Source organism: Erpetoichthys calabaricus, chromosome 5, assembly GCF_900747795.2.
Source record: "Erpetoichthys calabaricus chromosome 5, fErpCal1.3, whole genome shotgun sequence".
Lineage (NCBI taxonomy): Eukaryota > Metazoa > Chordata > Cladistia > Polypteriformes > Polypteridae > Erpetoichthys > Erpetoichthys calabaricus.
Window position 1 is genome coordinate 114,737,964 of NC_041398.2, and position 72,089 is coordinate 114,810,052.

The 72,089-nt window shown below is 39.7% G+C and overlaps 1 long non-coding RNA gene across 1 annotated transcript; it reads left to right on the plus strand.

Moving 5' to 3' along the window:
- Nucleotides 1–20,843: 20,843 nt before the first annotated feature.
- On the plus strand, nucleotides 20,844–52,486 carry LOC127527939 (uncharacterized). Its single transcript, XR_007935124.1, has 4 exons — nucleotides 20,844–21,150; nucleotides 35,769–35,947; nucleotides 46,998–47,133; nucleotides 48,070–52,486. It is a non-coding gene; the product is annotated as an uncharacterized LOC127527939 (long non-coding RNA).
- Nucleotides 52,487–72,089: the final 19,603 nt, after the last annotated feature.

Consider the following 72,089-nt stretch of genomic DNA (forward strand, 5'->3'; position numbering starts at 1 on the left):
TCACAAATCCACACTGAAAATGAGATGACATGTTCGCTGCACATGCCTGAGGAGTTTCAGCTATCCTCCTTGCCAGTCCTATGCCCTGCTTTTTCCTCAAAGTAAGAGCAGCACTGATATTCAAGGCCACTGAAAGTTTCATTTCTCAGTTTCTGTAACCACACTATGAGCTTAAAATGTAGATTTGATAAAAACACATCCATCCAACATCAAAACCATCATCCTTCAAAAAGGAACCTGGACAAACTCTCGTTTTTACAGCAGCTTACAGAATGGTTGCTACTCATGTTTTAATTCTATGGAAGCATTTTACATACAATAAAATATCAACTTTTACCTTGGTTGGTATGTATGGCATTTTGCCAGATAGCATCACACATTCTTTTACTTCACTGTGTATGCAAATTTGTGTTTTAATAACAGCCACATTCCTTCTGCAAAGCATGAATTGGACCTTCTAGCTTTTCAATACTATCTATATCATTTTTCCAAATAAGTCCAAATCTGTGCCTGTCACATAACTAGTGTCACGATCCCCACCCTTCAAGTGAAATGTCAGCATCTCAATCGACAGCTTTCTCAGAAAGCGCCTTATCAGACTGTGGAGGTCACACAGTTGTCAGAACACAATTGCCAGGATAAACAATGGTAGTGGGCTCTATATTTGTCCAGGATGAGGGTTTGCTTTATCAATTTGGAACTATCACTGGAGTCTTCTTTTCTGACTCTTGCCTTTAGACCGGGGTCCTGGTGGGGTGTAGTGGCTCTAGGTTTTTGTACCATCCAAACTGTTTAATTGGAAGTTAGTAATTGCTACCGAACCAGTTATTGCTCAAGTGATGTTTTGGTGCTTCACTTTAGTTTCGTCTAACTGGCTTGTTAAGATTCCTACCCTAAATTGTCTCTTTTGTTTGAAACAGCTGTATCACCTCTTTTTAATTGCTTCTTATTGGTATTCAAACACAAAAGCGTCTAATGATTTTTATGAGTTAAAACGTAACACCAGAAGATGATGATTGTAGGCTACAGATGTGTTCAGGAGAAAAGATGGGCCAAAACTGTGAGATCAAAATAACCTGGAAAAACAGCATTAAAGGGGCTGGATATTAATAGAAAGTCAAAGATGAAGCAGAGGTCAAAAGAACGGGGAAGCACTTAACACTAGACCCTACTTGGAGAATTAGCTAACTATGCTGAGAAATACAGGATAGACTCATCTACCAAAGGATAGCAAGGGTTGTGACTGTCGCCATATTTATAGCAGTACATTATGTGATAGCAGCAATTCGACAGACATGGTCACATGCCATAAATGATAGAAACAAGAAACAACTCCTCTGCTTGAGTCTGAGTGGATCAGCTCAGCCTTCGAATTCTTCCCAGCCCTCATGCATGTTTTCAGTCTGATCATGGGGAACAAACACTTTATGAACAAGTCCATCAATGCTGAAAAAAGTAATCATCATTGTCTGTTGAAAAACTAACTTGGTGGCTGGGAAAAAAAAAAATAATTGCAGAATAAACTCTGCCAACTCCACTCAGCAGTCTGAATAACCAGACTGTAGCCATACAGTACTGTACCTAGTGGCACATTGTGGGAATTTGTGGTCCTCCTTTATAACGTGAGTGGTATAAGTATTCGTGAATCTGTGTCTATGTGTCACATGAGGGACATCAAGATAAGCTACCGAAGTGATTAAATGTACTACCAAGATATAGAAAGAGGCAGGCCACGAAGGGAGAGAAATATGGGTCAGAAGATGAAGCAAAAGAAAGTAAACCAGAAAATCAATCCTGTCTTTCATAAACCAAAGCGTTACTCAAAAGCTGAAGTTGGAAGCTCAGTCATTCAATAGTTTTCCAAAATATCTAAATCAAAAATGCACAAGACCTTTTAGCAGGATGTACCCACAATCTTAGACAACGAGAGCTTCTTGCTGTCTGCTGTAAGCCGACGTAACTCGGTGCGACTTCCTGTAACCCGAGTTCGTCCTAGACCTCAGGTGCCTAGGAGAGTTTTATTTTGGCAAAATATATCAAAATAATAATCTAACTGGAAAAGCATAATCCATGAGTCAAAAACAATGAAATACACAAACACACACATATAAAAAAAACATATTAGACGTATATTCTTACCCAGCCGCCAATTAAAAATGAGATGAAAATGACAAATAAGTCAGCAGCTCACCACCTAACTTGCTCCCATTTACACCTTTGTTTGTTCATTATTTTTATTATTGAATCATTTATTTATATTTTTGCACATGCTTTCTTGTATTTTTAAGGTCTACCACTCAAAACGGGGGTTTCCTGTGCCCTAAAATTTGATTCCAATGTTAGTTTTTTTTACAAACGACTGCCGCTATTTTGTCTTTCCATTGTTAGTGCAGCTCCTGCATTGTCAGGGGTGTACCCTTCAAGAATTTGATGTTTAGCTAATGGCGCCACAATTTTGAAAGATCATCCTTGTCACCACTTTTCTATTTGAGTTTGCATCTTCAAAACCCTGTGGCTGATTTTCTGGTTTTGACCTTTTGATTTTGACAGCACCTTTTCTTTCAGTTACTCCAAACATCTTTCTTGCTATTTTGCAAGCATATCAATCATGAAGTTTCTGTTTTACTAAAAGATTAAGAAAAAAATGAAGGAGGAAAAAGTGAACAACTGAGAATTACTAAGCTGTCACAAAGCAAAACCTGTGGCCACCATGGTCCTCCAAGAATTGAACCAGAGATCCTTGTTTTAGAATAATTTGCCATGGTAACTCTACCAAGAGTTGAAGGCTTCAGGAACTATAACTGTACAAATCACTGACCCACACAAGCGGCTTTATCATGTCAAAGACACAATCCTTACCTTTCGTCTTTGGGGAATAATACTAAACAGAAATGAATACCATAAAATGAATAAACAACAGGCAGAAAATAAAGTGTTGAGGGGCCAGACAGCACCCTGTTTACCGCAAAAGGAAAAACTAACAAGAAAGAAAAGTAATATATTGAGGATGATGCTTATCCTACCATGCCTTCTCCTCCTCTTTGCTTCATTGCAGCACTGCTCTGTACTCTTTGGTCTCAAATTTGTTCTGAACTCTGACTTCTGGTAATTCCCTTTTTGAATATCCAGTGAGGTAAAAGAGACAGGACCTCCAGGATCGAAGTGGAAGTGACATCAGTGGGTTGTGTCCACCAGGCTGTGGGCAGAAGAAGAGAGTTCGTTAGCAACCACATCTCCTCAGACACTGATGTTTATGTCCTTACCTCAACAATGCCATAGGGATGCTCCCGTTTCGCTTGTGTGTGACAATAGGCTCGCCTCTAGTAGTAGTAGCAGTAGTAATAGTATTGTTGCGTGTACAGAATACAGTGAATTTCTTACTTTTACGTCCAAATAACAAGCAACACCTCATCAAGATAAACAATAATATGGGAAAGTTCAGACATACCTAACAATGCACACGTTGCACACAATTTAAATTTGCTCAGTCATCAATATTTACCTCATATACAAAGAATATTTAGCCTTAAAATAAAGAGTTTAGATTATGTACAGCTTTGACTCAGGAACTGAATAGAGAGGTCCTGGTCAGGTATGACAAGATTAATGGGTTTGCACCAGTAGATGAGAGACTCATCTCAATGTGACTTGAAATTGCAGGAAGAAAAACTTGCTTTTTTGCACATATGTGTCTAATCTTTTGATACACATCAGATTTGGTTCTTTGTAGCGTTACTGGGAGACTTCCAGGCCTACATGTCGAATGACTGAGCTTTATGGTGCGGGGTCTTTGGGAGATGCAGCCACCTATTCTGAATTGTTAATACAGTCCTATCTTATCTTATCTTATCTTTCTCCTCATGGGAATCTTTCCTTAGGTTTTTGTGCAAGTTACAAATACAGTAGTCAATAACAAACATCATATGCTTATTCAGAAGTGTATCAGGTCAGGAAGAGGTTGAAATACAGCAGGAAATAATGAAAGCACTGGATATTGTGGCGGCTTTCTTTGAGTAGACACCTCTTATGCATTTCATCTTAGGTGGGAACTGCAAGACTTGAGTGGTGACTCTGCCATTTAAAAAAGAAAAGGGATATTTCCAAAACTGAAAGCCTATGCTGATGAAAATGGAAAAAAAGAAAAATCAAGTTTGTAAAGTAGGCAGGGGTCAGGTAACCAGAATGGTAAAAACAAGACCAAAAGTCAAAATATGAAACACAAACCAAAATCATGGTCAACCTGTATTTAGCAAAAGTTCCTAAACCAACCTTGATTTTCTTACCCTAACTAAATCTAGTGAATGTTATTTGCTTTGAAAAAGATTTCAATATCCAATTATGCAAAGCAGGGAGTATTGACTCAATACACTAAAGGTTACCAGCAGAGCACATAATGTAGTGACCATAAACAATGTGGCAGCTTCCATTCAGAGAAATCACTAAATGCTATTACCTGTGAAGAAAGGATCATACAAAATGATAGTATGGAGACATCAACATTATAACAATAAATATAATAAATAATCCTAAAAGTGTTGTTAAAAATTAGAAGAAAAGAGTAGATTGAAACCTAAGGCTAGACATGAATTCATTACCTACCCTCATACAGATATTTTAGAGGTCATAGAGATTAAGCTTTCATTGCAATATGTGTGTTTTGTAGGCTTGGACCATACGCACTGTGCTATCTTGTAGGACACAAAAATATGGGGTTCCGAGGGCACCACTGCATGGCATTCTGTCCCTGAAATTTCAGAGTGTGCGTTGCTTTTTATCTGTAGATCTATTTAGAATGAACACTCTTGTCTCCTCATTTGTTAGTAATTTTTATGTAGAGGATATCAAATAACAGCTGGGTCTTAGAAAGTGTCGAATTTTGGAATCTAAGAGTTACATCTCTGCTGTTGTCAGATTATGTTGACCTCTTGGCCTGATGGGTGATGTGGTCAAAACGAGCAATAACACCTTCACATTTGTGAGCATGATACTGTCTTAGAAAATGGAAGTTCTGTTCTCTGCTCTTTGGAGGAGAGCAGATAGTTCAACTAAATTCAGGCCTTGTTCCCAAGTCAGGTGATTGTCAGTTTGACCAATAAATTAGTGCATAGTGGCAGTTTTGAGAAGGTTGTTCCCAAACCATAGTAAGAGAGTGCTAACTAATGATTTACCATTTGTCTATATCCCAGCCTAATGTCATGAGTTAAAAATGAAATTTCTGTGCAGGGCTTTTAGTCAGATTCTGTGACTAAAGGTAAGTAGCATAGCAATACGGGAGGACCTGAGAGGCTGTGGATTGAGACATGCCAGGAGGACAGGTATGAAGTGGAAGATGGGATTGAAGGAAGCAGTTTGGGACAGCTTGTATATTTAATATTGTCATCTAAAGGATTCCCCCAAACTAGGCAGGAGAGTAATGTGGGGGGGTTCCATTTAACATTTTTGGAAGAACGTGACCCTTACTTGATGGCTACATTTACTTTCAAGTAAACTTTCTATTGTGATAGGTCAGGGTGAGGGAGGACTTTCCATTTATCACTCTAGTCCCATTTAATGTACAGAAATCCTTCAATAGTGGTTAAAAATGGACTAAAAGCAGGTACCCAACAATGTATAGCTTGGATGCAGCACCCCTCTGTTTCAATAGCTAGATTTCTTTGTGTAATCCATTTACAAAAAGTAGTTTTTATCATTTTTCATCACTTGCTATCTTTTTTATCATCATTTTGTTAACTGTCACATTACATGACTTTTTCCACGATTTTCAGAAGAAGACTTCTGAAAAGGCAATCGAAACAAATTCCCGTGATCGCTAGTCATGTAGTTTGACTCTGTCCAACTAGTCTGTGGTTCGCCTCAACAATTTGATTTTGTCTTAAAGTGGTAGGGGTGGGCTCTGTGTGTGCAGGATTTGAGAATAAATGCGAGCTCAGCCAGAAGTACAACTTATATAAGGCAGCTACATGAATAAGGAATGAGGGTGTTTTGGTCTTCACAAACAGAAAGGAGCCTCATCTGTACCACAATAGAAAGCATTTGCACAGCACTGGCTCCGTCACTCAGCATCTTATTGGCCATCAGAAAAAGGGGCACACACACGATTCTTTGGCAATGTAAAAAAGTCACCATGCAGTTGTCTAATTTGACATACTCTGTGATACATAATCATGTAATTTGACATCCTCAGGCGACAAGATCAGCAACTGAAGATGTCAAGTTGGACATTCCCTCTGACTAGAAGTCTTGTAATGTAACCCCAGCTTTAGACATTTAAGGTGGTTGTAAGATGCACCACACTTCTGGTCCTAAGGGACATGCCAGGAGGTACTCAGGATACAGTTAGGACACACCTAGGTATACCAGTCACTTAATAACTGAAGAACATAATAAATCTCACCTTCTAGGCAGAAACTTGGAACTGACTTGAACTAGAAGGAGGAGTATTATTTGCCAGAGAGATGCAAGAGAGAAAAGTTTCATAATATTTGTTTAGGGCTGAGGGAACATGACACTTCAGGTTTTCATAAAAGAACACCAATTCCGTGTTTCAGTTCATCCTGTTGGATTTTGGGTATTCCGTGTATTTGTCCTTGTTTATTTCTTCCAATGTTTCCCAGATACATTTTGTCAAGAGGCCAAAGACCGGATCCCCCGTTGTTGTTCATACTCGATATTTTTGGTCGCACAAGAACAGTCACAACGTATGCTCACACAGTGACTCATTTTCTTGGCACTCTTCTGGTAGTTGGAGGCTTATTATGAAGCCTGTGCCTAGTACATCATGATGCAGAGTCATTGCAGGACAAATGCTTTTGGCCTGCCTGCCAAAAACAAAAGTGATTTATGACCTTTGTCATGTTACTCCCAGGACGTGCGCCTGCCAGAAGGGCGTTCCGGGTGGAAAACAGGAAATGCAAATTCTGCGGTGAACAATACCTGACTGTAGCTCGCCTAGGAGGAGAATTTGAATGGTGTGTTTATTTCTTTTACCTGCAGGTTAGAATGATAACTCATTCCATGTGGGCAGGCTGAAGCTGTGTTATCAAGTTGCACTGTCAGTGTATCGCCAGAAAAGAAACTGACAATAACTAATTATTAACAGATTTATAGCTTTTCGGCTTGTGTTAATATTTTTGCAACAGACAACTTGCATCTTCAGATACAATAGTTGATATGCCTAGCATTTAGAATATATTTGTGCTGCTGTTTCCTTCTTGTTCGATCCTTTTGCTGTCTCTCTTTTAACAGCAATGAAAAATGAGCTCATGAAGAAAGGAGCTTTTTGTCAGTTTTGTTTGTTTTAGACTCCTGGCATCTCTTCAATTATCATTTCATTGGAACTTAAGAGGGCCACAAATGCCTGAATTGAAAACAAAACAGCTTGGCTCTAAAATCTGCTCCATTTATGATTCAGTGGCACATTCAAAATGGACACCGTGTAAAGAGCTGGGGACACTTGATGCATGTTTCAGTCACGTTTTTAAAATTAGCAGTTTTCCTAACAGCATATTTTTAATTCTTACAGGCATACAGCTACTAAGAATATATCACACTCACTTTCTGGGTTATATTTTGAAGCCCACAAGAAGACGTAGGTGCATATGCAACTGCTTTAATAACCACACGTGCCCTGCTTTACCTTGCATCACTGCAACACTGATGTTAGCTTCTCCTCTGCTGGAGTCTGAGCGGGTCATCTTGGGGTTTGATCTTCTCATAGCCCTCATGCATGTTTTCAGTCTGATCATGGGGAATAAAAACTTTATGAACAAGTCCATCAATGTTGAAAAAAGTGCTCATCGTTGTTTCTTGAAAAAACTGCCTTGGTGCCTGGGAGAAAAAAAAAATATCGCCTAATTCCTATGCATGATTGCAAACTTGATCAGCTCAGCAGACTGAATAACCAGACTGTGGCCATAAAGTACCTACTGGTAACACCTACAATATGACCCGCCTAACTTGAGGGAGAAGAGTATGTGTCTATGTGACACGTGAGGGACATCAAGATAAGCGCCTGAAGTGAGTAACTGTACTTCCAAGATATAGATAGTGGCAGGACACAAAGTGAGAGAAATACAGGTCAGAAGAAGAAGCAAGAGTAAGAAAACCAGAAAATCAATCCTGTCTTGCATAAACCAAAATGTAACCCAAAAACTGAAGTTGGAAGCTTAATCGTTCAATTGTTTTCCATAATATCTAAATCAGTAATGAACAAGACCTTTTAGGGGGAAGTGTCCAGAATCTTAGACAAGGAGAGCTTCCTGCAGTCTGCTTTAAGCAGACATAACTCGGTGCGACTTTCAGTAACCCGAGAGGTGCTTAGGTGCTCAATATAGCGGTATCTAAAACAAAAAAGGCATTACAGCAATTTCAATACATGACAGCAACTATTATTATAACGTTATAGCCACAAACAAAAATAACAATAAACAGTTTCATGGGAGACAAACTTCCAAGCTTATCTGAGATATATAATATCTCACCAGGGTGAGAGGAGGTACTGTCACTAACAGTAACGTCAAAAATACACCCGGTGTAGGCAACTGACTGCGCCCCTTCCCATCAGAGCCCTATAAGATTTAGACATCCACAGAAGGAGGACCACAGCTATGCCCACTCTGCAGAACCATATTTCGGTCGAAGCTGAGAAGACTGAATTCTTTAAGTTGGTTGTTATTTTCCATTTCAAGCAGTTTTTTTTGGTTCAGTCCGAACAAACGTCAGAAGAAACATGCGTCCCAGCTGGCTCCCCATTTCTTTGCTCCTCCACAACGCATATACAAAATCCTTATCTGACTCTGGCAGAATCATAAGAGGAAGGTGGCCAAAGAAAGACAGTAAGAGTTCTAATTGACCTACATGTCCTAAACTTCTAATGTCTCATTTCAAAGCGCAAAATAATGAAAAGCCTCCTCCATTTTGGGCAAATTTACCTTTTTCTGTAATGGCTGGGAATAGTAGACATCATAGTAGCATATGGATGTATTAGAATATTGTTTTTGATGTTAAAAAGACTTTCCAAAGTTGGCAGGCTCTGATTAATGTTCGGAAATTAATGGATGGATAATTTATGTGGCATTTACATGGCAAAATTTAATTTACTGATCATAGTGTAGGTACAATTGACCCGAGTGTACAGAAAGAACCGCTTCATGAAACAGAGGGCAAAGAGAGCAGAGATAAAGAGCCGTGGCATCACCTTTCATTATCTGTAAGGAAACAGTTCTAGAGAAGAGAGCTGCTTGCAATAAGTTCATGTGCAGCCATCTCTAGTGCCATCTTATTATTATTTTTAGTTCTCTCTTTTGTTACCAATGTTCTGATTTTCCTGTTACAGGGTAGTTTGGAGAATACTAGATTCAGGTTGGTGTACTCCCCTATGTCTGTATGGGTTTATCGCCTGGTAGACAATTTTTTCTTTTATGTCTGAAAAGATGTGTGTATTAGGTTAGCAAGTGATTGTCCATTGTTTATGTGAGCGTAACTGGCAATGAATTGTCAGGGACTGGTAACTACCTGTACCCAGTGCCGCCTAAATTGAATTAGAAGGGTCTGGAAATGTTACATTATGTCATATATGCAGCACCTGCTTGAAGAGTTTTGCTAGCTCAACAAAATACAATCGCTGACTAACAGGCGAGCTCTAATTTCCGCATTGTATAAAGCCTCTTCAGGACCCCAAACCAAACCCTGATCTAATGTTCTTGTCCGGCCTCCTGCTATACACTGGTGATCAACCAGCTCAGGTTACAATTCTTCTTTTGTTTAAGGCTGCCATCTTCAGTGGGAAAATGGCACGCCACTTTTGTGCTCAGATATAATTACAGGATTGAGACAGAACTGTGTTATTGCTAATAATTTATATGCCTTAGAACTTACACAGAACGATCCGGCATTCTGCAGTGCTTTGCTGTGTGAGTCAGAAATTACAAAGGCAGGACAGAAAAGCTGCCTTCATTATACAAGTCAAGTCATTCAAGCGACACAAGTAATACATGGAAATCTTCAAACATCTTTTACAGTTCAGTTAAGACTAAAACTGATTGAACAAAGCAGAGTTATATATTGAAAAGAGTATATCACATTGTCATTGTTAGGGTAAAGCATCAGAAAAATACTAAGGCATCAGTGATTTAGTTATTTTGGAAATTACAGAAATATTTCTGAAGAGAAATCCCCTCCGTAAATCTATAAAAGGCAGGCTCCTTTGCATTATGCCCACAGTCGGATCACTCTCCACGTAATCACGTTGCATTGGAATGATTAACCATGCTGAAAAACGTCTCACTTTAATAATAAGGTTGCAGCCAAAGGTTTGATTGATTGCTGTCTGTGCTTTCTTTCCCAGGAAGCTTAGTTGTTTTTCAAAGTGTTGACATTTCACAATCTCTCTAAGCCACCCCAGCTATAGCCGTGTCACTTAAGCGTAGGTCTGAGCGAAACAGCTGGCTTGAAGGTAACTTTTGAAACCTGCATGGCCATGCCTGTGTATGCCAGTTTGTAATTATTACCTGTTAGCCTGTAGAAGGGCTAGAAATGCATGCCTAAGTGACACGCACTCAGTGAGGGGACTTCACTAATTGACCCATTTCTAGCTTTATGTGGACATCACATTACCCCGTAAACTGGTGTGTTCATCTATGATGCTCTGGGCTGTATAATCAGGTTAACTGAGGACTAAAGCAAATATAGGATTTTGACTCATCACAGTGATCTGTGAGGTGACTCAAGGGTTCAATGGCATTGTCCATTTAGAGTTAACACATTCTCCATACTTCCTTAAGGCACTTCCATTTCCAAAATTGTACATGCTATTTGAATAGGGGTCTGCATTGGGTGGGTAAGGACCTACCCTGCACAGTATTGGGCACAAGGCAATAACCAGTTCTGGAGGACAGCCAGTTCATCAGTGGGCCCAGTTACACACACATTCACTAATAGAGGGTCAGTTGCTAATTAACCAAACACACACAAAAAAGGCAGGCATGGAGTGAATGTGAAAACTTCAAACACACAGCAACCTTGGCTGCCATTTTAGTGACAATGAGCTTCCTTTGTATATTTTATGGAAAAGAGTACTTAGAGAAAAATAGTTTAAATGACGTTAGCCTATCAATCCATATTCATTTGGTATATAATGACATGCACATAATTATCAGTATTGAATTACAAGGACCTTGTTTCCAGAACACTGTGAAGGGGTTACAATGTGCAGAACACCAATTTCTGTTTCAGCTACCAGAAGGAGGAAGTCCTGCTTGATACCAACTGATGTCACTTCCGCTTCTGTTTCTCCTCTTCCTGTCTGGGACAATACAAACATTAGAACAACTGGAACGTGAATAGGCCATTCAACTCAACAAGCTCATCCATCCTTTTATCTAAGATTGTCTAAAATAACATCAAGTCAAGATCTGAAAGGGGGTTAGTTTGGGCAAGGCACAGTCATTAACCTCTGTTCCTTCTTTCATTTCAGAGTGAAAGATCAACCCACAGAAGTGTTTCAGAAGTCCCATCTCTTTCGGTCTGAAACGTTTACCTGAACAGAACAGGCCGGGAGTTGACTGTCATTATCAAACCCAAAAATCTGCTGTAGCCACATTAGTCTGCAGAAGCCTCTCCTGGAAGCCACAGTGCTGAGCTGTTACTTTGACCTCTTTTTGTTTATTGTTATTTTTTTAACATTTATTAGCATCATTGGTATTAAGCAGGGTTCTCGGAAAAGATCGTAACTCTTTTATGTTTTTTTGTCTATTATACTGCCACAATATACAAGAAAGGATAACACAAAAACATCACAATTACACAACCCAGGGGACAAAATAACAACCACTATGCCCCTCTTGGTCTTACTATGTATCCCTAGGCTAACTTTTACATACTAGTCCTTCCTTTTCTGTAATCTATTATGAGATATATCGAATTGTAAAGGTGTAGATGACGAACAAAGGAAGTAAAGAACCCATAGCATGGCACATTAGAAGGATCTATTGGAATACTTCTTTATACACAACATTTCTAGTTCCTTTAACTGTTGTGGGACCACAGATTCTCATAGCATATGGTCCATTATTGTGTAATTCCACGTTTTGTCCATTGAATGAATGTTGTCTACTCTTTTTTTCAGACCTCAATTTGTCCTGGTATTTTTTCAATTACACCTGGTTCTTATGATTAATCACCTTTTGTTTACGGTAATGCAATCGTTTCTATCTTTTCTTTGATACTGTAGTGACTGACATGATAAAGTGTCACAAAAGTTTTACTTGAACAATCACTGACTTCCTAACCCCAAACACAACTTTCTAGCACCCTCTCCAATGCCCCCCTTACCGCATCAAATCAATACCCGGCTATCAGTCCTCCATGCTGTACTCTGCCTTCCCTCAATCGGACCTAACAGTCACTTAAAACCAAAAAGCCCTCAACCTGGCTGAGACGCTACAATACTTTCGAATTTTACCGCTTTCACATTCTGTACCGCGGCACGGTGGCACAGTGGGTAGTGCTGCTGCCTCGCAGTTGGGAGATCTGGGGACCTGGGTTCGCTTCCCAGGTCCTCCCTGCGTGAAGTTTGCATGTTCTCCCCGTGTCTGCGTGGGTTTCCTCCGGTCGCTCCGGTTTCCTCCCACAGTCCAAAGATATGCAGGTTAGGTGGATTGGCGATTCTAAATTGGCCCTAGTGTGTGCTTGGTGTGTGGGTGTGTGTCCTGCGGTGGGTTGGCACCCTGCCTGGGATTGGTTCCCTGCCTTGTGCCCTGGGATTGGCTCCAGCAGACCCCCGTGACCCTGTTTGGATTCAGCGGGTTGGAAAATGGATGGATGGATGGATATTCCGTACCTTTGTCTGCATGTATATCGCACCATCGTTTGTTTGAGCCTTTCGAATTCCACTGTTTTCATAATCTCTTATCTGCCTTTTTTTCTCTCCAATGTCTTTGGGTCTCTATTCTCCGTATTGTCCTTATACGCTTTCTATGCGCTGAGAGCACATGATTTGTGTGTACTATGTGCTTTTACACGATTGATTTTTTTTTGATTGGTGTGCTCTTATATATTCCGTACTATCTTTGTGGACCTTTGCGGACCCCGTATCTTAACCCGTGTCTTAACCCGTGCCTGCTTTGCTTCCGCAGTTTCTGACGCTTGTTGTAGGTGCCTGCAATCATTGATCTTATCCAGGTGGGCTCGTGTGTGTATCATTGAGCTGTATTGTTTTTGAATTTGGTGTAAAGCGTTCAGCGGTTTGTACAATCCCAAGCAGCACATTATTCCTAACTTCACTCCGCAGTAGTGCCACTCACAATATGGCGGTTGTTTTATTTGCTATTTCCGTTAGTTGAGCTGTACGCGCCTGCGCAGTACGTCTCATGGTCCCATCGTCGTGTACCTGCGTCCATGCCATCCGGTTTACCATTCTCGGTTAGTAATATGGATTGGCCACCTTCTCTGCAGGTGAGGCCTTACCTTTGCTCTTCTCCCAACGCCATACTGTCCTGACTTGAGAGGTGGAAGCCCATAAACAGCTAATCCTGGGAGTCCTTCTAGAAAAGTTCCAATCTGGTGGGAGGTACTTCCAATTCACCATCATTCCCACAGAAATTCTAACCAACACTTCATTTCCTGCAGGAGCCTCAACTATAGCAAAAGATACCACAAATGGACTGGGGAAATCTATCTCCTTTTTAGGTAGAGGCCGGCCAAAAGTCTCTCACCATGACATCCCTGCCAGGAGATGTGCTGCCAAGCATTTTATTATTTTGCATGCTTCCATTTACGATGTATAGTATGTAAAGATTTAGATATAAAGTAGAGCATGCCCTGCGGTGGGTTGGCACCCTGCCCGGGATTGGTTCCTGCCTTGTGCCCTGTGTTGGCTGGGCAAACCCCCGTGACCCTGTGTTCGGATTCAGCGGGTTGGAAAATGGATGGATGGAGTAAAGCATGCCAGCATGCTGCCAATGAAGAAGAGTGGGGCTGGATGCCTGATTGACATAAATTCCATTATTTTTGGGAAGGCTTATACTGCATTCTGTAAGCCTGGGAAGACTTTCAAAGAACCAGAATAAATAGCAGCTCCATGCAGAAGAGAGTGGCTTGTACTTGGTACAATGCAGAAAAAAGTGCATCAACAGGAAGAGGATTGGAGAATACTGACTATTTACATGACAGTGGAACAACGCCAGAACAGCCACGTCTAGCTCGGAACTGCGTATTCATTATTTTATTAGGTGTTTCCCGTGGCCCTTAACCTCCTTAGCATTAGACCCGAGTGTCACTCGGGCAGTTAACAACAGTGTACCTCGGACAACTGTATAAACAGGTCAGGCCTTAGCGTAACCTGGGCATTGGTGTAGACGCATCTTCTTCTAGCTTCATAATGACGTCTCGTAAGAAACATATTTTAGCAACCCAGGTGTTGCACGCTCTTGACAGTGATACAAGCAAAGGTGTTGAAAAGCCTCTCATCAGCAATGATGACGAAGTGAATCTGTCTTCAGGCAGTGAAATCGAAAGTGATTCACCCTCGCATTTTGGTTTCTGTTGACCCTGCTTCAAATAAACCAGCACCTCCTCTTCTTGATTTTGTAGGGCAGCCAGGAATAAAAGTGAACATTGAGAGCCAAGATCTCACTTGCTTACCTGAAGTTATTTCTTGATGATGACGTGATTGAAAGAACTGTTGTTGAAGCGAACCGTTATGCCAAAATGTGTCACGTAAATCATTGTACGCCTAAGCAGTTTTCCCGTACAAAGAGATGGGAACCAGTAGCTGCTGATGGTATTAGCATCATCATCATCATCATTATTGTTATAATTATTATTTGTATCATTATTATACTTGTTTTGCACGCTTTACAGTAGAAAGATGAGATTTAATAAAATTACCATTTTTCAAGGCAAAAAATGCAATGCTTTTTACATGTTGTTTTGAGAAAATATATGAAACTAAGGAAGTTAACAGCAAGAATGTGTGGCTTTCCAGAGTATGGGGGGGAGTTCAATTTATAATTGTTAAATAAATGCACCCATTATTGGGCTTAAATGATATCTGATAGGCCTCAGTCTTTCCATCTTAGTATTCAAAAATGTATATACACTGTAATGACAAGAACTAGGTTGGAGGCTGACCGGGTACATCATTTAATTGTAACAAAGGCAAAGAATAAGTTCAAATGAAAATCATGGACGTCTCATGTACTTGTAGACTTTGCCTGCCAGCTCTTAAAGACTTTGTCTCCTGCTGAGTGATTTGTTTTCCATGGAGCTCTAAGCTTGTCGGTTGTGGGTTCCTGTGTGAATGTCAACTTCTGATGCCTTCATTCTTTAAATAGCTCTCTGGGTGGAGGAAGCTTGACCTCTAGGTGAAACCCAGCAGTGAAGTCACAGTTCATCAAGCATGCGGGTGAAAGAGAAGCAGGCATTAGTGATCATGGACACTGAGGCACATGAGTAGATGAGCTTACATTGCTAGAGTCCAATAGATGCTCACTATTTGACAACATATGTAGAATGTGTCTGTGTTCATTTTATTGTACATACAGCAGTGTGTTGTATTATTTTATTGTTTATTAAGTGCATTATTATAAAAAAAACATTGACTTGTATTAGTAAAGAATGGCTTCCACTCTTGCGTTTCTAGCTCAGTCACTATCTATGTGGAGTCTGCACATTCTTATTGTGTCTTTTTATTTCTCTTTTCTTGTTTTCTGAGTGTGTTTGGGTTACAGAAAGAAAACCTAAAGACAACTCTATACAGACACATGGAAGACAAGAGACAAGCTTTGTATTATTTGTCAAACTGTTTACTGATAAGGTTGTGGTTGTGAGGCAAGTTATTTTAAAGGCTGGATGCTGCAAATCAGGTTTGTGCTGCTGAAATACTTAGCAACAATTACTGCAAAATGAATGTCCAGCACTAAAATGTTCAAGTGACAGTCATACCTATCATGCTTGATTTTCCAGACTCTTAACATTTTGCACAGGAAACTAATTTCAATGTGTTGTTTGTTCAACCTTGAAATATAATGACAAATCTGCAGAGGCCTGATCTGGGGACTTACCACGACTTTTAGATTTTGTAAACACAGGGGACTTCTGTAATAAAAACACGCATAGTGACCCAGTCATTAGTACTACAGTCTCACGGAGTTCAGAATCCAGTCTAGACACTTCCTTTTGGGATCTTGGATGTATAAATGGGGTTTTTCTGTCACATCGTAAGGATATCCAAGCCATGTTAACAGACAACTCTAAATGAAACCCAACCCTGCCATGGACTGACACATCATAAAAATGAGGCCAATATAAGTACTGGCTTCCCACAACCTTAGCCTGGATTAAGCCACTTTCATAATGGGTGGAAGACTATACATGGGTAATACTTTAAACAATAAAGAAAAATAAAAAAGGGCAGTTGTAGAAAGTCGTAGTGAAGCATTTTTGCTGGGAGTTCCCAAGTTCAGTCTTAGTATACCACCACAGGCTCTCATTCCACCATTTTCACAGATCAGCGGGTCACTAATATGCCTCATCAATCTTATTGTTTAGATGGTGTTTTTTCTGTTCTTATTCTGCATTCAGAAAAGTGCTCTAGTATGATATTTGCATTTAGAAGAAAACAGTAGGTTTTCTTTTACCATTTTTATTTCGTTTCACCTTCTCTCTATAGAATTTGCTCCTTCAATTTGCTCCTTGGCGGCACGGTGGCGCAGTGGGTAGCGCTGCTGCCTCGCAGTTGGGAGATCTGGGGACCTGGGTTCGCTTCCCGGGTCCTCCCTGCGTGGAGTTTGCATGTTCTCCCCGTGTCTGCGTGTGTTTCCTTCGGGTGCTCCAGTTTCCTCCCACAGTCCAAAGACATGCAGGTTAGGTGGATTGGCGATTCTAAATTGGCCCTAGTGTGTGCTTGGTGTGTGGATGTGTTTGTGTGTGTCCTGCGGTGGGTTGGCACCCTGCCTGGGATTGGTTCCTGCCTTGTGCCCTGTGTTGGCTGGGATTGGCTCCAGCAGACCCCCGTGACCCTGTGTTCGGATTCAGCGGGTTGGACAATGGATGGATGTGTTAAATCAGAGCTTCTCAAATCACATTCATTTCTGGAGTTAATTAATAATGAAAGGATTAACTAAGTGGTCCTCAAGTTCAGTCTTGTGGACCACCTTAACTGCCGGTTGTTCATCCCAGCCACCTGTTGCTTTTAACTGGAAGCCTGCCTTCACTAAACAAGTTGTGCTTTCCCAGCCTCTGCCATTTTTTTTTGTCAATCCAAAAACTACAAAATGAATTTGCTACATTTTTAGGGAGATGTGGCCAGCATGTGTATGTGACATTAATTAATGCTGTTTTACACTTTTTTACATTCTGCTCATTTAAACCTTTTTGTATTAAATATCCCACATGTGAATTTTATTCTGAAATAGCTGCTTTCTTTAAGTATTCAGTGTCATTTGCACCCGTGTCTGCACTGATCATCACTAATCATCTGGATACAACTTAGGGAGAAAAGGTGATTTAAAAAGAACACGGTAAAAGAAAGTTAAAATGTAAAGATATCACAAAAATGCAAAATTTACATGTAAATACAGCAGCACATATTTCTGAATGCCAAATGAGACAAAAAAAAGTCTGAATTAGCTGCCCTAAATAAGGGTGTTGATAGCAAATCATTTACTTCATGAAGCAGAAATGCATAAAAAACAAGAATAGTTGTGTCAAATATTTGAAATATTCAAATGTGTGCTTCATCTTGAATGTTTAAATTCTAAATATTCATGATTGTAGTAAACATTTGTAATTTTGCACCCTCTGATAGAGGAGGTCCTAAGTGGGCTAGCTCCCTAGTAAAAGATCAGTTGTGGAAATTAACATCATATTCATGGTCACTGACCCTGAAATACTCTAAAACGATACCCTATTTGAAATTTGCCATTTTTAACCTTCTAGGAGGGCTAGGGCCACCGGTAAAGAATGAAACATCAAAAATATTATCATATTCATGATCTGCAACCCCAAAATAGCAGAAAACAACACAACACATGCCTCTCTTATTGATCCCCATTGTTTCAATGTTTTGTGAAAAGGAGTAACTTTCACCCCTTGTATTCCATTAGGGGGTGAATCCATTGGGTCCATTGATGTGGCACGTACAACTTCAAGTCCTTTTGATTATGTTTGTTGAAGATGCCTTGTGGTTTACTCTTTATCATAAGTGCGTATTTTCTTGCACAAAATATGGTCCAAAACTAGCCTAAAAATGCTTTTTTGGGGGTCTAGATAGTGTAAGAAGTCAGCCTGGACACAAACAGACGGACACCGGAAGTTCTAAAAAAAAACACACACGTTTATTAAACAAGGTCCCAAAATCCAAGTCCCGCGCACACACAGTGCTCCAGCACTAAACACCCTTCAGTTCAGGGCCTCTCAATGGTCCTCCTTGGGTCGCCTTTCCTCCTCACTGCCGACCGTTGCCTTCTTCCACCCGACTCCGGCTCTTCCACTGTAGGACGGTGGCCCCTTTTATATTCACCCAGATGTGCTCCAGGTGCTCCTTGACGTTCTTCCGGTGGCACTTCCTGGTGTGGCGGAAGTGCCGCATGTGCACCCGGAAGCACACCGGGCGTCCCTGGAAGTTCCTCCACCAGCACTCCCAGGTGTGGTGGAAGTGCAGACATCCCAGGCTCTATGAAGCTCGTGGTGCCCCCTGGCGGGTGCCATGGGCCCCAATGAGGTTGAGCCTCCATGCTCCGTTTCCATGCTCCCCACACTAAGCAGGACAGTTGCCCCCTCGTGGCCCGGGGGATGTATAGTCCACCTACTGGTCCTTCCAGGCGTTCTGGCTGGATCTGCCCCCCAGCCATCTACCACAATAGTCAAAAATAGTGGGAATCCCAAAAAACTGTAAGTCTTACATAAGTAAACATCAATACACATCAAGGTTTATATCACATGTGGGGGTTTTCTCATACTGAGGAGTCAGGAGTAATTCTTAAGCACACAATGAAATGCTCCTGTGCTCCTTCTCGACCACTCAGATCTGCTAATGATCAGTGCTTGGTAATGTCATCTCTGCATGGTATCAAATCTTAGTCCAGACTCTTGCATAGCTCCTGGCTGGTGGAACAAGATGCCCACCTCCATTCAAAATCCTGACTCCTTCAATATGTTCAAGAAACGTTTGAAGGCTCTTGTTTGGTGACTTTTGTTGTGATAGCCGTTAGGTTTTGTGCGTATTGGAATTGTACAGGAGAGGAGGAGATTAGTAGCATGCACTGATACAGCGCATTGCCGCACCCACCACATGACAAACCAACTCAGCATCCCAGATTAGGACCAGAGTGTAGCCATGCAATGGGTGACACCTCAGCACCACACTAGTTCAAATGGAATGGGACAGTGTGAGGTTTTTTTATTTATGGTGGCTGGAGTGCCAATTCTGCCACCAACCCCCAGGTTTTTCCCTGCAGGTTGGACGGCATTACCCAGGACAGAGCAATTGCAGGTTAAGGGTCTTGCTCAAGGGTCCAACGAAGTAGAGTCACTTTTGGCGTTTACAGGATCTTCTGATTGCCAGTGAAAATCCCTAGCCTCAGAGCCACCACTCCGCCCACCATGGGAATGGTAACTGGTATATATTTTGTTTTCAGCCCTTCACTTGTGGTAATCAATTGTGTACCCTTGTCCTGTAACACTTGCCCACATACAGTCCCTGACTGATGTTACTTGATTATGTTGACCTCTTTCATAAGTCGCTTTGGATAAAGGTGTTTGCTAAGGAAATCCATTTAAATATAAATGTAATTGGATCATTTAGAAGTAAGACTGAACCACTTACTTGTGAAACTGGTTGGAATGAAAACCTGCAGCCATAATGGTACCCTAGTACAAAACGTGAGGATCCCAGTCTATGCCATTACAGTATACAAAGTGGAAACTTAATGCCCTACTTAATACTCAGACCTGCCTTTCAATTTATTTTCTTTTAAGCCATTCTTTGTCCTCTACTTATGTAGTTAGATTGGAGTTCGTCCTACACAGCAAGGCCAAAGCCTCATTGCCCCCAGGCCTGGATTCACTAATTAAAATAAACAGCCGGGCCAGAGTTTGTGCTGATCTGAGCTGTTCTTCTATAGTAATCACACCCGCTAATTTAAGAACAATCGTTAACACAAAAGCAATCCGCCACAAGGCAGGCCCTGAATGGATACTGGGTGGTAGCAGGTGATGGCCCCCGCATGCCCCTGGCAGCTGGGAGGTGCATCACCACAGACATATCATTTTTGGCCCTTCCTTGCATTCATAAGAGTGTTGGGGGAATAATAGAATGGAAACCCAAGAAGGCAGTAAACCTAATGAGTGTAGAAGAGCAGAAAAAACAACCTAAACAATGAAAAGCACCAGCAGGCAGGGAGTGCACGGAGACAGGCGTGGGCCAGCTCATATTCAAAATGATGCTCATCTATTCGGAAGCCGAGTGCTGCTTTTCTGTCAGGCCTCCTAAATCAATTGGTTAAATTATCACCTTTTACAGTGAACAACATAGCAAAGGAAAATGGAGTGCCGGATAATTTAAACATAAGTCTTTGAGGTATGCCCAAGCACCCATCCCTTAATATTGTAAATCTGCAGCACTGATCACAAGAGCTGGATACTAATTCATCTCAGGGCTCAGTCATTCACCTTTATTCATGGCAGATCAATTTAGAATTGGCATTCCCCATAATTGGCAAAACTCTGGGCTGTGCGAGTAACTGGAGAAAAGCCAGTGTGGACATAAGGAGACATACAAAGTCCACATGGCCTGCTGGGACCTAGTGGAGAACGTTCTATAGGGGAGTAGTTAGGCCTGAGATTACAGACTATAAGTGGGCACACAGGACAGAACAGAAGATTTTGTGAATCCTGGAGTTTAGGAAAAAAGGATATCATCCTGTCAGCAGAGAGAGTGGAATAATAAGAGAGTCCTCAGAAGTGATTACAGCAGGGCTACAGAAGTAGCTAACTAAAAAAATGACAGGGAGATGGGAAGACACAAGTGGAAGATGACAAGTGCTCATGTGCCCTGTTTGGTGATGATCAATATATGGCCAGGGGCCACTGTCAGCCATTTAGAGATTTCCCAAACTGACACTGTCATGCAAGCAACATGACAAAGATACGGTAAGAGACAACTGGGAACAGCTCAAGCAGACTATTAAAGGAGAGTAGGTGTGCTCCGTGGTCTAATGGTCAATTTATGGTTTGCAGTAACCGTGTGCTATTTTCTATTCCTGCTATGACAGCATAAGATTGTATCCTTGTTTGGAAGTTGCATGCTTGTATGTCAGGAACATTGTACTGTAGGGAAAGCATAAAAGCTCTGACAACTGATATGAACTACCGGGGCTCAGCAACAGACCGATGCTCCTGCCTGTAAAAAGGACAATATGCTTCCTGCACACTCTCTCTCTTACTCGCCTGTATGTATTGTGTTATTGTGAGGGTTGAGCCATTATTAAACAGAAGCTAAGTATATTTTTCTTTCCTTTTAGAATCACCGATGTACTACTAGGGTTAGATAGATAGATAGATAGATAGATAGATAGATAGATAGATAGATAGATAGATAGATAGATAGATAGATAGATAGATAGATAGATAGATAGATAGATAGATAGATAGATAGATAGATAGATAGATAGATAGATAGATAGATAGATAGATAGATAGATAGATAGATAGATAGATAGATAGATAGAGACAACTTTTTTCTAATTTTGGTTCTGTACATTATCACAATGAATTTTAAATGAAACAACTCAGATGCAGTTGAAGTGCAGACTTTCAGCTTTAATTCAGTGGGGTGAACAAAACGATTGCATAAAAATGTGAGGCAACTAAAGCATTTTTTTAACACAATCCCTTCATTTCAAAAGGGGCTCAAAAGTAATTGGACAAATTAAATAACTGGAAATAAAATGTTCATTTCTATGTTGTGATAGGGTGTGAAGTCAGAAAGGTAACAAACACGGAGAACAAGTTGGATGAGCAAGAGAGAATCGTAGTCAAAAGAGTTTGAAGACACATTAATAAGAACTGAACCCTAACCAGAGTTGGCAAGAAGTGACACAGTTGTATTGCTTGTACAAGATGACAGCCATTTAGAGAGAAAACAGAATCAGAAGATGCCATGGAGAAGTCAGAATTCATACAGGGGTCATAACCAGGAAGATAAAACTTAAATAAAAATGCTTGGTATTTGTAGTCAGAAAACAGAGCAGTATCTCTTAAGCTAAAAAGGGTACATGTAACTAGAGCCAAGAAACACAAACCGTAATCAGAAAGCAGAAAAAATACCATAACCAGAAAATCAAAAAGCAACAATATGAAAGTTTTTTCTTTCAGGAATTCCATCTTGGATGAATTAGGTATAAGCGTCACCAGCTTTTTAAAACGTTGCACAAGTGTCATCATGATAACCGACCTCTGACAACTGTCTCCCAGTGATGAATCGTTTTTAATGTCAGAAAAAGATGAATACAGCCACTAGATCCCTTGACCTCAGAAATCCCAAAAACCGTACTCAACTATTTCTTTGGACCCAAAGAACAGTTGGAAAAAAATTATAAACCAGATTATGGTAGCAGTCAAGGTTTAAATTCTTTTAAATTACACATTTCCGATACCATCTGAAAGTAGAACATTCCTATGAAACCTTTTACAAGCCAAAATGTAATAAAGAGACAAATTACCATTAATTTATAGAGAAAAAAGTTTTGAGATTTCCCAGACCCAAAAAATAACCAAACAAAAAACACATGAAACCTAAAATAACACTAACATATTGTAAAGACAGGAATGATATGATAAATATATATATTATATAATGTAGAAATTATGTACAGTGTAGTTTCATTTACCTGAATTGGGAAGACAGGGAGCATGCTGTGATGGTGGTGTGTTTCCAGTGATTGGTGTGGTAGGAGATAAAGAAGAGTGTAGGAGAGAGAGGAAGAGAGTCATCCATTAACATCTCATCATCCTCTGAATCCATCAGGGCAATCAGGTTACTAAAATCTACACTTTCGTCTATGTCTACCTGCCTCAATGTCAAAATTGGTGGATTGTCACCTGTTGTGGCTGAATGATGAAGGCTTGAAACAAGACAGTATGCTTGACTGCTTAGCCTCACGTATTTTTCTACTATAGAGTTCTTTGTAGGATCTCAAAACATCCAGCAAACCTATCCTGAACCTATGTACCATTTCAAAATGAAAGTCAGACTTTTTTACAATTTTTGCAGCACTATCAATAGTAGTGAAGTGCTTGGCATTCAGTTAATTATCAACTTGACTTTTGGGCAACTTGCTACTGCGTTTTTTTTTCTTCTTCGATTTGCATCCTTTCCTCTTGCAGTTGCATCAATTCTTTGTCAGTTCTTGCTCATGGAATGCTAATACCTCTTCAGCATCATCTTTCAACTTCCACAAAATAAATTGAGATACTCTAAAGCACAGATGTTCACAAACACAGTGGCAGATTGATGCTGAGATGCTAAATGTACTTCCAGAGAAGGTGCTTAGTTCACACCCAGGGCAGTGAGAGTTGCGTTAAGCTCCACTCTTGCTGCTCGTGGTGCATGCTGCCTCTATAACGGCTCGCCTTTCCTGCAAAAGCAAAATCCTCTTCGGTTTGTAAAAATAGTTATCTTCATGTAGGTTGGGTAAAGTGAACTTTCGAAAAGTTGAGGATACCTGCATCCAAAGACTAAGATAGCAAGCATACTGTGTTGCCATCTTTAAATAGTCAATCAGTGTGATAGGTAAATAATAGTGACAATGAAAGCAAGACAGATTCAGAATCGAGGAAGAATGACGTCATAGCAACAGGAAATAAAACCAAAATAGTAATTAATTAAAAATCAGCACAATACCAATATATAATCTGGTTTAACACAGACAGTATCTGTGAGTATTTGCAGTATCTGTGAGTTGGTGCTGAGTATCATACAGGAGACACTTCTTTGGGCCATCAGAGGTAGCATTAGGAGGACAGCCTTATGACTTCCAGAAGTAATTTTATTAAGTGGCATGCCAGGGAAATGATCTCAGGCTAAGGAACAAAAGCTCCTCCTCTGGAGCCTGGAGTCAGGAGGTGAGTTAGTGCAAAGTCTCCACTGGCTACGCAATGAAGAGGCCAAAGATTCAAAAAACAATCATGCAAGGGATGTATGAAGATGCAGCTCCCTTCACCACAATGTAGGTGTATATTAGCCCTTATCAGCTTCTTGCAGGACAGTTTATAGTTCCTCCCAGATGTGTCCTAATGAGTATAATTAACTGTGCTCTGTCCATACGTGGTATTATAAATAATTTTTTTTAGGAATGGCACATCCTTTCTGGTGCTCATGAATGAGTGTAGGATAATGTCAAGAAGTCACTGGGTGACCCACCTTGGGAGGATTTCAGATAGTGTTGGTGGCATCGCTCCTCAACGGGTTCTCAGGGAGTTGTATCGGCAACCGCTCATCTGTTTCCTCCGCAGTCACTTGCTTGCTGCTAAGGGCTTTGAAGCAGCAAGATAGGGTACTGCAATAAATCCTTAAAGATTGCCTTTTTTAAATTTTTTTTTTTGGAGCTTTTGTTGTCAGCCGAGTAGACACAGTTGAGGAATCCCTGTGCAGGTGTCGGGAAACGTACGTGAGTGAGAACTAGCGCCACCTGGTGAACAGGGGAGCCTGTAGGCATGGACAACTCCCTGGTTTAAAGGGGCACGAGACACGTGACAAGGGAATGGGTGTCTAGGACCCTTGTCAGCTGATTGCTAGGTGAACTAATAAAAGCCTATCAGAAAAGTAGTAAGGGGAAAAAAAAGAAGGATAAGCTGGGTGAAGGGTAGGACGTCCGAGGTTGCTTGAGACCAAGAGTCTGTTAATAATAGAAATTTGTGGGGTGAAACACCCTGATGGAACAACAATTGGATGGTTGCAATTTTCACAGTCATTTTTTTGTTTTGTTACTTGAGATAATTTTTGTGCATTTTTAGTACATCCTACAAGCTATTGGATTTTTTTTTTCCTTTGCCTTTTTGCTACGCACAATTTTTTAGGACTGTTTTAGCTATTTATTGCACAATAAATTGCACCTTTTGTCAAATTACACTTCTGTGTCTGCATCTCTTACTGTCCCGTTGACCTCGTCCCTCTATCAAAGACTTGGGGTCTGCCAGTTTTATCTGTTAAGGATGAAAAGGAGGAGTGCTTAGTATGGCGTCAGGATTTCTCAGCGTTGTCAACTAGCCATAGATCAACAAATAATTAAAGGACAGATAGTGTTAGTTTCCATTTATGTTAATCAGTTTTGAGATACTTTGTTCCCTGTGTGTTGAAACAAATCTGTGTTTTTATGTGTACTAATTCTGTATTTAGTAATTTGTAAAATTAAGACTTGCATTTTAGCTGAAAATTTGTCACAGCACTCTGCAGCTGCACTCAATGAAGAGCACTATACAAATAAAAACTGAATTACATTTGCCAGCTCTCAAACAGAAGAGCAGGCTTTAAACAAAAAATCTAAGCCTAAGCATTTCTTTGAAGCCAAGAAACAAAAATCAGGCAGGCCTCGATTCAAGAAGTATACTTCATAGCCTGCACAGGGTAAGAAGTACTAGACTGAAACTAATTCTTACAATTGGGAACAGTGAATAGTTAAACCTGTGGCCCAAAATACTGAAACAATGTCCTTTAATATAGTTAAAGGTTTTATTCAAACATTTAAAAGTGTAAAAACAAGAACAAAGGATGTCAAAAGGGTTGCATGACAGGGACAAGCCCAAAGATTAGCAAAATCAAGTCCGTAATTCAAACATCAGAGTCCAAGTACCAATGCAAAGTTTATTAACCAGAAAATCAAAAAATAGGCTTACAAAATGCACAAACTGAAATCCAAAGGCACGACAATCAAACATGAACAGGAGGGAATGCCTAATCATCCTGCTTACAGCCTGCTGGCCCCTTAAAATGGGATGGGGCAGACCACAGCTGTAGTGTCAGGAGGCCCTGCCCCCTGAGGCTCAACATGCAAAAAATAGGAAGTATTACCAGAATTAGTATAAAATGCAAAACACATGCTAAACAAAATATAGTGCAGAAAGGAAAGAAGCGAAAACAAATTCAAATACAAAACTTACAAAATAATATTTAGAAGTCAACAAAGAAATGAGAAAAGGGAAAGAAACTATGACTGATCAATAATAGGCGGGATGTAAGCCTGGCAGCTTACCTGAGATACACAGGGACCAGAGAGGCAGCAGTTTTATTTTAATTTGTTTATTTGTGTACTGTTCTAGACAGTAAATGTCTGCAATTTTAATAAGAAAAAGGAATAGGGAGATGAAAAAAATAACAAAATGCCAAGACAAAGTCCTAGTTTAAGGATCAAAACCAGAGAATTAAATGTGAAAGCCATAAATAAACAAAGTACAATTGAATCTAAAAACAAAATAACAAGTTTTTTAAATTTCAAAAGCACTTTTTCTTTACATTTATTTGGTTCAACCTAAGTGACCCTGAGGACATTAGGATGTCATTGTATATCCAAAGTCTAATGTCACCGACAGTCACGTAATAGCAACAAGTCCTAATAATCCAAACAACATGGTGACTACCAGGAAAAAAAATGTTACAAAATGGCATCCAAAACATGATGGGGAATAAACATTAAATAATATCAAAAATGTTGTAAAAATCACAAGAATACAGCCAAAAATCAAATACTTTTTTCACTTTTTTTGTGTACCTACCTTATGAGTGCAGCTGGATGATAAACTGGACTGGACTGCCAATACTGATGCTCTGTGCAAGAGAGGACACAGCCGACTATACTTCCTTTGAAGACTGGCATCCTTCAACATCTGCAAAAAAAAAAAAAAGATGCTGCAGATGTTCTATCAGACGGTTGTGGCGAGTGCCCTCTTCTACGCAGTGGTGTGCTGGGGAGGCAGCATTAAGAAGAAGGACGCCTCACGCCTGGACAAACTGGTGAGGAAGGCAGGCTCTATTGTAGGCATGGAGCTGGACAGTTTGACATCTGTGGCAGAGCGACAGGTGCTAAGCAGACTCCTGTCAATCATGAAGAATCCACTGCATCCACTAAACAGTACCATCTCCAGACAGAGGAGCAGCTTCAGCGACAGACTGCTGTCAATGTCCTGCTCCACTGACAGACTGAGGAGATCGTTCCTCCCCCACACTATGCGACTCTTCCGTTCCACCTGGGGGTAAACTTTAACATTATACAAAGTTATTGTCTGTTTTATGTGCATTTTTATCACTCTTTAATTTAACTCTTTGAGGGCTGAATATTTTTTCCAAAAAACATAGTTTCTGAAAAGCAATGGTTTCACACAGAAATCAACATAAAACGTCTGTTGCTGCATGCTGTGGCTACCAGTTTGCCAAGAATGTGTGGCAGGCTTGCTGCCAGGCTGTCTTTGCATGACTGGAACAAAGTTGCAGTGCATTGCAATTTGGTTTCTACCTCTTATCATTGTTAAGTGGCAGTCCTCCCTGGTGAGCATTGTCAGTACAATGATTAGCTGGGGACTAATCAGCTGAAGCTGGAACCTCACACTCGTTTTCAATCACTTGTATCAAAATCAAAACAAGTCAAAGTCCAGTTCAGAGATAATGGGCAAAACGTCGTCCACGGAGTATTTTGCTTTACGCATTCGCTTTGATCGCTTGCCAGATTTCAGTGCCATTTTTGCCATTGTTTGCGCCTTGCTACTCATGCACGTGCAGAAAATCTAGGTCAAACCAATGAATCTAAATTTCCTTCTAGCAACGAGAGTCCAACTAAAACATAACGGTTGGTTTTGTCATAGTTTACAGTCGATTACCATCGTCAACTCCTCCTTTTGACAAAAGTCGACATCAGCCCTGAAAGAGTTAATATTGTTTTTTATCAGTATGCTGCTGCTGGAATATGTGAATTTCCCCTTGGGATTAATAAAGTATATATCTATCTATCTATCTATCTATAAAAAAGACATCCTAACTTTGGCCTCTTTGGCATTCCATAAGAATTTGAAGATGACTTAAGAACATTTCCTATTTCTTATACAGTTTAGTGCAGCACGTGCAAAAGAGTCACTTATAAAAACAATCAAATACAAGGTTACAAAATGTGAGACACAACGTAAGAAAGGTGGGTTTAAGGCACTCCATGAATGTTACGATCAATCATCCTTCATGGATTTAAGGAGAACATTTTCAAGTGCCTTGAATCCCTGAAAACATTGCTCTGTTCCCCTAGACACTGTTTTAATCTGAATCCCACGGTCATTTACAATTGAATGTTCATGGTGAGCACGGTCATGTAGTGGTGGGTAGGCTGAAAATCTTTAGTACCTTCCTCATACCCCCTTCGCCTGACTGGATCACTAAAGATGCAGAATCTGCACATTATCTCCTATCTATGAGGATTTTCTCTGCAAACTCCACACATCCGTCAAAAAATCTAAGGATATGCACATTCAATTGGATGAAGTTTGTTAATCAGTCCAACAGGAGTGAGTGTTTCAGGTTTAAATTTATTGTTCAAATACTGATTTAAATTCATAATTCTCTCAGTGTGACTTTGTGTTTATGCAGTTTAGATTAGTTGAAGTTTCTTAGGTTGTACTCACACTAGGCACATTTGTTCCCTACTTTGTCGAAGCACAATTGTTCCCCCTTCCTACTCCCCTGCTGGCCTGTGCTTAATGGTCTGGGCCCGAACACGCTTTTGTCATGACCATGCGACTTTGTGCAAAGCCAAAACAAGATCCGAATACGGAGTGACAACATGCATGTCAAAATGATTTTACTTATTTTGTGGTAGTTTTGGAGTTGTGTAGGGTAAGATACCCTCTTATAGATTTATTGAGTGTGCAGCGCAGCGTTTTGCTGTTAATCATCCTGCAAGAAGATTTTTACGGAGACAAGTGATGTTAAGGGAGGAATTTTGAGCTTTTCTTGCCACCTACAATTCATGTTCATGTGTAATGGGAGAATAAAAACCTGTTTTTAACTCAAAAGATATTGAATGAAATGAGAATTGAACTATGTGACATGTAGCATTATTGACGTCAAGTCTGTTTCTCGTGCGCAGGCAAGTTTAGCGATCATACTGTTCCCGAATGCTACTGAACCGTGCTTGGGCCCACCTCTTCCAAGTGGGCCAGGGCATAGTACGGTTGGCCCGGCATGGAGCGATCACACTAGTCAAATGAACTAAACTTTGCAGGGTTACATGCGGACAAATGTGCTTGGGCATGGAACGAATTGCCAGTGTAAGTACACCCTTAATCAGTCCAGTAAGAGTGATGCATACACCAGGCTTGTGTCCTTTCCAGGGTGGGTTCCTGCCTAGTGCAACATTATTCAGATATGAAAATGGCTGATGAACAGTCTAATATTATTCTTCTTGACTTCTGTCATTCTGTTCTGTTTCTGTGCAAAAGCAAATCCAAATCTAAAAAAGTGGACTGAGGATGAAGGCTGTGTACACCTCCCAGCCCACATAAAAGGGTGGGCTTAAAGAGAACAAACATTCCTGTTTCCTGACACCAAAATGCAAAAAAGACACAATGTTAATGTCGACGATTGTTTTGTACACAGTGTCAATCTGGGCCAAAGTTACACCAAGTTACAAGAATTCAATAAAAGCATAAATATGTACAAAGGGTCTTGAAACCTCGGGTGGCCACACTAAATATGACAAAATGCCCAATATGGTGAAGAATATGTGCTTGGAAAAAAGTGGGGGTGGGTAACAAAGCAGGAAAAAATTTCTGGTGCACTTTGATCTTTTCTTATCAAAAATACAAAACAAGCCCTTCCAGGCAGGCCGCTGATAATTTTAGCAGGAAGTGAAGCAACTCATGGGCCTCCTTCTGTTATTTTTGTTGTTCATTTCACTGATACCAGACAGTAGCCATTGTTCTGGATCACAAAACTCTTAGTCCCTGTTTTGACTGTCAGTTGTGTGTGAAGTTAGTATGTTCTCCTTGTTGTTCATCTTTGCTGTCAGGTGGATCAGGAACCTTTGACTTATGAGTGTGGTCTGGCTACTCGTATCTGCAGAGTCACCTTGCCCTTTAGTGTTTCAGTGTTCTGACACGGATATAAGCTGGTAGGCCACAAGACAAAAGTAGATGAAGGACTTTAAGACTAGCAGGGGTGAAAGCCAAACTGTCAAACTGTCATGTAATAAAGCCCGCAGTTAATGTCTTAAGAGAAACTAATCAAGAATTTGTCAAACCAGAAGGAACCAAAGAAAGCTCCTGCAAAAGGTTTTAGAGGTTATCCACAAACTTTGATAATAAGATCCACATGGCACTGGCTTTAATAGTGTCATGGCAGTGACACCATGTGATGCGACTCTCTGACACCCAAGTCATAGCAATGGGTGTTTACAGAAAAAATAAAAAACACAATCAAACTACAAAATAGTGAATCTCAAATCAAAACAAAAGTAAAAAAGAAACCCCTGAAAAATTATAACAAGTGCCAAATAAAAATGTATTAAATACAGAATACTAAAGAAAAATTAAAGAAAACAGGCGAATGTAAAATGAAGGAAAAAGCTGCACATTTCCTCCCAAATGGCCTCACTCTCTTTTCCATAGCATTTCAATTTCATGTTTGATGTTATTGTCTCATGTGCAGCATATAGACAAAAGCTTACTGGAAGGCCTGACCAACATGAAGCAGATCACCAAGATCAGCAAATGCTAGTAGTCAAATATCAGACTATCCCTTATAGCACTTTCTGAAAAACCCGACCTCTGCCTGTCTTCAGGACATACCACCCACTAGCAGCTCCTGTATTCCCACAATAGCATATGTGGGACCATCCCTCTCTTCTTAATCTTTTCCCAGGAGATTATCTGAGATACACATCTTTTCCCCATACCAACCCGGTGATGTCTTGCACACGTCTTACTAGCCTTTCATGCTGCACAAACTGTTAAAGTGAGAGTTCAGTTGTTAAGCATCAAGTGGGACATGAGAAGAAAAGTAAAAAGTTCAGAAGAAAGCAAGCAGACCTAGAGAGAACATGCAGACTCCACACAGGACTCAAGCCTGGCCTCAGCAGCAGTAACCACACCGTTATCATTCATCTGCCTATGTTGTTAACTATTTATGCAGTTCTGGAGATAAGCTATCTTTGATCTTTCCCCACATTTTATTTACTCTTTTTAACCGCATGCAACATCATGTCAGGATAATCATAAACCAGAGAGTTTGACTCTGCGTCTTCCTTTCATCTTTTGAGTTTAATTCTTATCTAGAATGTGAACTTTTTTTACCAGGTAATGTAGTTACTAGTTATTTCCATTAGTGTTACATCCATACACACAACAAGGTAAACGGAATTAAACAAAACGATATACAATACATAACACCATCACACCATTATATACAGTATACATATACTGTATATTTAAAACACTATAGTAAAGTAGGATTACACTCCCACCCAGTAATATATTAGGTAAGTCCAATATAAAATAAACACAATTATAATAAATAGAGGAGAACAAAAATTAGGAAAAGACAGAGATTAATCATAAAGTGTGTTTAACCATAGTGACTGCAGTAAGAAAGAAACTGTTTCTATGGCTAGCAGTTCTTGCCATTAGTGACTGGTAACATTACTTTGATGGTAATAACTGAGAGAGAGAGATGGTTGTCTGGGTGAATCGATTCTTTGCTTATATTTCTTTCCTAACTTGCATACAGGACCACAATGGAGTCTAGTTTCAGTCCCAGGATCTTTTCTGCAGTCCAAATAACACGCTGCAGTTTATGTTTCAAGTGAGAAGATGCATTGCCATACCAGGTTGTTAGGGAGAAGGTGAGAATGCTTTCAATGACATCTGGATAAAACTATACCAGCATTGATTGTTTAAAGTTGGCAGGGAAAAAAAACTACCTGCTGCTAAGCTTTTTTGATAAGACCAGTTTTGTTTTCATCCCACAATAGACTGTGATTGATTGTTGTGCCAAGAATTGTAAATGATTCTACCCTGTTGACAGCAAAATCATTTTTGACTAGGAGTGTAGGAGGAGAGGAGAGGAGTGAATCCTAAAATCCATAGACATTAAACTTAAGATTATTGAGGGAGCACCAGCTAGATACTAATGCCCCTGGTCTCAGTGTTTGTCTCCAGTTTACAATGATGACACTAAAGATGGCCCAGGGACAGTGTAATGATTCTGATACTCACCACCCATTAGAAATGTGTCATCCTTCGGCAAGGGTCATACAATGTATGGGAAAGGAAGGGAATGGTGAATTACTTAGTATATCAACCAAATCAGAGTGCATCTACCATGTTAACATCCTCAAATTGTGGTACGAATGGGAAAATGACAACCATCCATCAACCCTAGGAGAGATGCTATCTGTGGCTGTCTATGATCTTAACTTCAAGGAATTCCTTAGCCCCTTGTGGAAATGTGAGTTGGGGACCGCCATCGACTCTGTCCAGTCTCATAGATTTGGTCCAAAAGCCTGATGGAATTAGTGCTTCTGCAATGACTTCCATCAGCTAAACCAGGTCTCTCACTTTGATGATATTCCATGCTGAGAATGGGCAACCTTCTGGAGTGCTTAGGCAGTTCTCATTTTCTGTCTACCCTCTATATGACAAAGACTAAATTTAGCACCCCCGGTGGACACTGGCAATATTGTGTTCTACCCTTTGAGCTACATGGGGAACCAGTGCCCATTCCAGCATCTGGTGGATAAACTGTTTCAATCCTATAGTGCCTACATTGCTACTTACATTGATGATGTTGTCATATATTCCAGCACCTGGGAGAAACACACCCAACACATCTTTGTCATCCTCTGTGCCATCGGGAATGCTAACCTATGGATCAACCCAAAAAAATGCTATTTCACGTTGACCATGGTCAAGTACCTAAGATACTTGGTGGGCAAAGGCTACAGGGTACTATTGGAGGTTCATGCCCAGATTGACAGATAGTGCTGCACCTTCAACCACTCTTACATAAAAACAGGGCCCTAATGTTGTGGCATGGAATCCAGAAACAGAGATGTCATTCTGTGGCTTGACAAATGCCCTAATGTCGGCTCCTGTGCTAATCTCCCCTAGCTTTACCTTACTTTTCCTCCTCCAGACCAATGGCTTTACATGGCTCCCAGGCATGTATCCAAGTCAGGTAATTGATGGAGTTGAACACCATATAATATACCCCAGCTGAAAGCTGCTGGAATGGGAAATAAAGTGCACAGCGGTTGAGTTGGAGGCCCTGGTCATCAAATGGGCAATCACACAACTCATGTATTATCTGTTAAGATGGGAGTTTGTACTAGTGACTGATCACACCCCACTCCAGTGGTTGTGTTTTCACAAGGACCACAGCCCCCATGTTACTCTGAACCTATGGCACTTTAAGTTTGTGGTCCAACAAAGGCAGGGTACGTTCTATGCCAACATTGAAGGACTCACTTGGATTTACGACCTTTGGGTTTGGTCTGCCCAGTCACCTTCTGTCAATCACAAGATTGCAGGCATCAGCCCGCAGTGCTGTAGATTCCTCACTCTAAGAAAGAGAGTCGACTAATAGAAATGTCAGCCAGAGCAGAACAGGGTGAAGTGTGAAATGGAGGTTGTAAGTAATGTTGTGCCATATGATGTATTGCTTTCCTTTCTTGTCATAATGTCTTTCTTCTTGATTAAAAAGACGTTGAAAAAGACATTTTACATCAACACAGTGTCTTCTGCTTCATCTTCCAGATCGTTTTCAATTATCCAGATGCTTCATTAAGCAGACAAGCCAGGTGCATTCACTTCTGTACTTTCCCACCATAGTGTTTAGCTCCTGCTCTCAGATTTCCCCTTTATGATTGTCATGCCTCACTCCCTCTCCGTCTGTCATCACACCCCTCCATCTCAGGCTAGCATGTGGTGTATTCACCTGTATTGGGTTAAAAAAAAAATTCTAGATTTTTGCTACAACCAAACTCAGAAGTTTTAATCAAATCAACTATTACTTTAGTTATGGGCAGACAAACAATGGCCCAAAGGCACTTTATAATTAGAGATGTATAGTCTTACTGTTTCCAGTTATTTTTACAATTAGTCCAGAGGCTGGTTAAGCAACTTACTCAGGGTCATGACGTGGTTATAAGGAGAGAAGTGAACTGCAACTGTATTTTTTAAAGTCCAGTGCCCTAGTCACCAGGCCTCAGTGTCTGCAATGAGGAGCTGAACAGAAAAGCTCAAAAGGAGATGGGGGTTAACAATTTCTCCTTCAGCTCACCACCCAACCCTAGACTCCATAGGTCAGCTTCACACCTTCTACCAATTTAATTTCCAGATCAAACCCTCTTTGGTGTGTTTTCAGCTCATGAGCTGTCAGTAGTCCATGAAGGGTTAGCTCACCTGGGCCACTCCCAAGCTACGTGTGATGAGTGCTGGGCCCAGAGGACTCAGACACTCTCCACCCTTCCTCTAGGGCAACTGACTCTCGCTCTTTTAAGAAAGCCCCACCTTCACAGGGTGTGTTTCTCCCTAAAGCTTCACCCATCTCGCTGCTATTAAAAGCTGTTCATAAATGTACTGTGATGTCATTATAGAAAGCACAGGGCAAATTTGTGTGCCTGAGAGAAGAAGGACAGCCAGAGGGAAATGGGAACAAAGCCGTAGTGTAGGAGTACTGCCTTGGCTTATGTCACCCAGGTTACTATTTCTGCCTGTTTGAGACACAGTTAATATGGCACCTGGGTAGTTTCTAGACTTTATTTTATCTCTTTGAAGGTTTTGCTTTTAATCACTGTATACCTTTATATATTTATATGTGTAAATGTGTGTATGTAATGTTATACACAGCACTTAGAGAAGTGCTTACTTTTTAGATCTATCCAAATAATTACCAAATATATATGCATAGGCAGAGGGGTGGCAGAGGCACAGCACAGAGAATAGTGATGGTATGACTTATTCCAGAAGGTGGAGTTTGAATATCAGCCTGGATCTTCTCTGTGTGGAGTTTGCAATGCCTGTGTGAGGCTTCCTACGGGTACTTAGTTACTACATCCCACAGACATGAAGATTAAGATGATCAGTTATGCCAACTCGGCTCTAAATAAGTCCGTGAGGAAGCGCCACCCCGTTCTGACTTGATTCTGCCAAAATGTCCACTTCCTAACTTCAGTCTTGGAGAGGAATAAATGGGTTTATAGAATGGATGAATACAAATTCACATTAACCCACAGCATACATATATCTTTCAGGTTTTTCAGTTAATCGTATGGATAGTTTACATTTTTTTATTACCTACTTTAAACATTAATAAATATTACTTTTTATACCAATATTTACATGCGTTATCTAATATTACCCAAAATAGAACAAGCGAATTAACATTTTTCAACAAAAATTCTAACATTGAGATATCGATCGGAGAAATACATCATTTGACTGACACTGTTCCAAGTGAAATAACCGGAGGCTGTGATCGTGACTAAAATTTACAAAGCTGCTGCAGCACAGCTAACCCTAGGGCAGTGCTGCTCAGAAAAGCAATTTGTCTTGAAGTTTACATGACAATTTGTTACCGAGCTGCATAAGTATAGCCTTTCAGCAATGTTATGATATATGATCAAAAAGGGCTTCCAGAAAATGTGTTGTCAATTAAAAATTTTAAAAAGTCAAAATGGAGACATTGTCCAAATCCAGCTCTATTTCACCTAAAATTAACTTTTAGTTTTTTTTGGTAGGGAAGGAAATGGATGGCGTGTACATGGTGTTGCAGCAGGCATCCTGCGCTCCTTTAAGAGTTGAAGGTGTGTCCGGAGTTATTATGAATGAAGGAGTCCTGGCGGGAAAGTCAAGAGTTTGGGAGGATATCGAGAAACAAGGAGTGGACAAATGAGTGGCAAAGCAGAAGAACTATGAGGTAAAACAGAATACTAATTGCAACAGGCAAGGTCATAAACCGGAAGGCCATTTCATATCATGCTGAAAAAATGGATTTCTTTATTATTAGTTTTAGTTCCCTAACCTTAAGAAGAGGTACTGCTTACTTTTTAGATTCAGAGATCAGACAATATTTATTATTCATTCACATCCATATTCACAGTTATTATGACGTGCACATAAAAATTCTTACTTGTGTGTCTACTCAGAACTGTGACACTACAGCAATACAATATAAAACACACTCTCCACAAAATGTATACAGCAGGTTGAATGCAACATTCCAGGTCAGGGCCAAAAGTGATGGAGCCTATCAGAGCAACACGAGGCTATAATGGACCCAGAATCAGGGTGCCAGTCCAGTATTGGGCAAATATACACACTTTGAGATAATTTAGAACTATTAGTTACCCTAACATATTTATTATATTAGAGGAAATCCCACAGAGAGACAGGGAGACCATTCAAATTCCAAACAGACCCCTAATGGGCCAAGATTCTAACCCAGTTTCTTTGAGTTGTGAGGGAGCAGCAGTAACAACTGTCCCACCAAATAAACATGTTCTAATGTCACTCATTTAAATAAAAACATTTAAACTCATTAAAAAGGAATAACATTATATGTTTTTTTTATATGGAAGATTGATTAACTTCAAAGATTATAAAGGGATTCTTCTCTGAACCAGAAAATCTGTTTTTTTATCCTTGTTCCATTAAAATGTATCTGGATGAGCTACCGTGACTTCTCAGCTAATGAGTCAAGCCTGCTGGACTCTCTCTTTTGCTACACTTCTCATATTCTTATGTTCTTTGAATTTGTCAATATTGCAGGTTAATTTATGGAAAACCCACTTGTCACAGCCATTTCTATATCGTAACTGTATTCATGTTAGGAGACAGCCAGGGCTTATCATAGAAGAAGTAAGAAGAAATCCCTGGTTCACTGTATGCAGACAGGCTGACCAGTGCAAAGGTATACACAGAATCAGAGATGACCAGAGGCCCTGTGTTTAGGAAAAATATAACATACCATTTACAACAACTGGTACAAAAGGCATAAGGCAGCAATATGGGGCAGAGACAAAAGTAAGGTACCATCAACTGGAAGCTCCAGGGGTAGTTGCCCCCCAAATTCTAAAGTACTCCCTTAATCCTGGAGCAATGCTAAACAAATATTCTAACGGTGAAAATAAAGTAAAAAGTCCATACTGGCTGCATTTGAGTCTTTTATGTTGCTAAAGCCTACTAAGGCTAAATTCAGACTGCAGTTAAAAGTGACTCACTTTCTATTTTTTGGCTCATATCTGATTTTTTATTTGACTGTTTGAATTAATTTTTTTAATTAATATAAATCAAAGTAATATGATCATCTTTAAACATTTACCCATGATTCCTGTTTACTGTATCCCCGTCAATGTATCCAAAGAATGCAATGTTACCATCCAATGAATATAAACGTCACAGGATTCCAGCCAGACATCAACTATGGTGCAACTTAATAAAATGAGCTCCTTCCCAGTCCATCTTGGCGGTGATCTCATCAGACCTGCCTCTAATGCAAACAATATTGGTGTCATTTTTTATTCCTCCCTCTCTTATTCCACCCACATAAATCACATTAAGAAACTTTCTTACTTTCACCTATCCTGTGTTCACTCCTTCCTTTGCTTTTCTAATGCTGAGACACTTGTCCATGCTTTTATCACATCCCGCATTGATTATTGTAATTCCCTACTGACAGGCACCCCTTCTAATCTTATATCACAGCTCCAGCTTATTCAAAACTCGTCTGCAAGAGTCCTTACTCGAACCAGCAGCAGCGAGCACATCACACCCACCCAGCTTCGCCTTCACTGGCTCCCTGTGTCTTAAAGAATCGAATATAAAATCCTACTAATAACCTACAAAGCCTTAAATAACCTTGTGCCAAACTACATCAGTGACCTTCTCCATCACTATGTGCCTGTCCGCCCACTAAGGTCCTCTGATTCTGGTAATCTTGTTGTGCCCCACACTAATCTACACTCCATGGGTGACAGGGCCTTCAGCTGTATAGCGCCCAGACTCTGGAATGACCTACTGAAATTAATCAGGTCAGCTGACTCCATGAATTCTTTTTAAAAAACAACTCAAAACTCATGTGTTAGGAACGCTGGCGATTCTAAGCTGGTGTGGGAGTCAGCATGTTCTTCAATAGACTTGTGTACCATACAGGGTTGGTTGCTGCCTTTTTAATCAAACATGGAAATGAATCGGTCACTTTGCTTACTTTCAGGGCCGCACTTCTAACACGCTGCAGAAAGAGAAAGCTTTTTGATAAGTACCAAACTTGAACACACAGTTCTTTTAGATGTTTGCCTCACCTGAGAAAATATTGAAGAGGGTTCAGAGTACATTAAATAGACACATCCTAGCAAATGCAGAACATGGTGTAAACAGAAAAATAAATTAAAGAAGGGAATTTCCTGGTGCACCAGCCAAGATCCAGATTTTCTGTGTTTAGATCTACGTTATCCTAAAAGATAAAAACTGAAAGAAGTAGAAGAGTCGTGCCCATTTTGAAGTGATGGTGTCAGACTACCTTTACCATTTGCACTTCACAACACAAATGTTTGGAATATTTGTCATGACTCACTGAGACTGCGGGTGAACAAGCAGGATCCACAAAAACATCTAATTTACTCATTAATATAAAGGCTGGGTTAAGGTAACACAAAGAAAGTAGGGGAAGAGGACATCTCTGAGAGAGAGAAATGTGCATGCCATGTGGCAGTGTGGATAGACAGGGGTCGCCAGGTGTGGTAAACTGGCATTGCCAGAGACTAGAAAAGGACAAATGCGTGGATGGCTCAGCCATTTTTAGCAGTTTACAACATATGATGGACAGTCATGGACATTGCTCATTTCTATGGCTAAATATTTACTCTATATATATATAAAATCCTAAGCCTAAAAGTGCTACGATTTTATGCAACGAATTTATGTGTCTTTTTATGCCATGTTTTTTGTCACGCTTTAAATCGGGCTTATTTTAAAACCTACATATATATGTTTGGTATCATTCTTTTCAGAATTTATCGAACTTTAATGTGATGTTGTTAGATTTTCAGATTCTTATTCCATTTTTAAATTATAAACTAAAAAATATCAAGAATTCATGTCCCACGAGACAAGACATTGTGCCAAGAGATTTAACCACGCCTAGGGCCGGAAAGTAGGATAGCTACTGTACAAGCTTTTAAATGTTTGAAGCGCCGTGTAAGATGCAGATCATGCGGTACGGCAGCAGAAATCCAGCAGCTGATCAAGCAAAGAGGAGGTAAAAAAAAAACTATTTGTTTCCCATTGTATTACCATTTAAGAGGGGGTTTGGGAGGAGCAACTGTGTCTCCTTGTGGTGCGTTCAGCCCCCTCTTCACAACCGGAGAGTTTGGCGAGAGAAGCGAGCAGGGGGCGAACCCCCTAGTGAAGATATAAATGTAGGTTTCAAAGACAATTAAGATAAGTAAGGCTAAAATAAACCCCCTGCTCCACTAACTGCCAAGCGCAAAGAAAAAAAAAACTTTAACAAAAGAGCCTAGAATCCAAAGTAAACATATATATTTATTTATTCGTGTATGTATTTTCAGAACACTGCAGAAACAACTAACAAACAGTAAGACACTAAGTAAGATTTAGAGTTAAAAGTTTGTATACATAAATGAAGAATGGCTACAATACAATTTCTGTTCATTGCCCAGTTTCAACATTATAAACTACTCAATTTTTTTTTTTTTTTTGTTGTTCTGGTCACGTGTTCAATAAACTTCTTCCTTGCATGTGCTAATCAACTTTCAACATGTCTCCTCTGCAGGATTTAGGACAGTCATGGAGTTATCATTTAGAAGAGCATACATACAGCAATAAAAAGTGTGATTTCAATTGAATAACATGAAATTCTGTATTTTCACACATTCTTGTTTATCATGGCACTGAGTGATAAAGTCTTGCATGTTAGTGTGACAAGGAAGTTAGAATTTCACTGTATTAACCTGACAATGCTACTGCAGCTCATCAACGACAAAGAAGGAGTCACCTTGGATGATTACTTAGTTATAATGAAATTCAGCATGCCTCTGTGTACCACCCATGGAGTCTGGGATGGTCGTCCACTATGAATGCCTCCTTTTGTAAAGATGGGCACAGTGAACTTTGATAAAGGTGAAGGTGTTTCACTCTGATTTTTCAATCAGGGATACGGACCTATGCTAAGATTTTAGGTCAGATTTGAAATAAGGATTTTCAAAATCCAGCATTTGAGGGATCAGCACTAGAGTAATAAAATATCAAACCCTACTTTTAATGGAGAAAAATTTGGGATGTCATGGAATTTAACTTTTTGCATTTGAAACTGGGACTGAGAGGTTTGATGTCTGCTACATTTTAGGGCCTGCATCTTTTACAAGTGCTGGCCCACCTAATTAATGTATGGAGTAGGAATAAGATGCAAATTTGGGAGAAAAAGAAAGGAGACGGGCAGGGGAAAGAGACAAAAGGAATTATAATCAATGGAGAGAAGCAGGCACAATGAAGTAGTGAGAGTTAGACAGTGAAACACTGAAGAAGTGAGAGTTAAGAGTGAAGAACAAGAAGGTGGTACTTTCTTTAACGTTCAAAGACTTACAGCAACAAACAGCATGCTACGGAAGGGCTATTTCCTAGTTTAAGATGATTTCTTTTCTACCTGATAAGAGGCATTGGGTACAATGCCCAGAGGGTTGCCATTAAAATGTAAAATGACCTGCCTATGAGCTGTCTCCTTATTGCACTGTCTACTTTGAATCCCATCGCACCCCTAAATAGAGCAGGACTGATTGACTTCTCTACAAAAAAAGAAAAATCAAAAAGGCACAAACAAGCACAATAAGAAGATTGCAGAGTTTCAGACGTCCTCACTTTGCCCGTCACTGCAGGGTGGTGACATCCCGTCTGGAGCTTCTGAGATAGAGATCTGAATTTGTTACAAGTGCACCTCCCTTCACAGATCAGAACCCAGAGGACTGGTGCCAGACCACAGCACATAAACAAGCTTATTTATCTTTGACATGCGTGTGAGACTCTCACTCACACACACAGACATGCACGCACACACAGGGTTAGTGCTGGGGAAGGTTTGGCATTCAAATGTAATGAGAAAAAGAGCATAAGCAGTACCTGTCCTGCGCAGTCCTCCTTAAACAGTTCTCAAGCTGGGCCTGCAACTAGCAGGCTTCCTATTCATCCTCTTTGTTCCCTACATTATCCATTATTTAATCAGCTATTTGTCATTCAGCTTCATTCCTGGAAGCAGTTGACCAGTCCTGGGTCAGGGAATATGGCAGCCAAGAAGATCTCAGCCACCTGTGGGCTCAAACCCATAGATGAGTACAAACCAAAGAGACAGGTAAAGAGAAAAGCCCCTCAGCTGCCTTTGTTTCCATCTTCGGCGTGGTCATGGGAAAAAAATCTGCAAATGTTAGTGCTGGCCCTGGAGATGCAGAGAAGAGTTTCTTATTCCTTCTGGGTGCACAGAATTTGGGTTAAATTACACTACACTCTGGGAGACATTTGTTCTCAGTCAAAAAGGCAACATACATGAGTTAAAACTATGGAAAACATAAAAATCAGGATCAGAGAACACCAAGATGAACATCCTGCAGCCCCCTCGGGCCTTCTCTTCACAGATCACCCCTTCTACACCTCAGGGGTAATTTTCACTCTTGCCAGCTTCCTGAATGCCATGTTAAGGCACTCACTTCTCAATCCTAACCTCTCACCCTCCCTCACTATGCCATGACCTTTTGTCCTACTACTAGAGAGCCTTTATGTCACCTCCTCATTTAACTCAATGTGGCCTAAGGCCTTTTTAACTAAACCCCCATATTCCTATCATTAGCCTGAACAATCAAGTTCTCCTTAACCCCACTACTGTTATACCTGGGATAACATATTCATTGCTAGCTGCACATGCACTCTCCTACTTGAATTTGCTTGTCTGGTTTGAACTTTAGCTATTAATGAAGTGGCTGTTTAAACGGCATTTGTGAATTTAAAGCAAGCTGAATACAGGCTGTCAGCATAAAGCAGAAAAAGGATAAAGTGATACTGAAGCATATGAAGGTGATGAGGTTGCTCAACCTGCAAACTACAGTATAATGCCTCTTATGGAGATGCATAGAGCGACTTTCAAAATATCCGGCATTGAAACTCCAGGATGCAAGGCAATTTTATTAGATAAAGCTGATCCCCTGCTGAATTTTAGCCTGTTCATAGTTGGTGGCATGGTGACTGAGCCCAACAGATGTGCACAGTAACTCATCCAGTAGCACGGACTGAAACCAAACTAAAGGCTGCATAAATGGTCTGATGTCAGTTGTGATGAGCTGCTTACATTGTATATGAACATGTAATTCAAAAGCCTGAAGTTTAAATGTGCTGGTTCATTAAATGCTTAAGTGAAATGCCTTATGGATAGCACAGTGTTTGGCAAATTAAGAACTTGTGATACACTAATAAAATTACTTATGAATATGGTCTTATTGAGCATTAATTAAAGATTCACAAGCCTCATCCTGAAATATGCAATACTGAGAGACATATTATATTCATTTAAATTAATAAAGTGATGTTGTTTTAGTGGGGCACATTGCAGAGAGATACATAACCACTTAATTGGTGCTTTGTAAGTGTTATTAAGACCAAAAGAAGCCTTTTGTAGAGTACTAATTCATAACAGATGCGTTATAGATATTAATTAAGCTAAACTATCACCTTGCATTTATACTTAATGGATATTTTATGTCAAGCTATATAGGGGCTTTATGGACTATCTACAGTATATCCTACAGTTACTTATTTCTATCTAACCCAAATAAAGACTATGTTAATATTTCGTTACATAGCACTTAATAATACAGACATTATAGACAGGCCCTGCTCAGAAGTATTATTGCTCTTTACTAAATTTGTAAGACAAGGCATGCATAGCACTAGCTGACAAATGCAATACATGACCAAGGCTAGCCCAATTCCAAAGTCAGGTTCCACAAGAGCTTAATCAATCAATACATCTTCCAGTACTGTCTTCTAATGCTCAAAGCAGCCAGAATCTTCATGGTGTTTTGCTTTCAAGAATGATTGGCTCATTGAATAGCAGTAGAGATGGACATTTTAATTTGCAACAATCCACCTGAGCACCTCTTGAAGCTTATTTATGTTTCTGGAGTGAAGGGATGAGTCTTCAAGAAATCTCAGGCATTTGCACTTAGTCACGTAGCACAGGGTTGTGGATAAATGCTGTTTAGAATAACCTGCTTGTTATTGTGCTGTGTGATGTGGTAACAGGAGTGCTTAGGGGCTTCCTCAAACTTGGCTCAACTCAGCCTTGTTAATTACTTTGCAAAGTAGGTGATGATGACCCTCGGTTTGACCAGACTGACTGATCAACAAAAGCTTTTTTTGGCTGTTATGTAAGTTGACGGTTTATTTCATTTAATTTGGTTGCTTCAGAAACAGGGTAAGGCTTGTTTGCTTGCTTACTTGGTTACACTAATAACTTTGCCATGAATTATTCTGCTCACATTGTTTTCTTTTAAATAGCCAAAAGCTAGGCATAACGTCTTCACTGTCAAGAGTTGAGAACTGGTAGATGGATTATTCATATGTACTATAGGTTAGCACCTAAAGGCATATCCTACCTGCCCCACCTCAGGCCGAGGTCACAGATAACTACTCAGGAACATCATGAAACAAAAGTTAAAGAATTTAAAATGGCAAAGTCCTTCAATCCAGCCTGACAGAGTCAGACCCAAGGCAGAATCCATTGCTATCGCAGGCCACATTCCAGGCTAGTGATTAGTGATTGTTATTGTAGGTAAGACATCCACAAGGCACAAGAAACCCCTACAGAGACAGTTATCAGACGAAGATTTGATCCCAACATGTGGGAGCTCTGAGGCAGCCATGCTAGCCATTGCACCAAACAGTTTCCATTTCCCTGTGGATGAAGCAGAACCCTGAAATGGACAGAGAAGCTTCAGAATGTATTAAAAGCATTTCCATATGGCCCTGTCCAGAAACCCAAATAAGGATGCCATAAAAATAAAACTTAAGTGATGTTATTAAGACACATAATGATAGATATCAGAAAAGCAAAAAATACTCTAAAGGCCTAACAGCTCTAATGGTGTTTGCCCAAGCAGGTGTCACAGTCTCTTTCAATATTCCTTTCACTTCTCCTTGTGTTTGCTTAGCTTGTTTGTCTTGTGCTCTATCTCCACTCAGAAGGCCTTTCAGCCTTTTAAAGCCTACTTGGTGTTTACCACCAGACCAACCTCAAAGTAATATCATCAGCAATTGGGACATAAGGACTCGGCTCTCTTTTGTTTTCTCATTAGCCTTAAAACACTTAACCCAGGACAGTTGCTGGATTGTTTGTTGAGTTCTAAATAAAGTAGGACCCGAGTGCTTCTTTACCTAAGAGTCAACCTAAGAGACATAGTCAAGTTTCCTTCAAGGTCTTCCAGGCCTCCTACATTTTGCAGAACTATTTAAATCCCATCTGAGGGACACTAACTATAAATTACAGGACTACTGCATTTAGAGACCATCTATAGTTAGGGCAGCACTCAAGGATATCTCCTGCCCTGTATGATCTGATAAGAGGTGAAATACGTGACAAAACTCCATTACACTCTTTCCTGGCCTGACCTCCATTCCCAGCTATATGAACTCTCTTCCTGCTCTCACTGACTAGAAAAGTACCCATTCAAAATCCAGAACACCACTGGGGTGGGATAACACATGGCTTTGAATGCTATCAAGGGTTTTCCCAAACCAGGGTATAACATGAATACAGAGTTCAAGTTTCCAATCAGGAGAAAAAGGACATACCACCAAGGAACAAGATGCCACACAAAGGAAGGAAGGTCACCAGCAGCAGGTTAGAAACTGGAGGCATCACCAAAAGAAACATTCCAGGCTGACATGAATTTGGTCAACAAGATACATGACCAGGACTTAACCAAAGTAGATACTACTTAAAAAGCAAAAGCTGCATAGCACAGTTCTTCATTGTTATAGGTGCTGAGATCTTCAAAGTACAGGAGACTGTGGGGCCTTGAAGGAGATTTTTCTCAAGCTTCTAGACCACAGGAAAAAAAAAAGTTCACCTAGAAAGGGGGACTGCTCTCTCTAGAAAAGGTTAGTAAAGTAAGGAGTAATTCTTAGTGTCTGGCCCTTAAAATCAGCATCGGGGTTCTAATGTGCATTGGAGTAATGAGGCCACCAGGGGGCAGTGAAACCTGATGAGAGTTTTAATTAGATTTGACTCCAAAAGTACATCTCTGCTAGAATTCCATGCGCAGTGGTAGCGCTGCTGCCTCACAGTTAGGAGACCTGGGTTCACTTCCCGGGTCCTCCCTACGTGGAGTTTGCATGTTCTCCCCGTATCTACATGGGTTTCCTCCGGGTGCTCCGGTTTCCTCCCACAGTCCAGAAACATGCAGATTAGATGGATTGGCGATTCTAAATTGTCCCTAGTGTGTGCTTGGTGTGTGGGTGTGTTTGTGTGTGTCCTGTAGTGGGTTGGCATCCTGCCCAGGGTTGGTTCCTGCTTTGTGCCCTGTGTTGGCTGGGACTGGCCCCAGCAGACCCCCATGGCCTTGTGTTCGGATTCAGTGGGTTGGAAAATGGATGGATGGATGGATAATAACAGGGAAATTTTTGGACAGATGAAAGCAGCCTAAACAAATTTTAAAAATATGAAGAATGAGGTGGATATGCAGTGGATAAGCAAGGGAATGGTAATAGTTTATTTTTTTATGTTGCCTCCCTTTAATTCTCCTTCCTAAATATATTCATTTGTACATTTCGGTGTCCTGACATTGTTTTATTTTAGATTAGCAACTCAATAATTTTCAAATTGGGCGGAGTGGTGGCTCTGAGACTAAGGATCTGCGCTGGTATCCAGAAGGTTACCAGTTCGAATCCCCGTCACTGCCAAAAGAGATCCTACTCTGCTGGGCCCTTGAACAAGACCCTTAACCTGTAATAGATCCAGGGGCACTGTACAAAGCTCTGACCCCAAGGGGTATGCGAAAACTAACAAATTCCTAACACAAGAAATTGTATAAGGTGAAATAAAGAACAAAAAAAAATCCACATAATGCGTGTTATCATCTGGACAAAATTGCTAAAAGCCCAATTAATATAAATACGAAATGTTTTGTGTGGCTTAGGCCTTTTGGTGATTTTGGCAATTTCAAACAATAGATTAGTGTAAATAGGAACAAAATGTCCAAAAAAAAAGTAAAACATCGAAATTAACAACATACAGTAATAGAAAAAAGAATGGTGGTGAAATTACATGCCATCATGAAGAATTCTTTCCATCCCCTCCAGAAGTCACTCTTTTGGAGCACTTTTAGCCAAAGGTTCATTCCTCCATTGTGTGCTAAGAAGCGCCTCAGGGGGGTCTTTTCTGCCCACAGCTATCAGACAATTCATTGTTTCCTCCTGACATCCCAGACCAAATACTAACTTTAAGTTAATTTTACAATTTCTGCACAATATACCTTCATTTATTTATTGATTGATTGCATTATTGGTCCTGTGAGTCTTTATCTCTGTTTTTATGTTTCTCTTGCTGCATGCATCTAAATTTCTCCTTGGAAAAATATAGTTTATTTAATCTAATCTAATCTACAAATTTCAAATACTCACCAAACTAAAGTGAAAATATAAAAAAAACTCCAAAATGCAAACAAAAAAACTCAAAGTACTAAAGGAAATAAACGCTTCAAATGAAATACAACAAAAACTCAACTAAACTAAAGGCTAAAGTCCACACATCTAAAAACATCTATCTTAGAATCCAAAAACCGTAATGGGGACCATCATGGTTTACTCAAGCTCCTCGTTATGTCTGGTTGAAGAGAACTGAGAAATCCCAGGTACTTGGCTGGGGAACTCCTGATATTGAAAGTTATTTTCTAATTATTTCTCCATATCAGAAACCGGAGGGTACCAGTCCCACCCAGGAGGAAGAGCAGGACCCTGGAAAGCCCAGTGAGAACAGAAAAGCCACACCTACCTCTTCTCGTCAAGACCCAAGCACCACAAGTAAAAGGAGCCCTGGAAGATAAGATGGTAATTTACTTCTATAAAGGTATTCCAGCCTATGCAGTTGCCCTGTTCTACTCTTCAAAAAATTTCATTAGAGTCTTAGTGGCCTCCTTAGAGAGGATTATTAAAATACAGAGAGACTCAAATAAAATCCTAATTGTGTTCATCACATAAAAAAAAATGTTTTCTCCTTAAAATTTGGGCATGCGTTCTCTTCCCTGTGGTCCAAGCATCCCACAAATGTTACAATATGAAAACAATAAAATAGTCATGAGACCACCAACCTGTCAAAAAGGCAAAAAAGGTAGTCAAAGAACACCACTACAAGAGTTAATGCCACAGCAAAGTAGCTATGGTAGCAAGGCTCTTAAATGGGACTTTCAGCTAAATACTGATTGAATCAATTCAACACCTGAGACGCACAAAATGGGCAAAAGAGGAATGAAAGAGTTGTAGCAAGTCACTTCCCCCAGCAGAGCGGATCCGATTTTAAGGTTACAATCTCTAGAGGTGCAGCAAAAATTAAAATAAACAATCTGGAGACCCAGTTGACCTCTGACACAAATATATTAGACACCAACAGAACAAGCTGAAAAAGTTAAGAAATTATTATTGTAAGAAATTATTAAGAAATTATTATTGTAAAGCAGAAACACAAAACCATGTAATCTAGTTACAAAGTTCCCTCACTTTCAATCCCAATACAAGACAATTCAGAAAAGACAATGTACAAAACAGAACTACAGGTATACAGTGAGTTTGGGAGAAAAATGCCCTTTAAAATACAGTTAAAAATGAATTATAAAATGTCTATTAAATCAGAGGGACTATTGAGCAATACCTTACATAGTTAAAGAGAAACAATCCTTCTGCCATATCATCTCTCAAAAAAAAAAAAAAAAGAAAACCAGCTCTGCTCTTCACATTCAGTCTAACACTCTCTCTTTCATTCTTTCCTAGGGTACGAAGCGGAAGCAGAAGCAAACAATGACCAACAGGGAGATGAACCGTGTTGTCGAAGAACTCCAGGCTCTCGACATCCAGATCCAGAAACTCCTGTCCAGACGGAAGCACCTGAGGGATCTGCTGGAAAAATCCTCCCCGACATCAGAAAATGTCAGAGCAAATCGCGGTTTGGTAACATCGATCTATCTATCTATCTATCGACTTCATGCTGTGCCGCTCACTTTCAAGGCCAAGTGAGCTTCACCCCTGCGCCTCGTCGTCGGAGCAATGATGCCAACGATGAAGAATCTGGCCTGTTTCAGCTATGCAGGTGGAGGTTTAAGGCTAGAACACCTTCATCGGCACAGGCAAGCATCTCCACCCAGAACCAGTTCGACCCTCTCCACGCCCCTAGTTTGCCTTTAGATGTATTTGTGATTGGTGATTCAATCATAAGAAACCTAAACATCGCCTGCCCTAATCAGAAATCTTTTGTCTCTTGTTTTCCCGGTGCTCGTGTCTGAGAGGTTATGAGATGTGCGCCAACAGTCTTCGAGAGGAACAAGAACAGGGCAGTGGGATCTATTGTGATACATGCCGGGGTTAACGACGTGAGACACCGACAGTTGGAGATTCTCAAGGCGGACTTTGCAGCACTAATTAACGCCATGAAGGAGAGGACCCCGGCTGCAAGAATTTTCATCTTGGGTCCACTACCTCTCGTTAGAAGATCAAACGAGTATTACAGTCATCTGCTGGCATTAAACATCTGGCTGAAAGGCTTCTGCGAGAGTCAAAACATCGGGTTCATAGACAACTGGGACCTCTTCTGGGAGAGGCCGCGTTTCTTTAAGCGGGATGGTCTGCACCCAAATAGATTCGGCGCCTGGGTCCTCTCCGAAAACATTGCTAAGGTAAGTTGTCTCTCTTGACACTCTATTTTTACTTCTAATCCCTTCCGTTATGCTTGTGATATTTTGGGTAAGAAAATCTTCCTCAAAAGTGAACTGCTTTAACACTCTAATAACTAACTTCAGTGCACGTAAAAAATGTAGGCAGTGCAGCATAAATACGAATAATTTAATTATAATTACACCTCTAGATGAACAATGCATTAAAACTATAAAAATTGATTATAGATTAAGTAAAAAATATGCCCAGAGCGGCGCTAATAAAAATAACTTAATTTCTATCTCAAATACCCATAACGCACATACAATTCAGTTCTGCTCTTCTGAAACATTAAATATGGCTCTATTAAATGTTAGAGCATTAACACTAGAATTACCAGAGCCTATGAAAAAACTCGTGGATCCAGCCCACCTTAAATCCGTTCGCACCTCTCTGTCAGCGTCTTTTGTCCTGTACACTCAGACACTCTTTGGGTCTTCCACGGTATAACAGTACTAGAAGACTTTTTAACTATCTTTTCAGGTGCGACTAGGTCAGCAGCAGCTCTCACCTTAATATTAAAATTTTCCACCTTACTATTTACATTATTCTCACTATTGTAGTTAGCACTACAAATGGACTGGTTGCTTAAAATGTTTGTAAATTTTGAAGCTGCTGATGAATCAAAGAAGCGTTTTTTAACAATATGCTTTTCATGAATATTTTCTATCATTATTTCTATATTAAATAGTAACAGAAAATGGTCTGATAGACCAGTATCAATTATCTGCTTCACATCAACTTTTAGTACTTTGGTAATTAGTAAGTCTAACGTATGACCTGCTTTATGTGTTGGCTGACTAATGTGCTGGCTCAAATCAAGAGAGTCCAGGAGGTTTATGAATTCTTTTACTTTCGGGTCACACTGATTATCAATATGAAAGTTAAAGTCACTGACTATTAGGAGTGTATCATAGATTGTAATTACAATTGACACCAAGTCTGAGAATTCCTCAAAGAAAGACGCATTGTATTTAGAAGGTCTATACACGGATAATACTAGAAACTGAGAAACTCCATGAATAACAATGGCAAGATACTCAAAGGACTTGAATTTGCCAATGCCGACATCTTTACACTTTAACCGGCTCGAGTAAATGTTTGCTAAGCTGCCGCCTTTCTTACCTTGGCGATCCGCATGAGCAAAGCTATAATTTGGAAGCGCAGATTCGATTAAAACAGCTGCACCATCTGAGCTAAGCCACGTTTCACTTAGTGCAATACAATCAATTTTCCTATCACTAATAAGATTGTTGATGGCTAACATCTTGTTGGTTAACACTAGAATTACCAGAGCCTACGAAAAAACTCGTAGATCCGGCCCACCTTAAATCCGTTCGCACCTCTCTGTCAGCGTCTTTTGTCCTGTAAATGTGCCGATTAAGACAAGCAGCAAGCAGCCTGCTATTCCATCCCCCACCGCCACAGACCGTGCACAAACTTCTTCCAGCTCATTCCTTGATTGATTATCTGGGAGTGAAGTGCTGAAGTTTTACAGTGGAAATAATCGATCATTATTTAGAACACATGCATTTCACGTGTGTTCCGTTTCTATAACAATCTGTGTTAACACATTAAATTCATCTTGGGTCCACTACCTCTCGTTAGAAGATCAAACGAGTATTAAATTCTTTCACCAGGATAGATTTACCTGATTTACATAAAATAATTTCTCAACTGAGACCCTCCACCTGCATCCTCGACACAATACCAATAAGTTTTTTCAAAGAAGTATTGGGTGTGCTAATTGATAATATTCTTCCCAGACTGTCTTAAGACTGCCTCAAGTAAAATAATCTTGTCTCCTCTGCTTTTGAAAATTTTAGACCCATCTCTAACCTGCCTTTCTTAAGTAAAATTCTAGGGAAGGCAGTCATTATGCAGCTTAATGACCACCTCAATAAACATGTTATTCTTGATAAATTTCAGTCAGGTTTTAGAACAAATCACAGTACAGAAACTGTACTCGTTAAAGTAGTAAATGACTTGCGGATAAATGCAGGCAGAGGCTGTTTATCTATTCTCGTCCTCTTAGATCTGAGTGCCGCATTTGACACCATTGATCACAATATTCTTAGAAATCGCCTTAGTCAATGGGTGGGCCTCTTTGGCAGTGTCTTAAATTAGTTTGAATCCTAACTGGCAGGTAAAAAATTCTTTGTTAGTTGTGGTAATTAAACTTCAAAAACACATGATATTCTATATGGTGTTCCACAAGGCTCTATCCTGGGTCTGCTGCTCTTTTCGATTTACATGCTTCCATTAGGTCAGATTATCTCGGGGCATAACGTGAGCTACCACAGCTATGCTGATGACACACAACTGTATTTATCAATAGCGCCTGACGACCCTGACTCTCTTGATTCACTGACACAATGTCTTACTTGTGTTTCTGAATGGATGAGTAGTAATTTTCTCAAACTAAATAAAAAGAAAACAAAAACTTTACTGATTGGCAATAATGGATATAATGAGGTTATTAAAAATAAACTTGATGCATTAGGATTAAAAGTCAAAATGGAGGTAAGGAATTTAGGGGTAAATATTGATTTTGACCTGAATTTTAAATCACATATTAATCAGATTACTAGGACAGCATTTTTCCACTTAAGAAATATAGCAAAAGTTAGACCCCTTATAACATTGCAAGATGCTGAGAAATTAATCCACGCTTTTGTTTTCAGTCAACTAGATTACTGCAACGCTCCCCTCTCATGGACTACCCAAAAAAGACATCAATCAATTGTAACTAGTGCATAATGCAGCTGCTAGAATCTTAACTAGGAAAAGAAAATCCGAGCACATCACTCCAGTTTTGATGTCACTTCATTGGTTACCTGTGTCATTTAGAATTGACTTTAAAATACTGCTTATAGTTTACAAAGCTTTAAATAATCTCGCTCCATCTTATATTTTGGAATGTCTTACACCTTACACTCCAAATCGTAACCTTAGATCTTCAAATGAGTGTCTGCTTAGAATTCCAAGAGCTAAACTTAAAAGAAGTGGTGAGGCGGCCTTCTGCTGTTATGCACCTAAAATCTGGAATAGCTTACCAATAGGAATTCACCAGGCTAATACAGTGGAGCACTTAAAAACACTGCTGAAAACATTAACATGGCTTTCTCATAGCTTCATCTTAGTTTAATCCTGATGCTGTGTATATATTCGATTAATTATCATGATTATTCATGGTGGCTCCAAAATCCGTACTAACCCCTACTTTCTCTTCTGTTCTGTTCTTTTTCCGGGTTTCTGGGGTGGCGACCTGCGCCACCACCACCTGATCAAAGCACTGTGATGTCCCTATATTGATGGATTAAAGGCCAGAAGTCCAAATGACCGTCATCATCAAGTTCTTCCATGAGAACCCTGAATACATTGAGGACTGATTGAGGTCTTGTGGCCTAGAACCCCTGCACATTTTATTTTATTTCTGCAACCTTCTGGGGGTTTTTTTTGTTTGTTTTTTTCTGTCCTCCCTGGCCATCAGACCTTACTTTTTTTTCTATGTGAATTAGTGTTCCCTTATTTTAATTTTAATTTTTTTGTCTTTTTTCTCTTTCTTCATCATGTAAAGCACTTTGAGCTGCATTATTTGTATGAAGATGTGCTATATAAATAAATGTTGTTGTTGTTGTTCAGGGCACTACTTGTGATTTCTTTCTTTTGTTTTTTCCAAGAACCCGGATTTACTTGTTGGCGACCTGCAGGTAGCAAAGTGAACAGAGAGACATCACAAGACAAAATGTAAATGTAAGCCAGGGAGTGGGGAGAAATTCTAAAAATAAAAAATAAAACAACAAAACAGAACTACAATTCTGATAAGTCACAGTCATTTTCCTTTTAACAATTACCCATCTAAAACATGAATTTGTTCTTGCAATAGTTGTCAATGCTTTTAATGACCATTGCACAATTACCCTCTGTTCCCTAGGAGGATGTATTGCAACATGCAGTAGGTAGAAATGATCGTTTGTCAGATTTCATTTTGGCCCTTTGTTATTATTCACGTTGGTATCACCCAGCCAGATGGTAACTCTTTGGCAGAGTTTCACTTCAGATGTACTCATGAAGTGAAGCACAGCGTAGAGAGATCACTGGTGGTCATTTTTAATTGCAACACTTTGAGAGAGACAGCTGAAGGGCTGTCTGTGTTAGGAATTTGGAGATCATGAGAAAATGCCCTTTATTCGATTAGAATGACAGAGGATAGGTGTGGCTGGGGAAGCAAACTTCCTTTTCATCATGAAAATTATCATTTGCCTTCATAATTAATTTATATAAGACAGCTTTAAAATTAAATATTGGGGCAAAAGAGTGCTGGACTACTATAACAGAAAAATAGAAAATAGGAAATTCTCAGATAGTTGGGATGTTTTGAAATCTATTCATGAATATTTTTTTACTTTCATATTTTTTTCTGTAATCCTTTTCATTTTTATAGGTCAAACATTCTCTGTTAAATATAGTGAGAAGCAATAGATACAACAGTGAGTCAAACGTTTTATAAATTAAAATTCATAATTGGGCTGGCATACAAACACAAAAATAATCAGTATACAATTTTTGAACTTCATTAAAAGTTTTAATTTCCCCTTTGGGACAAATAAAGTATAATCTAATCTAACAGTTATGAAATTAACCCATCGGCTACAAACAGATCATAAAAAAAAAATTATTCAAGATTGCAAGATTTCTGGAAGCAGACACAGAAGAAAAGTCATTTCTATACAAAAACAGTTTTACATATATAGAGAATAACCTTCACATTATTAGAAAGTCCAGAGAGGTAAGTAGACCTTTAAAGACAACAATGATCAGTCATTAATCTGTTTTTTCTCATCCTGCACATTCCAGTGTAAGGCAGCAGAGGCATCCATCTTATCCAGGAACTGATCCTGAATGAGGCACCATTACAAGGCACACTCCGGAAGGGCAAATTAAGAGTCTCAATCAAGCCATGTCTTTTGGCACTTGAGAAGAACACCTGGACTCTGAAGAACACACATGTTGGCAATGGGGAGAACGTACATCTCTGTATAGATGGTGATGCATCTAGGACTAGTATTTAAATTTTCTGGAACCGTGAGGTGGTTGCACTAACCACAGCACTGTTTTGCCACTGACTTATCTATCAGTAAAATTAAAAAAATGTAAATATGCAAAAAGACAAATATTACCCATTATATATATTATAATCTTCACTCTTCAAATGGAGAGTGCTTTAGGGAAGCAATGCTTTCAAGGATTTATAACAACGTACTTCTTAAGAAAACCATACTAAACCTGGAGATTAGTGAAAGTGAAAAATCATTTACTGATTACGAGACAGTGAAAATCGGGACCAGAAATTAGAGCACCCGATTTACTGAAAGTATTCTAGTATTCCACCTGAAGTTAAGCATACTCAGGCCCAGTCAGTACTTGAATGGGAAACCATCTAGGAAAATGTGGGTTGCTGCTGAAAGAAGTGCTGGTGAAACCAGCAGGGGGTGCTTACCTTGTAGTCTAAATGTAGATTCCAATGTCCCAGTGCAGTGATGGGGACACTGTGCTGCAAAAATGGCACTGTCCTTCAGATAAGTTGCAAAACCAAGGTCCTGACTCTATGTTGGTCATTAAAGATCCCTGGGCATCCTTTGTAAAGAGTAGGATGTATCCCGATGTCCTGCCTAAATTGCCCATCACAGCCTCATCCATTCTGCCCCCCCTAATCATCCCCTGTCTCTGTCTTTCACCCCTTAACCACCTAACAGCTAATGTGTGGTGAGCATACTAGTGCAAAAGTGGCTGCCAGTGCATCAGCAAGTGGGTGCTACACATTAGTGGTGGCTAAAGTGGCTCCCCACTCACTGAAGCACTTTGAGTAGTGAGTAAAGCGCTATAAAAATGTTAAGAATTATTATTATTATTATTATTATTATCTAGAAAAAATTCAACTGATAAGCCCCAAAGTTTGCTCTCTTCCCTTAAATATTTCTGTGTTAAAAATTCTACATTTTCCAAAGTGATTGGGTTATGGTTGATACATTAATAATTGTTCATTAGGAATACTTTTGTTTACTAAAGTATATTTTTTAACATGTCTCAAAACAACAATTCAAAATCCACACTCTCACAAAATCTGAACTGGCTCAGTCACCAGTTTTATCACTGCCATCAAATGCTTGACATCTGTCCACTTTAGTGTTTCTACATTATAAACCAAAGAATTTGTAATTCATATTTATATACAAACTGAGGTTATAGTGGATATATTGGGTCCAAAACCATATTTGTCTAAGTCAATATCCCCATCTCTAACATCTTACATGCTCACCTTTCACTAGAATTGCAAAGATAAAGTTGAAGTTGTAGTCGAAAACAAAACAAGTTTAAAATCAGAATCTTTTCTTTAATACGCCGTTTTGTTTGCTTGAGCACCAACCTCTCACAAGATCTTTCCTTCAAGAACTTAAAATTCGGACATTGTTTAATACAAGCGACACTCTTATACATTATGGCTACCATTATGTCAATGGATATATGGCAAATGCATTGCATGTCTAGGAAACATGCAGCACCATTGCATTCAGAAACAATAATACCACCATAAACAAAATATAGAAATGCATTATATCTATGATTAAACATTAGAAATAAATTGTAATGCATTCATGACATACCAATATTCTAACCTGCTTTTTCAGTTCAGTATTGCTGGATGCTGGAACCTAACTCAGCAGGATCAGGTAGAAGGCAGTCCTGGACAGGGTACAAGACCATGCAGGGTCCATTTTCAACCACAACTGTACCCACATACTGAATGGAGAGTCTCCAGTGAACCTAAAGCGGCACGTCCTTGTGAAGTGGGAGTACATTAAACAGGCAGTGTACTGCTTTAAAGGAATGCTGTCAAAGACATTTGCTTTAAGGGATATATCAGAAGATGGAGAAGCAAAACATGTATGTCAGAAGAATCAAGAATCAAAATGTTAATCAAAGAAAACCAAAGATGAACTACACCCAATAAATAAAACAGAGGTCAATATCGGGGAAAAATCATTTAAAAAATTGTAAAAATTCTTGTAAATCATACATTCCTATCATTTTGAGCATTTTTTGATTTTGAATGCCAGGAAGAGCGCAGTGCCACTTTAAATACATTCTGGGTTGCAATGTCATGATATACATCTTTCCACAGACATTGCTATCTGAACTAATGAAAATCCAAAAAACAGTGAAAACAAAAAATATGAACCAAAAATATTAATAAGTCACAAAATAAACATTGAATAAAAAATCAATCATAATACTAATTCCAAAGCTTATATTAACACGTTAAAGAATATCAAAAAACATTATAGGCATTACCTGAGCTCAGACTGGATCAGGAGCTGTAATGCAGCATTACAAACTACTACACCATCCCTTGTAGAAAAGGAAATATATATATTTATCGCTGTGCTACTTGCCTAAGATGGGTTGAAATCTAAGTCATCAATGTAGTCCTCAGCATTAATGTTTGCAGTAAACCATCTGTTGGAAAGCATTTTGTAATCCATCCATCCATTTTCCAACCCGCTGAATCCGAACACAGGGTCACGGGGGTCTGCTGGAGCCAATCCCAGCCAACACAGGGCACAAGGCAGGGAACCAATCCTGGGCAGGGTGCCAACCCACCGCAGGACACACACAAACACACCCATACACCAAGCACACACTAGGGCCAATTTAGAATCACCAATCCATCTAACCTGCATGTCTTTGGACTGTGGGAGGAAACCGGAGCCCCCGGAGGAAACCCACGCAGACACGGGGAGGACATGCAAACTCCACGCAGGGAGGACCCGGGAACCGAACCCGCGTCTCCTAACTGCGAGGCAGCAGCGCTACCACTGCGCCACCGTGCCGCCCCGTATTTTGTAATGCATGTAGTAATAAAATGCATTGCATTTCTCATTCAAACAGGTGGTGCATTACAAACATTTGTAGCATTACTATCTATATTTGCCCTTTCTCAAATTTCTTGAACAACTCTTATGTATGGTAATTAGTAATTACTAATGTTTTCATTGTTTCTTTAGACTATAGCAGTTTAAAACACATTTGCTTGCTAATCTGGCTCTTACATTTGTTTTTTACACCTTTTCTCTACTTCAGTAGGCCATCAGACAGATTTATGACAAATTATTAATGGTTTGAAGGTTAATTACAGAGCAAAGTAATCCCCCTTCATAAATTTCTCACACAGACACATGGAAGGCTTTTTTGTTGTTGTCTTTACAAAACACACCAAAATGAACGTCAAGTGTTTTGTCAACATCACCTGGGCAGGCCGCACACAGCGACATAGGCTGCTTTATATTTCACTTGGCTCTGCCTTAGCTCATGTTAGATTCTTGCACTAAAATTATACGACTAATGCTCTTTACGACCAAAAGCCTTAGGGGATCTGGAGAAGAATTCTGCAAGTATATAAAACAGAATAAAACACTATTGCCATATTTTATAGCATGCAAATCAATCTGTGTGGCATTAGCATCTGACAGTAGAGATATTTTTAAAATCCATACCCACGCATATTAAAATTTTGGAACTCTGCCAAAGTTTTACTTACTTATATTGCATCTAAGGTGCTATAGCCTTGACAGGGTTGCTTTCTGTATAGAGTTTGAAGAATGGAGAAAATCTATTGGAGTGGGCTTCTCCAGAGACTCTGGCTTACTTCCCCAGTATGAACAGTGTGAATCTCAAATGGAAAGTGTCGGCACAAGAGGTTGAATATCTGGGGGCCCCACTAAAGATGACAGTGACACCACTGTCCGGGATCCGGGAAAGACTGGAGGAAGATATGCCTAACAAAACATAATTTATAGGAAATAGTACCACAAAGAGAAAAAAAGTGTCTATAACGAATTATGTGCTCTGTCTCTTGGTATGTCAAAGGACCGGAACTTCAGGAACTTCAAAAAGAATGGTTTGCTTTACTTGCAGAGGCAAAATGGGGTAGGGGAGAAACAGAACAATGCTATTTTCTATTTATTGCTTCTACCCCAATAACCATAAGTGCCAATATAACAATAGGCTCCATAGTCGTAAACACCTGACAAAAACATAAAATCCCTGTCCAAGCTATCATATGTAACAATGTACTACCTTATCCCAAGACTACAAACAGTGAAACAATGTCTCTATGACCAAATGGTGAACTTTGTGAGCTGGAATGACAAGGGTCTCAATCATGAATTAAAGAGAAAGAAAGTATTCAATCACTTAACAGGTCTAAATGCCAAGATAGTATTTTTACAGGATTTATTAAGCAAGAACCAGTTTCAGTTTCAGCAAAGAGAGTGGATTGGTCAAATTTTTCACTCCAGCTATACAAAGAAAACTAGGGGAGAGGGAATCTTAATACACAAAACTATTCCATTTTTAGTGTCAGATGTAATATCTGATTCTGAAGGTCAATATGTCATGGTGACAGGCAATTTATCTAATAATAAAGTGATAAATAGCTATGCACCTAACGTGGATAATTGAGATTTCTTCCAAAATGTATTTGCAGCTATCCCTAATGTGAACAAAATTATAATGGCCGGAGACTTTAATTGAGTTTTAAATCCAGACTTGGATAGATCCTCAGCTACAGTGGCAATAACATCTAATACTGCAAAGATAATTACACAGTTTGTAATGGATCATAACTTATCAGACCCTTGGAGGCTTAAAAACATGACCTAATAGCATATTTATTCTTCTCACCCATACATTAATGTTACTCAAGAATTGAATACTTCTTCATAGACAATCATTTTTTGCCCACTGTTAGATCTTGTAAGTACTATTGTTATATCTGACCATCCCACTCTGATCATGGAACTTAAATTACTATATACTTTAACCCTTTATCATTAGCTGATGAGAACTGTACAGAATTCATATCCAAGCAAATTGATTACTTTCTTCCAATAAATGCACACTCAGAGGTCTCAGCAGGTATACTCTGGGAAACTCTGAAGACATTTTTAAGAGGGCAGATTATTTAATATCTTTTTCACAAAAATAAATTGGAAACCAAGAAGGCATCAAAGTTAATCAGTGAAATTACAAGAATAGATCTAGAAAATGCCAGGTCTCCAAAGGAAAAGACAGTTTAGCAATCAGAATTTAATCGCTTGACTACTAAAGAAATGTACAGCTCATCTTTAAATATCGACATCATTATTATGAACACAGAGAGAAGGCCAATAAGATCTTAGCCCAACAAATCAACAAGCAGGAAGTCCTCAATGCAATAAATTCAATTACCAACACAGATGGAGATAAAATTATTGACAATAAAAATATAACATATATTTAGAGAGCACTATAAGCTCTCATATTGTACTCAGTTTAAAGAAGATAAGACACAATCTAATGAGTTTTATAAATCACTAGCAAAATACCCGCGGTGAAGTACTGCTTTAAAATTTTTATTAAGAAGAAAAGTAAACCTTTTTAAACTGAGGGAAAATATACCAATAATTATTTGTTAAGGATCTCTTTGTATACCACATTGTCAGTTCAGCCCTCCGGTTGTAATATATGACCAAGCTGTGCGCTGAGCTTACTCTTGAGCATGCAACGTATAGTTGGCCATGTAAAAAGCAATCTTGCATCAAATCAATGCCAACCTTTTGTAGGGTCTGTCCTTGAGACTTATTGTCATTGCGAAGCAGAGCCTTACTGGAAATTGGAGGCGTTTGAATTGAAATGGGAGATCAGAGGGTATAACGGGGATGCGAGGAATAAAAACTCTCTCCCCTGAGCCACCGCCAGAAAAAATAGTTGCCTCAATTAGGTTCTTTTGCAGACACGTGACCTGAAGTCTTGTGCCGTTACAAAGTTTCGGTGGCTGTAAGTTTCTCAGTAACATTATTGGTGCCCCAACCTTCAAAATTAGATTATGCTCAGGAGTGCCTGGAGGATTCAGAATGTGGAGAAACTCTACCGGATAGTGCACCGCATCTTCCACTTCTACAACTGAATCCACAGACTGATATGTTTTCAGTTGTGAAGGTAGTTCTTGAAGTAAAATGTGGTTTATAGTCGTAGTCATTTCATTTGTTGGTGTCAGGATAGCTCTCTCCCTCAACCATGACACATCGTTTTCGTGGAGATTTCGTAGATTGGGGTAAACATTTTGAAGAAGGCTTTGTAAGGTATTCACGAGGAGACAGAGATTTGTAGGAATATTTATTTTACAATTTTCTTGAATGAAGGTGCCATCACCTATACTCATCAGAAGAGCAGAGAACTCCCCGGCTCTTTTGTCGCCTTTCAAATGAACCCTCATGTATATTCTTAAGGTAACAACATTGATTTGTGGTGATAGGTATGAAGACTTCAGACATGCTTTAACTTCGTCAGCGCATGTTCCTCTGGGCACAACTGGTAGGGTTTGCCGGAAGTCTCCAGCCAGCAACACTGTTAAGCCTCCCATAAGTTTGTTGGTGTTTCGGATGTCTTGGAGAGTCCTGTCTAAAGCCTCAACACCTCCTCTGTGTGCCATAGTGCATTCATCCCAGACAATAAGCTGACAATGTCGCCACACTTCAGCCTTGTTGCTCTGGTTTGATATGTTACCCATGGGGAATTCAGTATGGCTGAGGTTCAGAGGCAACTTGAAAGCTGAATGAGCAGTTCTGCTACCCTCAAGAAGAGTTGCAGCAATGCCAGAAGAAGCCACAGCTATGGCAATGTTACCTTCCGCTCGGATTTTCGCAAGGAGAAGGTTTATGAGGAATGTCTTACCAGTTCATCCTGGAGCATCAAGGAAAAACACAGTGCCAGTGGCTGAGACAACGCTCCTCATGACTTGCTCATAAACTGTCTTTTGGTCACTATTTAGCAACAGCTCGTTATTTGTGACTATATTGGCCAATTGCGAGGTGTTGTAAGATGTCTCTTTAAAGTACTACTTTGACGTAACTTCTGCCAGTTCTCTGAAAGGTGAAGGCAAAGCATAATGATCAAGAGATTGACCTCCAATAGCAATCACGTAGTTTTCAAGCAACTGTAGACACTTGTTATAGATCAAATGTAACCACTGGTGGACTTCTATTCCTATATGATCTCTTTCAGTCTGTCTCCTAACATCTTCTGCTATGCTGTCTTTATGTTTTTCCCATAGGTTTAAGGGGTTTTCATTTGGCAGAACACCAGCATGACAGCAAAGAGTTCACGAATCTTTTGAGGTGACTGAGACAGAGCAGCTTCCTGTAGAATCTCGTCCCAGTTGATATCATTCTGTAAAAACCAAGTGCCCTGCAGGCCGATTTATAGGTTGGATGTAGGACACCATCAACTGTTCTGAGAGATTCGAAAGATGTGGGACCTGTGATTTCGTTGAGCAGCAGTCGAAGATGGTAGCATTCAGAGTTATTCGGGTGCACAGTGTAGACCCGTCCCAGCACATTATCTTTTTTCACTCCAGAATGTCCTGGTACAGTGTTCCCCTGCTTTCTCCGACGGAACATGTTGTTTGCCCCACATAATATGATGGAATTTTATTATAATGAAGTTGTTTTGCAAAATCATTGTGGTTGCAAAGGTCAAAGAATGCTAAAAGGGTCGTCTGTGGTAGATTGTGTACTTTATCTGCAACATTGCCTTCTGTGAAATAAATTCTTTGTCCATTCTCAAGATGCACAGCAAGATGAATGACCGGAGGGTAACATTCGTGAATGGGAAAACAGAAAATGCGCCAGGCTGGTTCAGAGCTACTAATGTAACGCCCAGCTTCGTATCGAGATACTTCATCATTTTGATTTTGTATTGTAAATACTGCCTGGTCACTTCCCTTGTTAACATACTTGCAGATGTATTTGATCGATTTTACTGAATTGCAAAATTCGACATTGATGTGAGCATTGAAGCAGCAGGACAGCTCAGGACTATAAGGGACCACCCACCTGTTGTCGATATCTACTCCATTGATGTTAATTGTATGACCTCCATTAGCCGGTGCGTGCCGGCGGTAATGAGGGTAACCATCTTCTCCGGTCTGAGTTTCTGAGATGAAGGGACGTGGGTACTTCTTACTGCATATTCTGTTCATCATGCAGGGTGAGTTGATATTATGAGGTCCACATGGGCCGTGAATCATGGTGGATTTTACTATTTTGTGTAGGGCAGGGTCAGTCTGTGGATCAGGAATTTCCACACGGATCACTTGATCGATGACAGCTGGCTTAATCTTATCCTTTAGCCACAACAGAATGTGTGCATGGGGAATACCTTGCTTTTGCCACTCTATGGTGTACATGTAGCAATTTGTACAGCCAAAAATGTTACTCTTCGTGAGCAAGTCCATCATTTTGCGAATTTTCAGATGAAATACACGACTGATAAGATCGTGGCAATCGTGAGGTTTTTGACGCGGAAGGAGAACTTCAGTGATGTCGGTCCATTTAGGATTGCAAGTAAATGTGATGAATAAGTCAGGGCGGCCATAATGACGTACATATGTCATTGCGTCTTGTGTATGCTCGTGCATATAGCGAGGTCCTCCAGTAAACGACGATGGTAAAATCACAGCTTGACCAAGTTCCCTTAAATTAGTGTCGTTTTTGTCAATAGCATCTTTCAAGTGGACTTAATTTTCAGCTCGTAGTTACTTCTGATTTAATCTAATATAATTTAGTCTTTTGGATTTAATTTTTGCGTACATATCAACTAAAAACTGATTTAATAAAGTTCGGAAGAAAAGGATAGTATTATTATGATGTTCTCTGATCATAAGCTGGTATGAAGAGAAGTTTGCTGCAGAGACAGTTTTCTTCATAGGTAACTTACTGGCAGCATGAACTTGAGGTATAGACACAGAATAGCCGTCTTCACTATAGCAGAACATGAGGGGATATTAAAGTGCATCATAGGATCTGTGGGTTTCCTTAAAGCGTTGCAGTTTATTGTCTCTGCTTTTCAAGACAATATCCCTATTCTCGAAGTTTGCCCAACGATGACAACACCAACTTGATGTACTACAGGTTTATTAAACCTGCCTTTGTGTGCATTTAATGTTTTTTTGTCGGCGTGAATGACAACTTTGACGTCTTTGTCTTCATCTGAAATACTGTCGATTGTGGAGTGAAAGTCTTGGATGTAGGTGTTATAATCATGCAGCATTTTTTGTAATTGCTGCACCAGGGGCGTGTTAACTCCAGAAATATTAGCACACCGCATTTGTGCTTCCTTTTCTTCGTACCCGACGAAATAAATTTGCAAAAATTTGTGTTCCTCAGTTGGCATAGGTAAAAGACTGCCAATCAAGTGATATACTTGTCCCTGGACTTTAAATGAAGGCATAAAATTTCCCTCAACGATTTGGTTAGCACCAAATGACGTCATTTGAAATGCGCTGTTGTACTTTCGAATGTTGTTCAAGAAATGCTCACTTTGAGGATGTTCGCCATTTAACAGGCCCTCAATAAGGTCTTTACCACCGTTACAGCACAAACCAGGAGACTCGCATTTCCACTTATGAGCTTGACAATACTCACAGTCAACATCCATGGATCCAATGTGTACTGTTTTGTCAGATTCATAATGTATGTTTGGGCCGTATGCAAATCCACAATCGGCTTTTTTGAGCCAAACCTATTGTTTTCGTATGAGCCACTTTTCATTATTGGGATTGTACTTAGAAACAGAAGCTCTATTAACTTGTGGATTTGCCTGCGAATATTTAGCGGCAGTGTGTCTATGAACTTGTGAATTTGCCTGCGAGTATTTAGCAGCAGCGTCTCTATGAACTTGTGGATTTTCCTGCGAGTATTTAGCGACAGTGTTTCTATTAACTTGTGGATTTTTCTGCAAGTATTTGACGGCAGTGTCACGAATTTGTTTCCGTCTAGCTGCATCAGAAAGTGTACCACGACGTCTGACACGCCTCCTTTTTACTGTTTTCTCACAGCTTGGATTGCTGCTGTCATAATCGGTTTGAGTTTCATGGTTTGTTTCAATTATGTTAGTATTTGCAGGACTTGTTGTGTTGAAGTGACACTCGGCATCTGTCAAGAGTTGTAAGCATACAACCAGTTTCATCGATAACTTCGCATCCAGCTTTTGAGAGTTTAAACATTCATAAACAACAAAGTGTCCACTACTCAAATCGTCACCTGTGAATCTAAGATGTTTAAGAGGCATTGGCGGTTGTCCAGAGGTGTAAAATATTTGTCCACTTCGGTACACTTGAAAGCAACAACCGAACAATTCAGCGGCAGCCATCAACTCACATGCAGAACCATAGGTGAAGGGCTTAAGCATTTCACTCTTATAGCGCTCCTGTGCAGTATAATTATCTCCTGTACCGTCATCAGTCCACACCTTGAACCTGTCCCAGTCATTCAATACATAAGACACAATGTTCCTCTGGATATCAAGAGTGAGCCTGATATGGCCGTGCAATATGTAACACAGAGAATGGAAAAGGCAGTCACCATCTCTGTGTGACAGTTCTTTGATCGATGGTGATCACCTCGATAGACATGTTAATGGGGGTACAGTTGGAATGATAAAGGAAATGGGTACCTGAACAATGTAAACTAAGTCTAAAATACCTACACAATAACTATAATCGTAATAAACGAACAATAAAACAGCGGAGAAGCCGTGGATTAAATAAAAAGGCTGCAGTCATCAGCTGGGAGACGTGAATACCGTGGCAAAGCAAGGAAGGGAATGAAGAGACCGGAGCGACGGACAGCCTTATATAGGCAGGCAGCCAACTACGTGGGAGGCGTGGGGATGGGGGACCCAACGCCGCCTCACACGGTGACTGAGCTGCAGGCTATGGATGTATATATGTATGAAAGTAGGATTCAGTTAGCGTTGGGAACCCGCGTACCAAATTTCTTGAAGATGGACCCATAACTAACAAAGACCGTTTGAAAGTTCAATATGGAGGCCGACAGTGGCGTCATACCACCGAAATAAGTACGTACATCAGTTTCGGTTAGCACAGGGAAGCCACCTACCAAATTTCGTGAAGATGGGGCCATAAATAAGAAAGTTTAACATGGCGGACGTTGTCGACCGTTATGACCGTTACGCGTAGAATTTTGAAAGGAAACCTGCTTAACTTTTGTAAGTAAGCTGTAAGGAATGAGCCTGCCAAATTGGGAAGTTGGAGAATTAGTGATGAGTGAGTCAGTGAGGGCTTTGCCTTTTATTAGTATAGAAGATTACAGATACCACAGCTAGATACTCTTAGTGTTGTGGAACTGGATAAACCTCTGACACTTTCAGAATTACTAGATGCTATAAACTAACTTCAAAGTGTGAAAGCAGCCAGTCCGAATGGCTACCCAGTGGAATTTTATAAAAAAAATTTCAAGTAAGTTAGCTCTACTATTATTACCAATGTTTAGAGAGGGTAAAGACAGCAAATGTCTACCTCAAACTTTTTGCCAAGCATTAATTACCATCTTTCCTAAGAAAAATAAGTACTTACCACAATATGCAGCATACGGACCAGTATCACTTCTGAATAATGACTTTAAGATATTCTCCAAGTTCTAGCCAGAAGGATTGAGAAAGTCCTTCCTTCTGTAATATCACAATACCAAACCGGATTTATTTAAGGCAGATACTTAATTTCTAACCTTCAACATTTTTTTAATATAATACAGTATATTCACCCATTAACCCCTTAACCGCCCTCTGCCGGATATATCCGGCATCGTAGCTTTATTGCTGACGCCTTACTGCCGGAATTATCCGGCACATTTGAATGTGGTTATGTGAATGCCTGGCGCGTAGTATAACTGACAGTTTGGCGTGGGTATTATTACTATGTTGTATTTCGACAACTCTGCGCTTGTATTGGCCGATCACGTGATGTTATTCGAAAGTGAAAGCTGTGAATATGGCGAAACGTAAACTGACTTCAAGTGAGGTTTTGCAGGCGATTTTGGACAATAATTCTGATCATGATTGTAGCAGTTCTGAAGAAGATTTTAGCGACAATGATGATCAGCAACGTGCGCTGCATGATACTGTGAATGACGGCGCATCGGATGATGGCAATGAGTGGGTGTATCCCCAGCATCTCAACTGGACTGCTGCCCGTGGTGAACTACCTTTTCTGCATCCGTTTGAGGCAACGTGTGGCTTTATTGTTGATGTAAACAATTACACTGCTGAGCAGTTTTATGAGCTGTTTGTGTCACCTGATTTGATCAGACATTTTGCTCATCAGACAAATCTGTATGCAGCACAGTTTATTGAGAAAAAATCCCAATTTACCTCCACATTCCTGTGTTCGTGCTTGGGTAGACACTGATGAAAACGAAATGAAAAAATTCATTGGGATTTTGATGTTGATGGGAATAATCAGAAAACCAGATATTGAGATGTACTGGTCTACAGATCCTATGTATGCAACACCTATTTTTGCAGGTATCATGACACGTAACCGATTCTCTTTGCTGCTGAAATTCTTTCATTTGAATGACAACAGAAATGAGCCAGATAAGAAAGATCCAAACCGCGACCGCTTGTTCAAGCTACGTCCTTTGATTGACCATTTATTTGAAGCATTTCAGTTGCCCTACATGCCAGGACCGTCAGTTACAGTTGATGAAAGTTTATTGTTGTGGAAGCCTGAGAAAAGGTACATTTTGTGTTTTATTATGTGTTTGCCCATTTCTAGAACTTGCACAACATTTAGTGGTCAATACTGCTTGAATAAATGTAAAAAATATAAAAAAAAATGTAAAAAAGTAAAAAAACGAAAATTGTTCAGATTTCGCCTGGCGTGGGGAATATTTAGGGAGTTGGCGGTTAAAGGGTTAAATCTAACACCCCCACAGATCATACTATCTTTGGATGCAGAAAAAGCATTTGATATGGTTGAATAGGACTACCTATTCACCACATTGCATACATTTAGGTTTGGCACAAACATATGTGCATGGATCAAACTACTTTATACTAGTCCAAAAGCCTCAGTATGTATTAACAACATTATTTCAGACAGCTTCAAACTAGAATGCGGTACTCGACAAGAATGCCCCTTATCACCTTTTCTCTTTGCAGTCACAACTGAACCATTGGCTGTATACTTTCAAAATGCATCAAAGATAAAGGGGATTTTCAGAGAAGGACTTGAACAGAAAATATCTATTAATGGTAATGTATATATCTGACCTGGAAAATTCTATGCTAGCAGTCCTAAAAGCATTATCAGAATTTCAAAAGAAGCCTGGACTTAAAACCAGTTTGAATAAAAGTGTGCTTTTTCCAGTGAATTCTCTAACACACAATATTAAACTGGACACCTTAACATTTTTTAGCAGATCAATTTAAATATCTATGGGTAAATATCACAAGTAAATATAAAGCTCTTTTTCAAAAAAATTTTGCTGTCTGCATGGAAAAAATTAGGGCAGCACGGTGGCGCAGTGGGTAGTGCTGCTGCCTCGCAGTTGGGAGACCTGGGTTCGCTTCCCGGGTCCTCCCTGCGTGGAGTTTGCATGTTCTCCCCGTGTCTGCGTGGGTTTCCTCCGGGTGCTCCGGTTTCCTCCCACAGCCCAAAGACATGCAGGCTAGGTGGATTGGCGATTCTAAATTGGCCCTAGTGTGTGCTTGGTGTGTGGGTGTGTTTTGTGTGTGTCCTGCGGTGGGTTGGCACCCTGCCCAGGATTGGTTCCTGCCTTGTGCCCTGTGTTGGCTGGGATTGGCTCCAGCAGACCCCCGTGACCCTGTGTTCAGATTCAGCGGGTTGGAAAATGGATGGATGGATGGATGGAAAAAATTAAACAAGACATGAATAGATGGTCTACCCTCCATCTTACATTAGCAGGGAGAATTAACATTGTTAAGATGAACATCCTTCCCAAGTTTCTTTTTCTATTTCAGAACATTCCCATACATTAACATATTATTTTTAAGAAATTAGATTCAAGCATAACTTCATTTATTTGTCATTTGAAACATCCACACAACTAAAGGGCAACTCTACAATGACATAAAACAGAAGTGGGAGGGCATGGCACTACCTAATTTTCAAGTTTATTACTGGGCGGCAAAAATACAAGCTATAAAGACCTGGACATCAACACAAATCAATGAATATATACAAGCCAGGTCTGCAATAGAAATAAAATCTTGCAAAACTTCTCTATATTCCTTGCTCTGTGTCCTAGTTAATACAATTTATTGTCAATACACTAATAATCCAGCTGCCCCTCATTCCCTCAAAATATGAAACCAATGTAGGAAGCACTTTAAGTCAGAGAACCTTTTATATGTTGCTTCTCTACATGACAACCACCCTTTCAAACATAAATAGTATACAATGTTTGGAAAATGTCCGGGATTAAAATACTCAGAGACTTCACATTTAACTTCTCATCAACATAATTCTTCCACTACTTCCAAGCTAGAAACTTTCTTAAACAAAATCTGTCCAATTTTCCTCACCTCCCACGTAGGTCTATTCCAGAAGAAAGTCAGGTAACATCTCTACAATTTATAAAAACATTTTAAATTCCATTCCTTTTAAAGATCCCAGGGTACAATGGGGAAAGGATATTTCACTTAATATTTCAGAAAAGGAGTAGTCATACATAAAATATACTCTAGCTCCATATGTGTAAAACATTCAACTTAAAATCTTTTATCTAGCTCATTTATCTTTCTTAAAATTGTCCAACATGTTTCCAGGGCAGGATTCAGCCAGTGAACATTGTAATCTAGCTCCAGCCTCACTGGGTCACATGTTCTGGGAGTGCACCAAATTAACAACATTTTGGACAAAAATCTTTGCATGCCTATCAGGTGCCACAATCACTCTGAACCCATTAATAGCTGTGTTTGGTACACTTCCAGATGGGCTTAAAGTGGACAAGGACAAAAAAACTGTAATTGCCTTTATCTCACTACTAACACACATATTTATCTTGCTGAACTAGAAGAATGCCACCCCACCACTTTTAAGTTGGTGGGTAACTGATGTTCTATACTTTTTTGAAATTGGAAAAAATCAAATTCTCATTTAGAGGATCTATTCAAAACTTCTTTAAAATATGGCAGGATCTAATTAATAACATTTTAGAATAAACTTCCATTTCGGGGAAAAGGATACTCTTTGTTTCTTGCTGCTTTTAAAGAGTAGCTTTGGTTTTTTATTATGTTAGAAAATGTTATTAAGGAATGTTACTGACCACTTTAAAGGCTGTGTTGAAAATGGTGTCTACCAGCAGCAGTTCAAAGTCTAACGTACCACAGCATGCCCATGCTGAGATAACATTCATGACAAACGTATCCGTTATGTAAACCTTTGGGTTGACTTGTGAGGGTTTCTTTCCATGCAATTTGTAATATCTGGAGTACGGACTGAAGAACAAAATGAAGGGTTTCTTGGTTTCAGTACATAGCTGAAAGAGGTCAGAGACACCAGAAAGAACAACGAATAAAATACGCAGTTCTAATGAATACAGCATGTCTTGTCAACAGCAAGCATAAAAATATTGTAACAGAACAAATAAAATAAAACCCTAGCACAAAGTCCTGCTAAAGTCCTGCTGACACTAGAGTGGGCTCCATACTGTGCGTGGGGCAACTATGTTGTGCACCACCATGGAGAAGGAATAGGAAATGGCTGGATTTTTTAATTGTACATGTTGTGCCATTGTACTTTATACTGCAACACAAATACAGAATTTTCAGATTCTTAACATATCCTGATACTCCTGGAAAGGATGGTGGTTCATCACTGAGCCCATTCCCCAACACTCACACATGCTTCAAGACTCCAACAAGACTAATTCAGAATCATGTCTTTAGGGATATGGGTAGAAAATGTTGAGAATGTATAACCACTACACAGACAACATGATGCTACATCCATGACGTAGTATCACTTTCTACTTCACTATACTTAAAAATTAATTTATGTTGATTTAATGGTTCTTTAGCTATATACTGTAAATAAGCTCAGCATGTGTTTCTACCAGTTTGTACAGCAGTACAAAGCTACTGTATCATAACTTGTTTGATAAGAATGTTTTTTCAAAATGTAGTTAGTTTAGATGTAAAATAAAATGCTACAAGTAAATCAAAGTTTTACTGCACTTGTAGCAGTGTCAATAGAATTGTCAGGTATGAGATGAGACTCTAGGCCTTCAAGTACTACTTCCTCTTAACCTCATCAACCTCATTGAATTGTATGGCAATGCTATCTATGTGTAAGGAGGACTAAGACGAAACCTGAAGCATAATATAAATGGTTTCCATCATCACTGTGATGTATACCTTTTTAAAACCCTGTTTAAAATTAAATCAAAGATAGTATTTTCAAACGTTTTGAGACTTTAATTTTTTAATCAGTGGGTTTTTTCTATGCCAATGTTTTTCCTGTCTGCCACTTATTTTGACTCCTTTCCTTGGATGGGGGTTCTTATCATTTTTGAAACATCACCCAGTTTACCAAATTCCTCACTACTTCTCCTCTTTCCTTCTCTTCTCCTCTTTCCAGATATAACCATCTGAATCCTCTCTTTCCATATGACTTGTAGGGATGCCATTGATGGAAGCCACCTTCAGAGGGTCACATCTGTGAATAACCTAACTTAAAAAAGTCATCCAGGTTATTGTTCCAGTCATGAATATCCAAAAAAGATTTGCTGGATCACAGCACAGACATAGTTCACCTTAACAGATTGCTTGAAGGAAAAAGAAATTTGAGCAACTGCAACAATGGTATTAAACAAACCAGGAGATGTGCATATATTTGAGGAACTATGATGAAAGCCAATGTGTAAAATTCAGGGGTCTGCTGACAATAATCAAAGAGCTAAATCTAAAGGGAAGTCGAAACATGGATTGCCAGAAGACACATTGTCACAAAAACTGAGGTGCTAAAACTGTCAACAAAGTCGTAAAGTGAAATGCTATTAGTCCTGAACCAGAAGGCATAAATATTTATAGAATAAAGACTGAAGATACAGTGAACCCATAAACCAGAGAATCAGTAGCCCAAACCAAAGTGTGAAAATGTGATTAATGTTGAAGTGAGAATTGTCAGAAGTCAACAACCAAAAGGCATACTGCCACCAAAAATCCAGGCTCAGAACTGCACTATAAACTGAAGACAAGCTGCCACAAAAATTATGGCTCAAAACTATACTGTAACCTGAGGTGAAGCTGTTGCCAAAACCTAGACACAAGACTGTTACTGAAACCAAAACGAGAACTGCTGTGAATCAAAACTCGAAAGGATCACACTGAAGTTGACTGATAGTAGGATCTGGAGTCTTGGATGCTGCACAGAATGCCATGTGGAGTTATCAAGCCGAGCATCCGTGCTGTGACACATAGTGCCCTTTGCTGGCAGCCCCAAGAAACAGTACAGTGTATCCTAGTACCACAGTCACAAAATGCTGAGATTACAAAATAGTGATGAGACATAATTAAAAATAACCAATACAAGAATTTTTACTCATACATGACTAAATTATTAATTATCCGATCACTTACACATTAATATTTCCTGCCTCCTAAAGACTCACAAGCAGCAGAAATTCATAAGAAGCAAAAAAAACATTAACAGAGGGCTAACATACTCATCATTTTGTATATTTGCTAAAAATCAAAGCACTAGAAAGGTCAAACTGAACTATTTAGTGGATTTATATTTGTGGGGCTTATATAATTTGGTTATATAATAAATTGACAAAATTACCGTAAAAGAGAAACTATACATTTGCCCCTTCGGATGTGTGTTCTATGGTGGACTGGCAACCATTCACTACAGCTGCCAGAATAGGCTCAAACTGACCCCCAAAAGATACAATGCTGAATAGTGAACTTTCTGCAAAGATTAGTTAAACTTACAGTAAATAATGAAAATAATTAATTACAAATTCTCTGACTGTGTGTGGATGGTCTGACATTTGACTAAAAAAAGTAGCAGCGTTGTTAAAGGAATAGTGGAACACAACCCTTAAAATAAAAAAGGACTGAAACTAATTGATTTGAGCCAAAAGTTTACAAGAAAAATAGAAAGACTTCTTGGCTAAAGAAAAGTTTTGCAAAACTGAAAATGAAAGATT